The 72,089-nt window shown below is 37.3% G+C and overlaps 3 protein-coding genes and 1 long non-coding RNA gene across 8 annotated transcripts in view; all 4 read right to left on the reverse strand.

Moving 5' to 3' along the window:
* Positions 1 to 9,629: 9,629 nt before the first annotated feature.
* On the reverse strand, positions 9,630 to 12,899 carry LOC133878838 (protein FAR1-RELATED SEQUENCE 12-like). The gene is made up of 4 exons (XM_062317385.1): positions 12,697 to 12,899; positions 11,962 to 12,478; positions 10,417 to 10,971; positions 9,630 to 9,937 (listed from the first exon to the last, which is right to left on the reverse strand). Exons 2-3 carry the CDS (start codon positions 12,472 to 12,474, stop codon positions 10,759 to 10,761), a joined length of 726 nt encoding a protein of 241 aa, XP_062173369.1. The 5' UTR covers positions 12,475 to 12,478; positions 12,697 to 12,899; the 3' UTR covers positions 9,630 to 9,937; positions 10,417 to 10,758.
* Positions 12,900 to 16,624: 3,725 nt separating this feature from the next.
* Positions 16,625 to 19,199, reverse strand: LOC133858785 (uncharacterized). 3 transcript variants are annotated; one of them, XR_009898593.1, is made up of 4 exons: positions 18,875 to 19,199; positions 18,681 to 18,795; positions 18,345 to 18,415; positions 17,043 to 17,473 (listed from the first exon to the last, which is right to left on the reverse strand). It is a non-coding gene; the product is annotated as an uncharacterized LOC133858785 (long non-coding RNA). The 3 variants fall into 3 exon arrangements; XR_009898591.1 differs by lacking the exons at positions 17,043 to 17,473; positions 18,345 to 18,415 and adding an exon at positions 16,625 to 16,890 and having other exon boundaries at positions 18,875 to 19,197; XR_009898592.1 differs by lacking the exon at positions 18,345 to 18,415 and having other exon boundaries at positions 17,288 to 17,473; positions 18,875 to 19,198.
* Positions 19,200 to 20,555: 1,356 nt separating this feature from the next.
* On the reverse strand, positions 20,556 to 29,819 carry LOC133858786 (protein FAR1-RELATED SEQUENCE 5-like). Its single transcript, XM_062294247.1, has 4 exons — positions 29,492 to 29,819; positions 26,861 to 27,407; positions 21,057 to 21,291; positions 20,556 to 20,692 (listed from the first exon to the last, which is right to left on the reverse strand). Exons 2-3 carry the CDS (start codon positions 27,401 to 27,403, stop codon positions 21,088 to 21,090), a joined length of 747 nt encoding a protein of 248 aa, XP_062150231.1. The 5' UTR covers positions 27,404 to 27,407; positions 29,492 to 29,819; the 3' UTR covers positions 20,556 to 20,692; positions 21,057 to 21,087.
* Positions 29,820 to 64,096: 34,277 nt separating this feature from the next.
* Positions 64,097 to 72,089, reverse strand: part of LOC133878845 (protein FAR1-RELATED SEQUENCE 5-like) — a 13,605-nt gene continuing 5,612 nt past the window's right edge. For 2 of the 3 annotated variants that reach the window (XM_062317404.1, XM_062317396.1), the window contains 2 exons: positions 66,322 to 66,539; positions 64,097 to 64,512 (listed from right to left, as the gene is read on the reverse strand). In XM_062317404.1, coding sequence (XP_062173388.1) covers positions 66,336 to 66,539 — 204 coding nt within the window. In that variant the 3' untranslated portion in view covers positions 64,097 to 64,512; positions 66,322 to 66,335. The remainder of the gene's footprint in view (positions 64,513 to 66,321; positions 66,540 to 72,089) is intronic. The other variant, XM_062317410.1, reaches the window with a different exon arrangement.

Raw genomic sequence — 72,089 nt, forward strand, 5'->3', positions numbered from 1 at the left:
ACAAGAAGGAATAGTAAGCATCAACTTAATGTCTGTAGTCTTGTAAGATCTAGGCTTAGTTTAGTTCTTGGGCAATCTTATTCTATTGATTTTCCGACACTGAAGCTTCTTCGTCGAATATAAACCGAATCATACAGACATCCTAAAAAAACCTACTCAATCCTATTAATAATCTGGGGCACTATAGTAAGGGGATGACGAGGTTTGCAGAAGAAAAGAAAAAGGAAGAAGAGGAGGCACGATTTGAGACATCTAACTGAGCACATTGGTCAAGGAAGTGTGAAACAATTGGATATTAGCTGATATCCACTCCTGAGCTTTTCGAAGAATCAAACTGTGTTGCGTTTTACATGCCTTACGTGCGTTTTAATAAACTGAATTGGGTTGGATATTGCAACCGAATTCATTGTAGATATGCGTGGGTTTAAATGTAAATAAATTAGAGGTTTGTTTAAAAGCCCAAGAGGAGAGAGAAAACATATCTGAATCATTTTGTAAATTCCTTTTGGAATATGGAGGTTGGGCCCTCGGAAGCCTTGTTCTAGTTCATGATATTTTCTCTAAATACAATCAGTTATTTTACTCAAATTCATCCATTTCGTACCAATCTTCATCTAATTCTAGAGTAACAGAATCTACATTGTTACACAATCTCCCACTTGGGCCACATAAGTCATCTTGATATTAGACATTGTAAAATTTAGAGCTCAAACTTTCATTGCCAAAGTTTATGAGTGTCATTTCTAATACAATCTGATCAATTTATAATATCAATATAGGATTATGGTAACCTTGGTCACACTTATCGTGATAGGACCCATTTGTGGTCACAAATACCAACAACATAAATCAAACATGAATTTGTAACATGTAAATTTTATGTAATGTGAACCCTTATCATGTCTTTTTCAATTGGCCCACCTTTATGACTCAAAACGACTTCTCATATTATGCTTTCAACGTTTACGTGCAACCACAATTTGAAAGATATGCAACTTTATTTTTGAATCATCAATAAACTAAAGTGGTCACCATAAATGTCAATTAAATGATGATACAACATACAAATTCCCTAGCAAAATACATCACTAGGACTAATCACTCCTATATGAGCTACATGCTCTTTGAACATTTTAGACGGTAAGCCCTAAGTAAGCAAACCCGCAACCATGAGGTTGGTATTGATATACTCAATCGACACATGAAGACTCTGAACACTATAACACCCTAACTTTTATATATGTCATAAGCAGAATAATCTCTTATTCTACGTAGCACTACTACAAAACTTAACTATTCACGTAGCAGAAATTGCATGTATATATTTTTTGAAACCACAAACTCACCTTTACAAATAACATAATATACCAGAAATCTAACTAAAATAACATTATACACATAAAGCTTAATGTCCTTACATAACTTTGAACTACAATTGTCTTTGTATACATGGACAACAAGTAGTGCATCAAAAGCTAAGGCCTTCTGCCGACCTCATGGATAGTAGATCTGGCAAAACGGGGTTAAAGTGTTAGGTTTGGGTCAACTTGCTAACCCGTTAATGGTCAACCCTAACACAACCCATTTAAATAACGGGTTGATAAAACACAAACTGTTTATAATGTCCGAGACATTACTTGAACGTTTAAGATGTAAATTAGACTAAGAAATTGATTAAAGTTAGTAAAATGTCGAGAAAACACCTATAAAACACTTAGAAAGTCCAAAAATGGAGTTTCTAGAAGTCGCATCCAGGCGGGCTCCGAACGGGATCTGGACGGGAGCCACAGGGAGCAAAAGTCTACTCCCTGGAGTAGGTTTCCGGACGGGCACAACCTCCGTCCGGACGGCAGTCACAAAGATTGCATAAGTGGTTTCCTGATGAGCGCATCCGGACAGCCACTTACTCCTTCCGGACTGCACGGATATAAACACGAAAATTGGTCTTTTCGGGTTCATTTTCCAGAAGTTTCTCACATTTTCTCTCATTTCTCTTAGGGTTTTCATGGTAAACCCTTAATCCACGATTGTTCAAACCCCATACCTCAAATCTAACTCCGGGAATGTGATCTACGTGAAGAGATCTACGTTTTGACCGATTAGTTTGAGGTAATCTAAACTCTTGTATTTTGAGATTTTGAGTTAAATATTGAAATGTTGGAGTTTAATCTTGGTTATTCTTTAGGTTTTTAGTGTTTTGGAGCTTCCTAAACATTCTCCAAGTGTTGAGTAGCATTTGGGTGAATTTTGGTAAGTTTCCCAAAGCCCTAACTTTGTGGGTATGTGTTTAAGTGTAATTTTAAGTGCCTAATCCTAAGATTACCTTATGGGTTAGAGTTTATTGTTGTTGGGTAGTTGATTGGAACCCTATAAATTCTATGGGTATCCCATTGGTATAGCCCTTGAGCGATTCAAGTGTTATTTGAGATGTTTAGAGTTCAAATTGCTTAAGTGTTGTGCAATGTTTTGATTTTCAGATTATGCATTGCAATTTGTTGTCTAGAGAACCTAATTGAGCCCCAACATCCACGCAAATTGTGAGTGTTCTACTCACTAAGAAAACAAAATAGAAATGAAATGATATGAATGTTTTAGTTTGAACCGACAATAATTTAATGATATGTGTTTTGGATGTTTGAAATAATTTCAAGTTTGTTGAGATATGACAATGGTGTTCAAGAATTTTGAGATTATGAATATGAAATTATGGTTTGAGATATGATTTGATGAGTTTTGATGCCTGCTGATTTGGGATTTGAGTTATGCAGATTGTGTTTGAGAAAAATGACATGTTGAATTGTTTATATTTTATGAGAAAGGTATGAGTTAAGAGTATGATCATGAAATGTAAATATAAAATGTTTGAGCATGAAGCATGAAGCATAAGCATGGATGTGAGATAAATGCATAAAATACTATAAGAATCGAGGGCTCCAGCATCATACCAACGGATAAGTCTGTGAGGGCAAGCCCTCGATGTTGCAAAGAGAATCTTAAAAGCATTGTGAAGGACTAGTCCTTAGAAGGAGTGAGTAGCCAGCTCTCACTACCTCAGGGCGAGCCCAATAATGTTAGCTAAGTGTACACGAAGGGATATCCTTTAAGCTGTTGGACGAGTCCCAGAGAGAAATAAAAATATACATGAGCATGCATTGCATTGTTTTATGATGTTTAAGATGTTTTCATGAATATATGTAATAGCTTTCATGCTAGACGTATCTACATGCTTATGAGGTTGAATGAGAAAGCACATATGTATATGTTTACGGCTAGTCTGATCTAAAGGCATTAAGCTTCAATGTACTTAAATACTTGCATTGCCCAAGCCATGAAATACTTGTGTCTCTGTATAGCTAAGCATCATGTTATTTGTTTTCCTGCTTAGGCGTACTTGTATACTAGAGCTCCCCAAGTAGGAATGCTCGTGTACATATATGGCTGAGCAACCGAGAATAAAAGTAATATATTGTAGATGGGATTGTATGTCTACTATTCCAAGCGGTAGATTGGAGTACTTATATACACTCACAGCTGCATAGTATGCTTTCATGTGTTTCTGAAATATTGGTGTTTATCAGCTACGATATGTTTTCGAGGGACGGATTTCATAACTAAAAATGGTAGCTGTTATTGTAATCGAATGATAAAAGGAAATGTCGGTTCTATGCGAAAACTTAGTGAGTTTTATACTGCCGAGGCCTCAGTTTATGTGCTGAGGCGATGAACTCATACTTTCACCTACAGATATGGCTAACACCACAACCGTGTAGATGATGTTTCTTTGGCTGCATGTACACCTGATGTGAATGATGACCCCGTAGCTTTATATTTGGGATATTACGACTGAAGCTCGACACGACAGTTGCAATATATTGAACCACAGGTTGTCCATTCTTTTGTATATTTTCTATATGGCTAGTGTCATTTGTGACATGTTCATGTGATAGCCATTCTTTTGTGATGTAATTAATGCTTTTGATAAGCCATAAACAGATAGACTTATGTATGGCTCTTTTATGTGATGTTCAGTTATGTTTTTAGATGTGCATTTCCACTATCCAGTTTATGTTTATTATGTTATCCGTTGCATAGACGTGAGTCTAAATATCAAGTACATATTATGGAATGTGTACCATATGTTGGTTGAGCAACAAGTAGTCGTGCCACTGTGATGAAGAAAAAAAAAATGGGTCGTCACACCATTTATTAAATAGGCCATGTTGGGTTGACACGACTCGACATGAACCCTTATTTGATAAACTTAAAATATATAAAAAAAAAATAGAAAAAGAAAATGATCACAAATATAAACTGAAGAAATCATCAATCTACAAAAATAATCCAATTCTCTGATATAATAACAAAGATAATACATTCTAATTAAGGTTTGATACATTCAACATTAAATCTACATAGAAGATGATGAAGCATTCTATGTAGATTTAAGGGGAAATTTCACAAAATCCCCCTGAATTTATACTCATTTTGAAATGACCTCCTTAAAGTTAAAAAAACTCTTAATTTCACTGTTCGAACTTCTAATTTGACGCAATGGCTGCCCTCTGTTAAGTTTTGGCGTTAAATTTGAACTACACTCTTGAAAATGACGAAAATACCCTCATGATTTTTATTTTTTAAAAAAATATACATTGGGTATGGGTACCCGTGGGTCTAGTGGTGACTTAGCATGGGTCACCTTGTGAACCACAGTCGTGGGCCAGCAGAGCCACGACCGGGGTCTTCTGACCCAAAGGGGTCACCACCTGGCCCTGTCATGGGTACTTGTGACCTGTACAAGGTTACAAGGTGACCCAATCGTGGGTCACCAGACCCACAGCGGGGTTACCACCAAGCCAACGGTGGGGTCATCACCAGGTCCCATCGTGGGTCTAGTGGTGGCCTAAGCTGGATCACCTGGTTACCTAGCCGTGACCGGCCATGACCCACGTTGGGTCACCTTGTGACCCAACATGGGTCTTAATTTTTCTTAAAAAAAAAAAAAAAAAAACAAAAACAAAAACAAAAACAAAATTAATTTGAAATTAAGGGTAAATTGGAAATTTTATAAATTTTCAAGGGCATAAAAGTTATTTTGCCCATTTTGCCATCTGGTTAACTTCAAACCCTAACGAATGGGGGACATTGCAACAAATTCAAATATTGAGGAGTGAAATTGAGAGATTTTGAATTTTGAGGAGGTAGTTTCAAGTCGAGTGGAAGTTCAGGGGAGTTTTGTGAAGTTCCCTAGATTTAATGTTTGGGTGTAATGCTGGTCATTTCGAGTTTGTGAATAAAAATGAAGAGTGATTTTACTTGCCATGATTTTGTGCTGCCATATTATCTTGACAAATTACTGGAATGAAGCCCTGAGCTAGAAAGGTGTAAAGGATATTACATACCAGTTTTCCCTGATGTTGGCAATGAAATTTCATATTTAATTTAACATTTTGAATTCACATATTATTTAGTTGCATAGAATACTTAATTTTTATTATAATATATAGAAATAATTAAGTTTTATTGTTAACATAAAAAAATAAATAAATAAAAATGAAAAAAAGTATACGGGTCAAGCAGGTTAACCTATTTAAAGTAGGTCAACCCATTTATGACCTAAACCCGTTTATGCCAAACCCTAACCTTTTAATTTTGTATCGTGTTCGTGTCAAGTTCGCGAGTCATGTAAAAAACTGGCAGCCTTAATGGATAGTAGTCTAGACTTACATACGAGTCCTCCTCGATCCACAATAAGGACATCTGTGAAATTTCACAATTTATAGGTAGATTTGTGAGTTCACAACTTAGCAAGTGCATACCAACCTTTTTTGTGTGTGATGTGAGCCATTCTTTCTAAAATTTCTCCCTTATATTTTCTAAAACAAATCCCATTTCTGGAATAAATGCATGGTTTTCTCAAAACGTGCGTGAAAGTGCACTTTATTAGTGTAAGTTCATTCTAATTAGAGAGTTTTTCTTTCGTATTAGATTCCAAATACAATTATTCTTTTCTTTTCTAGAAAGCATAAGTATATATCTATAGCTCAGCTAAAGTAGTTGATACCACATGATAATGTAAACAACAGTTATTCAAAACATAATAGTGAAAAACAGGTGTTGATACATATATACAGAATAATAATGTCAAAGTGCTTTCAGAGACTTTTGGATTATTTTTTTTTCAACTATTTTGACAAATTGAAGGAGAAGTCAGTTATAGATATACCGGCAAAACTAATGATGTAAAATATATTGGAAGTTAGTCTAGTAATGCTATCAATCTTACTATGGAAGACATGATAGGGGCAGTAGGACCTAGGGTGTAAGATGAGCTTAGCCGCTCCTGAACTCAGCTCGGTTCAGTTAGACTTGATTCGGTCTCGGTTCGAATGAGAAATGAGCTATTCATGAACACAATAATATGTTCGAATATTAAATGAGACATACTTGTATAAACTTAGTTTGGCTCAAATTAGCTCGTATAAACTCGTATAACTTCACTTTTACAATCTTTTTTAATATTATTTTAATTTTGCGGTGGAGGCCTTTTCTTTAGAATTTCCTTTTAAGGAGAGGGAGGTTTTAGAGGTGGTTAAAGGCATGAACATAGATAAGGCTACTAGTCCTGATGGGTTCTCTATCGTGTTCTTTCAAGACTGTTGGGATGTGATCAAGACTGATATCATGAGAGATTTCCAAGACTTTCACGCTCATTAGCAAGTTTGTCAAAAGCCTTAATGCCACTTTTATTGCTCTAATCCCGAAAAAGTCTAGGGGCCAAACTGGGGCATTAGATCTTAAAGATTTTCTGCCTATTAGTCTCGTAAGTGGAGTTTACAAGATCATTGCTAAAGTTCTTGTGAATAGATTAAAAAGAGTTGTGGAGAAAGTTATCTCGAAATCTCAGAATGCTTTTGTGAAAGGTACACAAATCCTTGATTCAGTTCTTATAGCAAATGAGTGTTTGGGTAGTCATATCAAATCTGGTGAACCAGAGTTGCTTTGCAAACTGGATATTGGAAAGGCTTATAATCATGTCAACTAGGACTTTTTATTGTAAATGTTAAGACGATGTGGTTTTGGGAAGAAATGATGTTCTTGGATAGCGCGTTGCATTTCTTTGACATGCTTCTCTGTTTTGGTGAATGGCACTCCGTTTGGTTTCTTTAGTAGTTCTCGCGGGCAAAGACAGGGTAATCCTCTGTCTCCTCTTCTGTTTGTTATTGTTTGGAGGCTCTTAAGTAAAATGTTCATTGCTGCTGTTCACTGCGGTCTACTATCATGCTTCTCTGTGGGATCTAAATGCTTTGAGGTGGTTAATTTCACACCTGTTGTTCGCGGATGATACTTTGGTATTTTGTGGGGCTAATCCTAACCATCTTCACTATCTACGCGTGTTGTTCTTGTGCTTTGAAGCTTTCTCAGGTTTAAAGATTAATTTGGCTAAGTCTGTTTTGATTCCTGTGGGTTGTGTGGATAATGTGGATGGACTGGGTAGCGTCTTGGGTTGTGGGGTTTCCTCTTTATCTTTTAAGTATCTTGGTCTTCCGTTGGGGGCCTCTTTTAAGGCCAAGTCAATTTGGGATGATGTTCTTGAAAAGATTGAGAGGTGGTTGGCTAGCTAGAAGTGGATGCATCTGTCCAAGAGTGGTAGGGTTACCCTTATAAAGAGCACTCTTTCCAATCATCCCACATACTTCTTGTGTCTTTTCCCTATTACTGCTAGTGTGGCAAATCGTATAGAGAAGCTCCATCGAGATTTCTTATAGGGAGGATTAGGTGAAGAGTTCAAATATCACATGGTTAATTGGTCCAATGTTGGCTCCCCTATTTATGCAGGAGGCTTGGGTATTCGGAATTTGAGGATCTTCAACAGGGTTCTGTTAGAGAAGTGGTTGTGGCGTTATGTTCATGAGAGAGATACTTGGTGGAAATTTATTGTGGACCCTAAGTATGGTAGTGGGTGGGATGGTTGGTACTCTTTTGATCCCCTGGGTCTCATGGAGTGGGGATATGGAAGAATATAGGGAAGGGTGGGAGTTTGTTTTGTAGTCATACTAGATTTATGCTAGGAAATGGGTCCAGGATCCGATTTTGGGATGATGTGTGGTGTGGAGAGATGACCCTCAAGGAAGCTTTCCCGGTTTTATATGGCATTGCTCGTGATAAAGATGTGCTTGTTGCAGCTCACTTGGACTCTAAGAGTGGTTCCCTTCAGTGGAATGCTAGCTTTATTCGAGCGGCCACGACTGGGAGGTGAACGTCTTGGCTTCCTTCTTCACTTTGTTGTATTCCATTAGAGTGATAAGTGAAGGGAAAGACAAGCTTCGGTGGAATCCTTTCTCACAAATGAAAGTTTGGTGTTAGATCTTTCTATAAGGTCCTTACTTGCAAAGATGAAGTTCATTTCCCTTAGAAGAGTATTTGGTAAACCAAAGTTCCATTGAAAGTTGCTTTTTTTGGCTTGGGCAGCGGCACTAGGGAAGATTCTTATTTTAGATAATCTTAGAAAGATGCATGTCATTGTGATTGATAAATGTTGTATGTGCAAAATGAATGGGGAGTTTGTAGACCACCTTCTTCTCCATTGTGAAACTACACATGCCTTATGGAATGCCATCCTCAAGCACTTCAGTTTGTCTTAGATTATGCCTCTTTGGGTGGTTGATTTATTTGCTTACTGGTGGTCGGGTGGTAGCTCTCGAAATGCTGTTGTATGAAAAATGGTTCCTTCTTGCTTTTTGTGATGCTTGTGGAGGGAACAAAATAATAAAAACTTCAAGGACAAATGCTATCTTGGACTACTGCGTTCCTAGCTCCCTTAGTAATTAGCTTTAATGATTTTCTTGTTTTATTTTCTTCTCCTTTTTAGATGCTTTTCTTGTATACTTCATGTGTATTTGACCGCACTTTGCGTTTTTTAATTATATTGCTTACTTATAAAAAATTTATATATATATATATATATATATATAATAAGAACACTTAAGTAAAATGGATTCTTTTCCTAATATGATAAATATAACTTGAATTATTGTTGATGTGAATTTAGTTTTAGAGATTTGAGTGTAAATGAGTATGTATAGATATATGTGTGCGCGCTTGTTTGTGTACGTGCATAATGAATTTTTATACATATAAAACATACATATAAACTCGAAATTTAATTATTTAAGATTCAAGTTAATTTATTTAATTAACTCAAATGATAAAATAATAAAATAAAAAAAAATAACAATAATTAGTTAACTAATGATTAGTATGTATTTACGAAAAAGATAAATAATCATAATATTTACTTTATATAAAAATTGAATAAGTTAACTTGTAAATAAGCTCAAATTCGTTCAAAAAATAAATTAGCCAAGCTTGAACAAAATATCTAGCTCGGTGATAGACTCGAGCTCGACTCGTATTCGAAATAAAATTTAAATAAGCCAAACTTGAACATTTCAATACTTGGCTCAAATACAGCCTACTAGTCCGATGACCACCAACTCCAAGGGACCAAATAATAATGATGTTAGGTAACATTTGTTGAGTGTTTTTCTGTTTCTTTTTCTATATCATAAAATTTTACTATAAATTCCAAAAAGATCATTTTATCAATCATAACTATATTAAATAAGAAATTAAAAAAGAAAACAAAAATGCATTAGTAAGTAAATTAATCCACATATAAAAACACAAAAACAGACATCTACAAATATACCCCCCTTTTTTTTTTGTTCTTTTTTGTCTTTTTTTTTTTGTACAATTAATATTTGTAAGTAAATTGTCTCTTATTCTAAGGCTTAGGGTAACACCTTGGATTTTGGTATCCATTTACAAACTGCCACCAAACCGGTCTGAGACCCAGTGAATGAGTCCTATTTCCTTGGGACCTACTTGGATTGTTCTAACATCTACTTTTGCAAATAGGCTGCCACTGCCAGTAAATCTACAAAAAAAAAAAAATTGCAAATTAATCACGAACAAGAAGGAAACGAAGAAAGATTTTTTTACTAGAAGATTTAAGTCATGAAAGGAAAAGTGTACTCATGAAGGCAATTCATATTTGTGACTATAAAGTGCAATAACATGCAAAATTGTACCATGATCAATCTCAGTGCAGTGGACAAGGGAAATTAGACAAAAAGTAAAGATATTTTTACGCCTCCTATACATCTCTTATACATCTCATTAAATCTAACTTCAGACTTATGGGACCTACATTGGGCCCCACAAATTCAATGGTGAATTTGAAACTTGATTGTATGTGGATGTATAAGAGATGTAAGTGTATCATTTCTCTCTTATACAAAATTCTATGTCATCTTATTAACATGGAAGCATACTGTTACATCAATGGACAAACTATTGTACAACTTATTCAAAGAAAAAGATAGATTGTACATAAGAATGATGGAGTGCTTATACCTTTCTCGGCTCTTTGGCTAAGACGATATACTCCTTTTCTGCAGATGATGATTCAACATTTCTCCAAGAAGAATAAATCACCCATACTACACTGCAATGACTGTCATGAGAGTAAGCACCTTGAGCCAGGACACCTCATACCAGCCACTGATTTGCTCGGAGAGGCATAATTGATGTTGAGGACCTTAATCTTTCTCCACTTCAATGATTAATTTAACTCAAAGCATAAGTGAACAAAGAAAGTTAATGAACATGTGGCTCATGGAAAGGCATATGGGGCTTAATCAACACATCGAAGAAAAACCACGATTGAGGGAAGATACAGTACAAGGTGCACTAACTCTAGCCACTATCTGAGTCCAATTGTTCGTCCTCAATATCTTTTATGCTTTGAACTATATCAGCAACTTTTTTGGATATGTGTTCTGTGTGTTTTTCCAAATCTTTCAAAATCATATTTAACTGTTCTTCATATGCAGCACACTTTCGCTTACACTTTTGCCTCTCATTATACAACTCAATGGATAGTTCCCGGATTCTCTTATCTTTCTCGTCCTGCAAAAAAAGTGAATAGTTAGGTTCACTACGTATGACATTGTAATGACCATGATACTACTGATAAAGCAAGAAAGAAAAGTTAAAGTTAAACCTCTGAACATAAGAAATAGCAAATGCGATTTCCACTCCGGTAGTAAGATAGAATTGACACTGAGCATGTACTAGATCCCATCTATATTCACAGATTCTTGCTAGTTGTAACATAAGAATTCCCATTGTGGGTTTGTTTGTCATTGTGCGGAGGGTAGGGGATTTTATTTTATTTCGTTACCCTATGATTTAGACCAAATTTTAGTTAAGTCTCTCGAGTTTATACTTGACCATTGGCCCTTATAAATTTAAAATTGTCTCAACATTACCCAATCGTTAACTTCAGTTACTTAGAGAGAGCAGAATCAAGCTTGTGACCCTCATATGACTATTACATCCTATTCTGTTTCTTCAAATAATTTTCCAAAAGATTTTCAGTGACTCATACAAAAGTCTTGGCATAGCTCTTTTTGCACAAAGATTTTTTTTTTTTTTTCTTTAAGTAATTGGCCAGAAGGGGAAATGAGAGATTCGAACTAGTGACCTCCGTTTCATGAGTATAGACCACAGTGGCTGACCCAATTCCAAAAGCCAAATTGAATAGTTGAATTTTCATAGGACAGTGCTCAAATATCAAGAAAAGAAACTTTAGTCGAAACTATAACTATGGCCATCATTTAGGTCTGGGCTGTAATTGGTTTCAACTGTAATGGCTACCACACATCAAGACCAGGCTTGACAAGCTCTGTGCCTGGTAATAAACCTACCACTGTAGCGCATTCAAAAACATGGATCAGCAAACAACTGTAGCAAATCAAAATATGTATATATATATATTCGAAGACCTCAGTGAGGGCCTTTTTTTTGGGATCCCCAGCAGGGAACTTTACCAGGACTCGTTGGTTTATGGAGTTCGAGTCATATATTGTATTTGTAAAATAACAATCTGAAACATACCTCACTGACTAAGTGCTTTCCAGATCCCCGCCATGGGACTTTGCTGGGGCTCATTAGCTTATGATTATGTTCTTTCACAAATTTGGTGACAACCCACTTCATCCCATCCCTCAACGCCAGCCTTATCATTGCTTGACAGCCCTCTCGGGTGATAGGGGGCGGGGGAAGAACTCTGTCTTTTCTGTAAACATACTTTTTTGCACGAAAGCCTTCTTTTGAACAAACAAAATCTTGACCAATCACCTGATTGTTGACTCGTGATCGACGGTTATGGTGTATACGTACAGTGAAACCAAAGCGGCGACCATAGGCAACATAGAATTCTCTAGCTTCATCTCTTGAGTTGAACTCCATGCCTATGTATGGCTCCAAAGCTCCAACGCAATGTTCTGGCACCTCGTCGTCCTCTGGGATCCCATCTTCTATCCTCCGATGGTTCTCATACGATTCAGTTTGCATATCTAAATCGCTTTCATCCAAGTCAAATCCCTGGTGAGATTCATGATCCATCATCCTCCTACGGCAGAAATCAAATCAAACGGTCATTCTTCATGTATAATAAATCTGACTCAACAAAAAACACTTTCTACTATTGATTTTCTTGAATGATATGAGCAAATTAATAAACTAGTAGAATCTCACGCTTCCATTCAAGAAAAACTAACCAACCAAAAAACACAATCTTCAAATGTAGTGAAAATTGAGGTAAATTTTTGAAAGAGAAGCGAAACTCACGGGTGGAAAAACGGAACGCTGGAGAAACCGCTGGTGAAGGGAAAGCCAAACCTAGATCGTGATCGAGCTCCGTGTCGCTTGTTTGGGGATTCCTTTTGGGAGTTTGACGATAGAGAGCCGGTGGGGTCAATCCGAGTCCGGCGTTGGGGCCCACTGCAGGTGAGTGTAAGAGCATAAAGAAGAGGGAATGTGGTTGTTCCCACTCCCGGTAGTAGCTCCCATTTTATTTTACTTCAAAAAAAAATGTCTAGTCAAACTAGAGTAGTGATAGGCGGGGCCATCTTGCCGGCCCCTGCCCGGCCCTTTCCTACGTGGAAAGGGCCATTTAAGTTTTAACCTTTTTTTTTTTTTTTCCAAAAAACAAAAGATTAAAAAATTAAAAAATTAAAAATTTGAAAACAAGAACCAGTACAACACCTCATTTTCTCATTTTTGTTCACCGATCTTCCCCCCAAATTTTCCCTCCCTCCCTCTCTCTCTCCATCTACCCCAAAATCTTTCCACCGTCGACCACCACGCACTACCCGCCACCGTCGACCACCACGCACGACCAGCCACCGTCGTTCTCCATCTTCGGCCAACGTTCGTTCTCCGTCGTTCCGACGACCATTTTCGCACGAGCCCGCCACCGTCGTTCTCCATCTCCGACAGAGCGACCGCCGACGAGGTCCCCCACCGTCTGACGACCCATACCCAACCACCGGCAGTCTTCCAATTCCGGCCCTCTTCCATCTCTGACCGTCTTCTAGTTCCGGCAAACCAGCCTTTTTGTTTTTTTCAACTACCGTGACCCAGCTCCGCCACCGTCGACCACCACGCACAACCCACCACTGTCGTTCTCCATCTTCGGCCAAAACCCAACGACCGGCCGTCTTCCATTTCCGGCTGTTTTCCAGTTCCGGCTTCCCCCCAAATCCGTCTCCTTCAAGTCTAGGTCTCCGTCAGGTATTAAAGCAAACACCTTTCCTTCATTTTTTATTTTTTTTTGCAGTTATGCTTGTCTTCAATAGCATTTGAAGCCACAGACTCTTCCCTTATGGAAGGAATTCATTACTAGAATTTGGAGCCATCAGAAATAGGATAAAATGTTGCAATGATGTCAGTTCATAAATTCCTGAAACCTATCTGTCCATGCTTAAGCAGAGTTAACTTGGAATAGAATTTTGAAAGGCAATGTTAAATAATCAAAGATTAACGCTTGTTTCACATCCTTTGTCTCCTTTCATCATAAGCATATTTGGAAAACCATAGCCTCATTGGAAATCATGACCTTTCCCTTCCAATGTCATGGTACAGACCATTCTTTTGACATATGTTGGAAATTCCAGAACCCTTTTCAAATCATGGAATTATCTTGTGTTGTTGATTTTTGTTGAATGCGCAATTTAGAAACGTGTTATAAGAACACAATAGTGATGAAAATCAAGCAAGTAAAAAGAAAGTGCCTTTTTCCTTTTACAAGTAAAAGTGGCATTAATTGTTCAAGGTTCATGTCCAAAAGGTATATAAACCAACCTATTCTGGTCTGTCTCAATGTGGAATAAATGTATGCTTAATGCTTTGAGGTTCTATAAAGAAGCTAATAGAAAGGCTTATTCTTTGGGTTTGTGAAGTTTTGATATTGTTCTTATGCTTAGGCCTTTATTGAATGCTATGAACTAAATGATAATGCACTGATATGAATTTTTATTTGTTACAGAAACTTTTAGATGGACTTATTATATACGCGCATTTGATTCGTACATGTTGACAAAAAGTTTAATTTCATATATATTAATCATTTGAGGTATTTGTTTCAGACGTTCAGAAATTCACAATCATCATGTATTTTGGAATGAGATTTTATATACTTGTCATAAGTGGTAAGGTCTCTTTGATTAAAGTAATTTTTTTTTTTTTCGTTTTTCGGGAGGTCAATTGTTCTTACTAAAGTTTGCTTGTGTGCTAATTTTTATTTCAAGGTTCCAAGTAGTTGTGTTTTATATCTCATTTGTTTTACACTCATTTGCATTTATCCTTATTTGAGTCCATATTTTTTTGTTGAGGGCAGAGTTTAGTCAGGTTCAAATTGTGGTTGGCTTGATATAACTCGTCCTTAACCTGCCATAGTGTGTTCTTTCGATCGATTCCTGGTTATCCTATGCAAAATTTCATGGCAATACTCCTGGATCCTTGCCAATAACAGCATATATTCTTTGCTGTATTTATAAGAATGGCTAGATTTAATCAATCTAATAATAGTGGGAGCAACATGCCTAAATTGGTAAAATGGATAATCTCAAAACAAATAGGTGGCCTGCTTTATTGTGAAATTTGTAGAAATTTTCCTATATAATTGCTGAATACGAGGTGTGATGTTATAGCCTTATTGTCATCAAAATTTGTCTACTTTTGTAATAGATATGTGCATCTTTCTCCTCTCTTTTTTTTCCTCAGTTTTTCTTGGTTTAAGTTACAAATGCATCCAATTGATCTTAAATGATTTTTCAAGCATTATTTGTGAAAAATGTGGATCTTAGAATCCTTGTTTTCACTGCTTATTCTATTGTTACTGTTTATGTAGAATTCATATTTCCATTTTCCGGGGAGAATTTTAACTCTCATGAAAGATGCTTCTTTGATGTCAGGTAGAACTGGCCTTTTCCAGAAATGAAAAGCAATGAGAAGCAGGTATGTGTTTTGTAAATTGATTTATATTGAAGACCTTTGTGAATTATGTACTATACAGACCTTTGTGAATTAGAGCAGATATATATATATATATACTTGTAAATGATAGGACTTGTAAACGGTTAACAACAGCAAGAGCTGGTATCTTTTGCTGTTGTTAATCTCAAAATAAATGTTATGATGTGTTTGAAGTACTTAAAACTGCTGTGATATTCATGTGGCTAACTGCACCATAATTCTTTATGCAGACTTGTTTCTTGCCCTGGATAAAGATATGAATCGAACATTGAGCAAGCAGGAGCTTCAACACCAGTTTCTACATTATTTTCCTACTTTTTCTATGTAAATTTGGATTTCACTTTTTGTAGTAAATTATCTTATGGATAGTTCAGTTTTTCACGGACACTTGAGTTACTCCTCTATGTTGGCTTCTTATTTTTCCAATCTAGTTGTTAATTGTATATGTATATATATTTAAAGATATATAGCAGCAATCAAAACCTAAATGATGGGTCTTGGTCTTTTCTTTTTTCTTTTTCTTTTCCTCTTTCTTCTGCGTGACAAAGAAACAAGTGGTCTTTTTTGTTACAGAGAACATCCACGGATGATAAAATGAGAAAATGAAAGAGAACCTAGCTACAAATAGGTTAGGCTGACTACATTTTTGTTTACTTATATGCATGGATTAACAAGTGGGTCGAGTTTAGTGTATGTTAAGCAAATTGAGAGGCTAAGTCTCGCCTCTGCATCTATGCTACATATGTTATGTTCATTTTCTATTTTTTCTCTCTTGGATTTTTAGCCTATCACATATAGAAGAAAAAATTGAGAGGCTAAGTCTCGCCTCTGGATCTATTTTTTCTTTTCATTGATTGAACAACATATGCACCTCGAAACAAATCATTCTACACTTGATTAACCATCTCATTGCTTGTTATCACTCTTCTCATAAGTTACGACATCTTTCCTGGATCACTTATGTACATATGAACTACATATGATAATTTTATGTCCAGAAAATACAAATGGTATACATAAATCCTAGTTCCATACAATCCAGCCACTAGAAATTCTATCCATTCTGAGTGGTTATCAAACCAGACCTTAAATCTGAGTTTAACATACATTTAGGAAATTCGTACAAGCAGAAAAAAGTTTCATACAACTGAATTGTTTCCATAATTTCATTTTAACATCAAGTTAATATGTCTAGATTTACTATAACTACAACAATAAAAGGCTAAAAGCAAAATGACAACTAATAACAAAACACGAAACATCTTCCCATTATGTCGCGCTAATTGTTCTTTACATTTTTTTTCAATCAATTCCTTAACTTTCTCCTCTATTTCATTCAAATGTTGCGCCAATTGTTCCTTACATTTTTTTTTCAATTAATTCCTCAACTTTGTCATTGTCAGCCTGTCTTCTCTCCTCCATCTCTTTTAGATGTTGCGCTAATCTCTTCTCGTATCCAGACATCTCATTATCAGCCCATTCAAAAAAATCACAATCATTGACTTTCTGCATGAAAAAAAAAAAAAAAAAAAAGGGTCAGCAAAAATGTCATAAACTACTGACGACAAAATATAACACAGAAATTATGTGGTCCATACCAAAATTAACACAAAAATGCTAATTTCAGAATATAACAAAAATTAAACACTCAACAGAACCTAAATATTTTTTACCCCAACTACTTAGGGACGAGCAGTGACTAGATTTACATAAATTGAAGTTATTGTCCACAAATTCCACATTGCAGTGAACCAAACAAGCTCAAATTCCACCAAAATCCATCCATCACCGATGCGTTGTTTGAGGTAGACTACAATTTTATCAGCAATGATAATTATTTGAATTCATAGACTTGCATACGAATATGCCAAAAACAGTAAATTAAACAAAGAAAGTGAAAAAGCAAGCAACTTTCAGATGGCAACACAAAAATGTTAGCAACCTTGACGCAAAGCCAACTTTGGCTTTATGCTTTGGCTGTTCGAAACATCAGTGCTGAAGTGTGCCTTGATCCTTGAATAGCACTGGAACTGATGTAATCACTAAAAACTTTTTTTCTTTTGAGGGCATTAAGCGTATTATCCTCAGGCTGTAAAAATTAAGGGCAGACATTCTTTCAAGCACTCGGAGTCGATAAATTAAGGGCAGGAGTACAAATTGATGAAAATGCTGCCTATAAATTCAGATTACCAAGAAAAGACATTCATATTTATGGATAGGCATTCTTTCAAGCATTAAACTATTTTGCAAAGCGCCCACAACAAGCACTTGCTGACTGCTTATAAGATTGCATATACACCGTCCCATGTTCCCATAAACACTAAAGGATGACTTCCATCTACTTCTTTTTCATGTTCCATCATATTAAACCACATCATGCTCAATTTACTCAAAAAACTTCAGTACAGGTATATAAAAGTGACACACACATGTATGCAGTAAATATGAACAGTCATCATTTTTCCTATGTCTAATTAAACTCAGATGGATTTTGGAAAGCAACATAGAAGATACATTTTAGTAACCCAGCCCAGAAAAAATTGAACCCGAAAGGGAGCAGGTTTGGCACAAAACATTACTGGATAGCATTTTGGGCCAATAAATAGATAATTTAAGAAACGAGGCAATCAAAATAGAGAATGAGATAACTAAACTTGGAGATGCAATGTCTTTGATGATGATAAATATGAAAAATTCAAACATGTAGATTGCATCACTTCAGTACACTATATTCCAACAATACGAATGCTAGCTCCTTAAATTGAGAATCAGAATTGGCTAAAAATGGGAGCTTTCAGTGCTATATATATAGCCATGGGAATCAATTACGTATTTCAGTTTTTGGCAACTTTGTTGGCATGGAGGAGAAGCAAGAAATGTGGATTGCAAAAACAATGACGGGGTCATTACCATGCCAAGATATAATTAAAAAAGCATGGGAGCAGAAACCAAATTCTTACATCATTTTCAAGGAACTGCTCAAGGGCTGCAATAATCAAGATATAATCAAAGAATACAAACTGCAGAAATTCTGCAGAAAAGAAAAGAGTTAACAACTACAAGCCAAAAACAACTAATAGGTTGAAACAAAGAAAAGGCATAAACAAACAGCAAGCAGAGCCAACAATCTACCACGGCAAAACCAATTAACGAAAAATAAAGATCTGAGTTTCAAACCCAACTATATTGAGAATAATGGAACTGAGATTCTAGATCCAAAAACAAGCGGAAAAACGAGATCTTTGCTACCAGAGGAGAGGAAAAATCGAAAAAAAAAAATATAGAGAAAACCTTACCTCTTTTGATGGCTAGGCTCGTCGACGGTGATGGTAGTTCAGTTAGGCTCGTCGGATCTGTAAAGTGGGAAGAGATGGAGATGGGTTTGTCGTGGAGGGAACTGAGATTCTAGATCTAAAAACAAGTGGAAAAACAAGATCTTTACTACCAGAGGACAGGGAAAATCGAAAAAAAAAAATAGAGAAAACCTTACCTCTTTTGATGGTTGGGCTCGTCGGATCTGTTCGGTGGGAAGAGATGGAGATGGGTCGTCATGGAGGGAGACAGAGATGGGTATGGGTCGTCAGAGATGGCGCCTGGCAGTACCTAGTGGTGGGTCGTGCGTGGTGGTCAACGGTGGCGGAGCTGGGTCGTCGGCGGTCGCTCTGTCGGAGATAGAGAACGACGGTGGCGGGTCGTGCGTGGTGGTCGACGATGGCTGGTAGTGCGTGGTGGTCAATGGTGGGAAGATTTTGGGGTAGATGGAGAGAGGGAGGGAAAATTTGGGGGGAAGCTCGTGGAACAAAAATGAGAAAATGGAGTGCTGTATTGGTTAATAATGTTTTTCCAAATTTTCTGTTTTTCAAATTATTTTTTGATAATTAAATGTCTTTTCAAATTATCAAAAAAATTAGTTGTGGCATGGCCGGCCACCATTCTCTCTCTCTCCCCCCGCCCCACCCCGCCCTCCCCTAACTTTTATTTATTTATTTATTTTAAGTTTTCATTTAGGGTGTATTTATATTTAAAGTGACACTTATTATGACATGTATAGTTGACACATGACGTGTCAAATATGATTTACTTAATATTAATTGACTAATCTGACACAATTTATTTTCAATTAATTAACTGGTAAGTTAATAGAATGATCTATTTAAAACCAAAATAAAACTAAGGACCTAATTGTCGAAATTAAAAGGTCCCGAAACTAAATTGAAATCGCAAGAAAACTTGGGGACTAAATTTGACTTTTATCTAAATTTTTTTTTTTTTTTTTTTCTTTTGTCTTTGAATGATTTCTTTGCAAAGTTCTAGAAATGTTTTAATATTACCCCTAGTTTGTTTTATGGTCATTATATAATCGATAATTATTTATGTATTAAGTTTTTTTTTTTGGTATTTATATACTTAGAAATATTGACGTGGTACATAATGATACCTGTTGATGTCATAAAATATAAAATATGTAGAGACTTGTGAATTTACATTTCAACAAATTAATAAATATAAATAGAAAATATCATGTATTGTATTTTGCTTTTCAAGTGTTTATATGTTTTGATTTTAGGAGACCAACATGTATTCTAATACATAATGTTATATATATATATATATATATATATATATATATATATATATATATATATATATATATATATATATAATTACAAGGATATATATATATATATATATAGCTATTAGATCAGCAATTATCATTGACACTATCTCCCCCACCCTTTCAATTAGGACCATGTCCCCGGAAACTACCAAAATGTTTTCAATGCAGATGCTTGTCAACAAGTTAATACACTTCGATTCTAGATGGAGGAAACGAATGAAAAAACCTTCTTTTTTTTTTTAAGGGAATAAAAAAAAGAAAAAGAAAAAAGAAGAAGATGAAAATATACAAAATGCCTCATAATGTTCTGGCACATTATGCCAAGGTAAAATCTCAAAGAGTCTTTGATTAGAGGCATCAGCTGGTACCACTGATGTGCTAGAAAGGGCGTGCAGGCAAAAAAACATCTTGCATCAACTTCCATTCCATCACTGAGGAGATCATGGATGGTATCTGCAATCCATCACCATAGAACATGGCAAAGAACAATGTAGAGGTTATAATCTAATCATGCTCACTACTGGATCCACCAAAGCAGATAAGTACTTGCCTGAAATACATCTGATGTTAAAATCGTCCAAGGCCCGAACCGAATTACTCTGTACCGAACGGGTAACAAGAAACTATAGTAAAATCGAAATATGCATATATGAATCAGGCAGCTGGTTGCTTTCTTTGCTTCTGTGGCACCTAAGAATCACCAGAAAAAGCAACTTCGTGAAAAAATATCTGGTGCCAGTCACTAAAAAGTTCTCCAGTATTCTACACACAAATCAATAGAGATAACTGGGATAATCCAAATCTCAACAACCTAGTCAGTGCAACAGTTTTACTATAATGCTTGAGCATGCATTTTTACAGAGCATTGAAAAATAAAGGCATTTTCTACATATTCTTAGAGGTTATTGTTGGGTGAAAAAAAAAATTTTGCAGGACCTTATTATAATGTAGCCAGCTAGCATAGATGCAGGGATAGCAATGAGAAGTGATTAAAAAGTTGCATTAAAGGAACTTTTTCATTTAATTAGAGAAATAAGATGCAGATGCAACTCACATTTAATAATAGAGATGGTTCAGATAGCACTCTATTCAGATTCTCCACTGTCTTGCTCCTCGGATTCAAATTCTCTCAACTTGCTAGTTACCGCTTCAGCTTTCAATGACAGCCTTTGAGTATGCTCCTCAATATATTTCAAAACCAACTGTAGTTGCTGCTGATAAGCCGCAGATTTCTTTTTCTCACGATGCAGCTCCATGGTTAGTTCCCGTACTTTTAAGTCTTTCTCATCCTGCAAAGAGAGAGATTAGATATACCAGGCCCTGTGGAATTGGAAGCATATACAAAAAGTACAGGAATTTTTAAATTCAGAACAGAGGAATTTTAACAAAAAAACAGCATGACAAGATAGTTACTCCGGGTTGAGCTCATAACTTGATTTGGTCCCATCAATCACATGGTCTGATCTAGGAATCATAGCCACCTAACTTATGGACCAAGAAGAAAATGAGCAGGGAATGGTTCAGAGCATCCAACCAGAAGCACACATGAAGGGAGGGAGCAATACTCACCAGTTCACCAAAAGTAGCAATTTCCCCAAATGTTTTTTCATTCATTCATTATCCGTTTCTTGACTTTTTAAGCAATCCATTTTTTAGGCCACTAGATCCAAGATAAACACTGAAAATCGAATTTGAACTATGCGCATCATCTTTGGTGACAATGATGCTATCTTCTTCAATGAAATGATTATAAGGGAGAGATTTGTACATCAAAAATCATATGCATGGATAGAATTGGTTATTGGTATAATTCCAATTATTATACACTTCATTATAAGAATTTTTTTCCATTGCAAACACATACATCTTTTTGTGTGTGTGTGTTAAGATGGAATAGACCAGCTAATATGCCCAATGTCCCCGTGGCAATATGATGAGAGGCTAGTCCTCCCGGAACAAGAACCCGAGGATATGAGAGAGACAAAAATTTATTGTTAGTCAAGGAAAATGACAGGTGATACATACAAGATAGACTTTGACCAAACGTGCTCAAAATCAATTTTGTTTTTTTTTTTTTTTTTGGAAAGGGGGAATTGAGCGGATTTACCAATTGCACCAGAAGATAATAAGAAGGCACATAAAGAAAAAAAATAAAAAGTTAACTTCATTATTTTATATCAAGTTATTAAATAGTTCAAACAAATCCATAATTCCATTCCGTCCTAACATAAAAATGAGCCTTCAAGAATCATATGAAGAGCTGATGGATAACAAAATTCAAGCAAACAAAATCTGCCATCATCATGAAGCAAAAGTTTGGAGAAGCAACATGCCAACCATAACCCATAGGAGTGGTGCATGCAAGGGCATTCAACATCAATCAAATGCATTTAAAGAAACAATGAACTAATAACCTAATACTTAAGCAAGAAGTTTGTGTTGGATGGCTGACGCTAATATATGCTTGTTATGGTGCAAGACAAATTGCACACACATCAACACAGCACTCATATAATACCATCTAACTTGAGCCGTCACTGGTCTTCATGCATATGGCCAAGACACCATTATTTTCTCTCTCAAGTTGTCCCTATCACTGTAGCTCCTAGATTTCACAATGTAGATAATCCTAGAGTGTCTGGTTGAGTTTTCAAAAAATGGTTTCAGTTTTCGGTATTTTGAGAAGTGTTTTCGATGGGGGTAACATTTGGAAAAGTGTTGTCTGTGAGGACTACAGAAGAGAATTGTTTGGTAATCCGAAAAGTGTTGTCTGTGGGGGAGGGGGGGGGGGACCCACATGCAGCAGTGGACGACCCACCCCCCCATGCCTCTGCGATAGGCGATAGGTACGGAGGGGTGGGTATCCAGCCCCTTCCGCACTACGGAGTTAGAAGACCTTGTGCCTCCGCGAGAGGCATAGAGGGGTCGATCTCCACCCCCTCTCATCTATGGGGGGGTAGACGACCTAACTCCGCGCCTCCACGAGAGGTCTCCACCCCCTTCCGCTCTATGGGGGTGGAAGACCCACCCCGTGCCTCCACGAAAGGCATGGAGGGATGGGTCTCCACCCCTTTCAATGAAGGGGTGGCCCCCACCATGGATAACAATATCTATTTTTTTATTATTATTTCTTTTATAAATGACAAGGTCAACTTCTACACCTGAAAAAATGAGCATGCATTTTCAAAATATTCCACTAGGAAATTTTCTAAAAAAATGCTTAAAAAGTATTTCACCTTGAAAAGTGTGTTAGTGGTAGGAATCACATTTGAAAAGTGTTTTGTGTTTTAAAATCCATTTGATAACAGAACAATGAAAAGTGGTTAAAGTATTTTAACCGAGAAAGTTATTAAAAACTCAACCAAATAAGGTGCTAGTTTTTTACTAATTGCTTTACCACTCATCCCTTTCATTCCCATACAACCTAATTTTTCTGTGTGTTTATTAATGCTTTCATAGATGCTCAATTTCCCCCTATATATTACTAGATCTGGAAATTAATAAATAAAAAATAATTTTAAATAAGTTGGCCAATTCCCCAATAGGGGTGTACAAGCGGTTGCGGTTGCGTTTATTCCCTCTTAACCGCAACCGCTTTAGGAGGTTATCATTTTTAAGACCACAACTGCCTGGCTCATAACCGCTAACCAATGGTTATACGGTTATTGAAAGCTGGTTATTAATCATTAACCGGTTAATATGACCTTGGCAGCAAAGCTGTCCAATTTAATATGAATAAGGCTAAATCTATCCACCTTAACAACGTTAACTTATTATAGGCTTTGATACCATGAACAGCTCAACCATCAATTGACCAGATTTATTCTCAGTTTGGCACGTTCAAAATAATTACTATTTACAACAATCCCACGGCTAGTTTAGCTATTGTACAGGATGCGTATAGGTATCTTATGAATGTAGATCAAGTGGGAAAGTTAACCGGAATCCTAGGGTGTGGGGTTGCCACTCTGCGGGTGAAGTATCTTGGTCTTCCTTTAGGGGCCTCCTTTAAGTCTACTCATATTTGGGACGGTGTAATCGAGAAGATAGAGCATCAATTGGCCAGTTGGAAAAGGTTATACCTCTTCAAAGGTGATAGAGTCACCCTTATTAAGAATACCCTCGCCAATTTACCTACGTATTATTTATTATTATTCCCTCTCCCGGGGAGTGTTGCTGCTCGCATTGAGAAGTTACAACGGGATTTTCTATGAGGTCGGATTGGTGAAGAGTTCAACTATTGGTGAGTTGGTTTAAGATTTGTACCCCAATTTCAAAAGGAGGGCTAGGTATCAGGAACTTGGTGATGTTCAACCACGCTCTGTTAGGTAAATGGTTGTGGCGGTTTGGGCTTGAGAGAGATGCTTGGTGGAAAGTTGCGGTGGACTCCAAGTTTGGCAGTTTGTGGGGCGGGTGGTGCCCCCTTGAGCCTATAGGTGCCTTTGGAGTGAGGTTGTGGAAGAAAATCAGGAAAGGGTGGGAGACTTTCTCTGGTTTTGTTAGATTTGAGGTGGAGGATGCAATTATGACAGAATTTTGGCATGATTTGTGGTGCGGGGATAAGGTTTTGAAGAAAACGTTTCCTATCCTCTTTGGTATTGCTCATGTGAAGGATGCCTCAGTTGCAGATAATATGGAGATTTTGGGCTGTTCTACTCAGTGGAACGTGAGCTTTGTTAGAGAGGCGCATAATTGAAAAGTAGATGTATTTGCTTCCATCTTCCAGGTGTTACACTCAGCTATTATGAGTAGAGGTAGTGTAGATAGGCTTTGGTGGGTCTCTTCCAAGAGAGGCTTATTCAAGGTCAAGTCCTTTAGCTCCTTGGCTCTAATTGCTTCCCTTGGCAGAGTGTGTGGCGGACTCAAGCTCCTTTGAGGGCGGCTGTTTTTGAGTGGTCGGCGGCCCTATGTAAGATCCTTACAGTGAATAATGTCAGGAAGAGGCATGTTATCATAGTGGACAGATGCTACTTGTGCAAAAGAAATGGGGAATTAATGGATCACATTCTTCTTCACTGCGATGTGGCTTTCGCTATTTGGAATTCTCTCTTTACTCAATTTGGATTGTCTTGGGTTATGCCTAAAAACGTTATCGCCTTATTCGCTCGTTGGTGAAATTCTGGAAGGTCGAGTGCTGCGATTTGGAAGATGGTACCAATCTACATTTTTTGGTGTCTAGAATGAAATAAATCTTAGGTGTTTTGAGGATTTTGAGAGTTCCATGGAGGATATTTTAGTTTCGTCCTTTCATATTCTATATCTTTGGACGATGGCTTTTTTGTCCCCGTTGTCGCTTAGTTTTTGTTGATTTCCTTGTTCGTTTTTCTCTTTCTAACTAGGTATTTCCTCTTGTATACTTTTGGCGTACTTTGGGGCGCCTTACACTTTCAATAAGACTAGATTTACTTTCAATACTTTTGGTGTATTTTACCCCTCTGATATATCCACCTTATGGCGATCTAGCGCCCAATGTTTAAAAATTGGTAGATGACCCCCTTAATGTTAACGTGTGTCAACGTGGACCTTCCATTCCCTTATTCGTCCATTATGTCCTATTATGTCCAAGTACAAATAATACCATTCTTTTTTCTTTTTTCTTTTTTTTAATGTGACCTACTTCAAATATATATATTTTTTTATTAGGGAAATCTTCACTTACCACCCCTTATCTTTCATCACTTTTGCAATCATATCCTTAAACTTTAAAAAAGTGTCAATTTAGTGTATCCATCTTTCATTTTTTTTCAATTTCACATCTCCGTTAGGATTTTCTGTTAAATCTTGTCAAAATTCATAAAAAATTAAAAAAACCCTTTTTTTTAAAAAATATATATATAATTTTTTTTTTCCAAAAATTCAAGCATGGGTATTTTTTTAAATTTCGTTAAATCCTTACAAACACCTAAATCCTTGCAATTTTTTTTTTATTATTTTCCTAAAAAAATTAGGGGTATTTTAGGAATTTTGACACCCACCCGTTATGATTTAACGAAAAAATCTAACATAGGGGTAAAATTGAAAAAAATTGAAAAATGAATACACTAAATTGACACTTTTTAAAATTTAAGGGTATGATTGAAAAAGTGATGAAAGATCAGGGATGGTAAATGAAGTTTTTCCTTCTTTTTTTTATAAGTAACGAAATGCATATCAAAGAGCGTAGAGGAGCACAACCCTAGTACACAGGAAGTATACAAGAGAACGCCTAAGTAGAAGAAAAAAAAAAAGTACAAGAAAATCATTAAAGCAACCCAAGGGTCAGAACAATGGGTCAACCATTTTTAATAAAATATACTTGAGACTAGATACAATTACAAGGGTATACAGATGGCTTATTTGAGGTTGGCAAACTTAAAGACCAACTCCAATTCAAGAAACAACCCAATTAGTTTAGACCATTGGCAAGTCACAGTTAGTTACTTGCTAACTTTAACCAAAAGTCAACACAGATAACCAAGTTGTTTCAGATGTTGATTGATTTCAAATTTCTAGCCTAAAATCCATTGCAGGACAAAGTGTTGAAACACCAATCACATGCAATTTTCACTTAACTCAGTCACTTTCATTTTATTTTTCTTTCAAAATTTGTTGTTCAGAAGTGGAATTACTTCTATATATGAATTATTAAGAAATAAAAAACTGAACTTGTAATGACGAAGCATATTACACAATGCATGAAATAACAATGAAATTGTAGCCAATTCAAATCTAGTTTTTTTGCTTTTCAATTCTTAGATCTCACATAAGTCAAATATCAATGAAATTAGTAATTTTGTTTTTCTCAAGAACTCCTACAAGCAGTCTAGCAAAAGTTATCACAATATTCATAATCCTCTACAAACATAACCACAAACATACCTCACAAAATGCTATTCTATGAGATCGTCGAGGAGGAATTTTGCTGGGATTCAACTCATGATTATGCTCTTTTACAAAACCATATATAACCCACTTTCCCCCATCCTTGGCAGATATCCTCATCATTGCATTGCATCCCTCTCTAGTGGCTCGCTGTGATGGAAGAATTCCGTTTTGTCTATTAGCATACTTTTCTATGCGAAAACCTTCTTTTGAGCAAACAAATTCCCGACCAATTATTGAGTTATCTTTAAGTGATCGACGTGTACGATTATTCCGTATGGTAAATCCCATATGCCTGCCATACATCTCATAAACTTCTCTAGCATCCTCTGCTGATTCAAACTCCATGCCGAGAAACGGTTCTATAGGTTCCAAATTTAGAGGAAAAGTTTGAAGGGATGGTTGAATCATGTTATCATTTCCATCCAGATCATCTGATAACTCATCATCTGCTGTTTCATGGCCATCAAAAGTTTCAGTTAGCCAACACCTATAATCTCTGTTTGATTTGAACCCTTGACCAGAAGTGCTTGCCATCATCAACCTACCAGAAAATGAGACAAGTTTATGAATTAAGCAACATCCTAGAGAAAAATAATAAAGCATATGCACCAAAAAAGTATATGAAACAGTTAATACTTCAACTGCAGCCACCATAAAATGAGACAAACAGTCAAACGACACCATTGATAGTCCTGAACTGGTTACTCAGAAAGAAACCAGCATGAATGAGACAGCTACCATCTACTATATGGGTGATCAAGTGCAGAGGAAAACCTCATCAAATGAATTCTAACTATAAATCTTCTTCAAAGAACATTCAATCTTTAGATATTCTAAAGTACACAATGGAAATCAAATATGCATAGATGTATTCATACTCTAGATGGTTCATATCGGACTAGCATAAGCCCACATTGGGAAGATGAATAGTCTTCATAGAGTGTAGATTATTAAGGCACTCATTAGTGCTATTCCACATTGGTTCCTTACTAGATGAGACTGAGCTTTATAAGTGATTCTAGAGAAACTCCAACTTGACTAGTCATTTTGGAGTAATAACATAGATGGTTAACTTTCTAGGGGTCGTTACAAATGGCACGAAAGCAGCCTGGTAACGCCATGAGGCATTGAAGCACTGTATGATGTGACTCTAACAAGGACGTTAGAGATTTAAGAGAGGGAGACTGTGGCACCTCAATCCTACATTGAGAAGATGAATAGCCCACATAGAGTGGATAGATTATTAAGGCACTCATGGATGCTAAGTCTCACATTAATTCCTTACTATGTGAAATTAGGCTTTATAAGTGATTGTAGGGAAGCTCCAACTTGACTAGTCCTTTTGGAATAATAGTGCAGATGGCTAGCACTTTCCCTGAGTCGTTTTACACATTGAATTAAGGGTCCCAAATCATCTTTATGCATGCACAATGGAAAATGATGGGCAAGACGTTTCCTCTATCTCCATGCCCAATGCATGTACGACACTCCTCCCTTACAAGACTTGCTTTGTCAAACCCTCTTGTAAATCAAAGTAACGGTAATAACATTATTCTAAAACTTATAGAAGTGCTAATTACCATCGAGTAAGAATAAGTGCATGCCAATACGGTTATTGTCCCTTTTGTTTAAGAATCCATCAATAAGAGGTTTTTTCAATGAGTATATGTTCTCACTCTATATGCAATGTTTACATTCGTACACACACTTAAATATATATAGAAACCTGGGTTAATTAGACTTAACTCCCATCAACTACCACTCATTTACACGTTGTCCCCATGAACTATCACTTTTCACACTCAAGCCCCTTAAACTACCAATCGTTGGCAAAAAAAAGACCCTTTCGTTAATCGAGCATGTTAAACCAGACGGAAAAATGCCCACGTGACACGCACATGCTCATTTTTAACATGAAATGATGAAAATACCCTTAGACCTTAGTTTAGAAAATAAATTTACTTAAATACCAGTAGAGTTTAAAAAATTAAAATAAAAAATAAAATAAAAAATAAAATAAAAAAGGAAAACAAAAGAAAAGAAAGAAAAGAAAAGAAAGAAGGGATGGCTAGCCACCCCCATGTGTTTAATCCACCCACAAGTACCTGGGGTGGCTCTGCTACCCCGAGGGGTGGTTGTTTCGTTATTCCTTTTTCTTTTTCTTTTTCTTTTTTCTTTTTTTAAGTTTTGAGTTTTTGTAGTTTTAAATTTGCTTTTGTCAAAGAAACGGTAGTAACCTTGTTATTAGGTGACACTACAACTAGGATACTCAACGCGCGAGTTTGTAACTCTTTTGACTTTTGTAGTGAAAATTTATAGTATCCTAGCATTTATTCTTGAGTTGGATCTTCTAATGCTACACACATAATCCAACTTTAACCTAATTCTTCTTAATCACAGACCAGCTTTCTCCTTGTAAACAATGAAGATATCATATTCTTCAAAACATTGTCAACTCCAACGATATTCACACAAGCCCAAGAAGTGGGTTCTTTTCCAAATCTGTACTCTCGATTTAAATTTACAAAATTGTGGGTCAAAAAAATTGCAGACAAAATTTTAGCTTTGCTAAACCGAAACATAAACGAGGAATATGTTAACGTTCTAAAAGAAACAAAACCATACCAGAGAGTTGGGTTTCAAAGCCAAATGCTCCAAAGTTTGATGAAAAAATATCAACGAATTGAGCTTCCACAGCCGAAACTCATCTTCAAGTGTAGAAAATAGACACAGTAATCAGACCGGGCGCGCGCGCGAGAGAGAGAGAGAGGAAATGAAAATTGGAAACACAAATAGGACTAGATTTGTGAGCTTGGTGGGGCTCTGGATTTGGGTCTGAAGCAGTGGGGCTCTCTGAGATTTTGAAAAGCATCTTTCAGTTAGCTCAAGGGGAGTGGAAATCTGGCCCCTCCATGAACAGGGGACACAGTACCTCCACAAAACTAAAAATATATAAAAGAGATGGATCGAATTTGCACTTTGTTATTAATATGGACGGGATGTCAATTATTAATTTGGTAAATTGTAAAACTTTTTTTTTAAAAAAAAATTAATTGTAAAACATTTTGGGTCAACCATAAAATACCTTCTTGTTTTTCCTAAAATATTTTTTTTGAAAAACTTCTGGATGTCCAGGCATGGTACACCAACCGAGAAAAGTTACGGAGGTCGAAACATGTCACCATGGTCTTAATACATGTCATTATGGAATGAGGTATACAGCAAACCTCAATGATTGAATAAACTTATACTCTGTTTGTTTCGACATAAAATGGTTTTCGTTGTAAAATATTTTTGGGAAAGTCATGTTTCAAGAAAATATTTTTCACGAAAACATTTTCCAATGTTTGGCACATACGAAAAATCACAAATATTTTTAATATTTTCATTAAATCATATTAACTTACAAAAATCAATTTTTATTCATAACATAGAAATATTAATGTAAAATAAAAATTAAAAAAAAAAATAAAATCACCGGTGACGAGATTCCGTCATTGACAGGCAGGATTTCGGCCACTTTCACCGGATTTCATCTACTATTGTCGAATTCCAACAATAAAGGCTGGAATCCAGACAGTTTCGTCGAAATTTAGGTTGGCCAGATTTCAGCGAAGGTGGCCGAAATCTAGCCATTTGTGCTGGAAACCGGCCAGTAGGCCGAAAGCCAACTGTTCTAGTCAAAATCCGGTCAGAATGGCTAGAATCCAGCATAGAACGGATGGAATTCGGCATAGAACGGCCGGATCTCGGTCAGTAGGCCGGAATCCAACCATTCTAGTCGCCGGAATCTAGGCTGACCAAATTCCGGTGATAGTGACCGGACGTTGTCGAATTCCGACACCGGCCAGATTTCGGTGGTGGTTGATTGCTTGAACGTGAAGGTTGACTGCATCGTTTAAAAGAAGGTCAAATGCATGTGCCGTCTAGAAAAAATGATTTACGCTTTTAAAAAAAGCGTAAATCATTTTATAAAATTTACTAAGTGTTTTTGGTCTAACGAAAATCATTTTCCGATTGACTATTATTTTTGCCCCCACCAAACACCGGAAAAAATGCCGAAATCATTTTTCAGAAACCATTTTACGCCGAAACAAACGAAGTATTAGTCGCATACTCTATCATCGTCATGCCTCCTTGAACTAAATCCATAAATTCTCTTTCCTTCACCTCCTGCACCAGTCAAGGAAAGAATTGCTTGTGGAATTCATCCCTAAAGATTTCTCAAGTGATCCCAAGTCTAATATAAGAAGGCCATTCTTCGGTTGCCACCATCTTTTCACCTCACCAGTCAGTCTATAGGTAAAGTATTTCACCTTTTGCTCAATAGTGCAGCCGATCATATCTAAAAGCTCCTCGGTGTAATTCAACCAATTCTCTGCGTTGAAATGATCACCACACCCATCAAAGTTATCAGAGTTGTGACTATAAAAGTCTTTTAGAACTCGTCCTTCAGCAAGATACCTAGCCTCCCAATACTGCGCCATCGCTGTGACTAGATTGGTAATTGTAGTCATAAGTTGCATCGACTCTAGATTGACAGCCCCATGAACCGGTATGTCCACAATAGGCATCCTCCCCATTGTCCCCCAATTCTAGGGCGTTGGGCCTGGTCGCTGGATTCCTTCGGCTTGGCATCGTCTGCAATAAGCAAAGTCAAAACCAACTCTAACCAAGTATCACTTAAGGCATAATTCTAAGAGGTAACTATCATAAGCTCTCACATGGTCATCTCCTTAGGGCTATCTTTATAAGTCCAATAGTCTTACAGAGCCTAATGCTCTGATACCAACTGTAACGCCTCAGTGAAATTAACTAACTGATTGTCAACTTCATGGTTCGTCTTCCAGTCTTATTCAGAACAAGACCACAGGATCTCATCCATTCTGGAGAGAGTCTACAGCAGGACCATATGTTGCTCCGAACTCACCATCCCAAACATTATCTATAAAACAATACATGTTTCATAGGTGGAAAGATACAAGTGTAAGTTCATGACTTAGTGAGTAATAATACGCATGATACACACGTTATCATATGGTGAACTCAATTTAGGTTGTAATCACATGCATTGGAGTATCATTTCATTATACAAGATAATGATGTATGCCATATAGATATAATATATTCTTATAACAAAAGACATGTCATAGTTCAATTCCAGATAGTCTACTCAGGATAATTAACCCCTTCCCAATAGGGTTGGAGCTGTCCCAAGGGACTTGTAATATAACACCGGTGTCCCGGATATGTACACATACCATCATCTACTAGCAGCCCGACCGAGTCCGACCTCGGGTGGCCCACGCTATTAGGAAAGCCGTAACTATGACCTCCATTCAAGCATGGTGCGTTGGTCACAAAACACCCATTGGATCCAAGGCCCATCATAATACTATAAACATTTCATCATAAAGAACAGCCCATATAAAAGTAAGCCCATGACCGGTTTCTTGCATAAACGGTGTACCATGTCATACGATACAATTTAATTTTCACTGTATTTTACATGCATACTTTCATAATCTCATCATTTCACTATCGTACCATTAATCTGTTGGGAATCATGCATTAATCAAAGTATGCGCAGCGGAATATCGATCCCAGAAAAAATTTCTTCAAGATAAACAAGGCTAGACTAATTAAACTAACATGTTCAGGATACTTACAATCGAAATCAGCCTCTCCTAGGCTACTAGAGCCAGTTGACTTTGGTTGATTTGCTCATTGCATGTTGAATGATGAAGAACGTGTTCTTCGTATTCTTGACTCAACCTCCAGATCTTCTCTCTGATAACTTAAAGCAGTAAATTGGCAAATAATACTTCACTATAACTCTTTATTTATAGACTTGAATTTACTCTTATGAAAGGGTTAGGAGATAAACCAAAAATTTAGCTGAGATAGCATAGGAGTCATACAACTCCTCCTCTTAGCTTCTAGGATGCACGACCAAGGGGAGTGAAACACTCCCTTAGACCATGCATCATTCGGCCAACGGGGAGATATTATCTCCTTATGAATGGGCTAGGTTTTTAACCCTAACCCATTGCTACATATTTTTCAGCATAGGCTTAGGTTTTATCCCTAAGGCTCAATGCTCCTTTATTTCTACTTAAGCCTTTGAAATTAATTCCAAGAGCTCATAGCTCTTTAACTACTTAAGTCCATAGAAATTAATTCCTAAACCCATAGCAATTTGATTGCTTAAACCCATAGAGATTAATTTTTAAGCCCAATTATCTCTAAGTAATGAGCCACTTAGGAATCATATTTCTTTGGCTTATGTTTTATTAAATAAAACAATCCAACATAAATAAATATATAACCGAGGCTTATAGTATTTGGTTAATTTACATCAGCTTAAAGAGGGACCTAAAGGAAAAAAATACAATTAGCTTTAAAAAGATCTGTGACAATATCACATGACCCTATTTAATCACAATTGATTCCACTAAACAAATATGACTCACTTTAACATGAATTTTCAAATTAATGAATCAATCTCCGCAACATACTTATTTATTACACATTACCTCTTAATGGAATCATTTCGTAGTCGAACCAAAGTCAATACACTGTTACTTAGTTCACTACCTCTTTTCCTTGATACTCCTGATTTAATTACATGATATATCATTTTTATACTTTGTGAGTTTTTCATCTCACCTTACACAAAATAAAGTTTCAGTAAATACCACTGAAACACTCACGCCCGAGCTTTAGGATAATCAATCATATTAAATCTACATCAATGGTAATATTCCTTATCGCTTTGTTCTATAACAAAGGATTTGGATTCCTTCTTGAAGAAGGTGTTCCCACAATGATACATGCGATCACCTAACGTACAGAAGTATTGACCAGTGATTTGATCTCATTCTTGTACATCAAAGTGACGTACACTTCACATATGAGTTCGCAATCTTCTCAAGATTTAGAGTAACTATTATAAGTCATCATGCACGTACATCATTCTTAATCACAATGTTGAAAGAATGATGACTCATGTAGTCCATTTGGTTCATGGCACTACCTTGCACTTACACCAACATATCAACCCGAAGCCATTTCTGCTTCTCTTAATCAAGATATATCGATAAGGTTGACATGTTATAGTCTAGATGGATTTCTCAATTCCATTTACAACTACGAACAATCTTTTATAAATTACAAAGACTTATGACTATGATACTACGAACAATCTTTTATAAATTACAAAGACTTATGACTATGATATTTTGTGTGATAATCTCATTACTCACACCTTATTCAAAAACAATGTAACTTCGGGACCTTACATGTATATCATATGAAATATTCAAACATATATGTATAGGTAAAGCTTTAATATATATATATATATATATATGTCCAATGTTTAATATTTTACAATTTATAGAAAAGTAACTTAATATAATTGGACACCAGTTCCAACATAATCACACATTTTTCACAAAATAGAGTTCAGAGTAATCAAAACAGTATTTCATGTGAGTTGTAAACATGTATGTTTTGATACATAAAATAATCACGGTATGCGAAAAAGTAATAATAAAAAGTATCCATGTGAGTTTTACTCATTTGTATCGCAGTTCTCGTCTAAAAAGTCTCATTGAGGCTCCACAACCTCGAAATTTGAGAAAAACCTATCATTAGCCTTAATCCCAAGCTAAAATAAATCTTAATTCCTAAATAGCTCAAAATAGGCTTTCTGTTCGTCAGTTGATTGTTCGGCCAGGAAAGTCAAACGTTTGGCTTTGACATCAATCGTTCGTCCAGTGAAGATCGAACATTTGGTGCTCAAGCAGAATCATAAATCCGAACCTAAAAGCTACAAAACCATTTCTAAGCAAGTCCTAAGGTCTTAATATGATCTCAAAAGAGCCTTAAGCCTAATAACTCCTCAATGCAAAACTCGGTCTGCCAAACCTCACCAAACTACTAATATATCACTAAACTAGTATTAAGGTAAAAAAACAAGTAAGGATGTAAAACTAGCTAGAGATATGATCAAAACAGTATGTAAACAACATAATAACTCTACAAAAATAAACTAGGCTAAGAAGGTTACCTCATGGGGGGGGGAGAATGGCTTCTTCCTCCTTCAAAACACTCTCATACACACACAAAGAATATACTAAGCAGGAGGGGGTGGAAATGGTTTGAAGGGCGTAAGGGTAGGGGGTATTTATAGGAGAAGAAATCGGGGTGGATAAGGATCAACTGATATGGCCTTTGGCGAACATTTGTTAAGTGAATCTCAAACGTTCATGTACCATTTAGGGTTAGGCGATCGTTCGGGGTATGGTATGATGCACATGCTGAGGCGTGGGATGTACCTTTTGACACATAGGACAACATATCAACAATCGTTCATGGTGGGAACTGAAAACGTCCCTGGTGGGTTACAAATGTTCTTGGTAGGAACTGCGAACGTTCGGTCAACACAAAAAGTCAAAAAAGTCTCAATTTTCAACTAAGACCTAATTAACTTTTTTTTAATTATTTGGGGCACTACTGTAATACCCCAGATTTTTTTTAAAATTTATTAATTGGTTTAAAAAAAAAAAATTCACAACTTGCACGGCAAGTTGTCTTGTTTATTAAAAATTTTTTTTCTCTCTTCTTTCTTTTCTGCATCTTCCTTCTTCGTTACTTTTTCTTTCTCTCTTCTTCCTTCTTCATTTCTTCTTTCTTTCCTTCCACCTGAGACACGGTGAGACAGAGAGAGATGCCGAAGGAGAGAGTTGCAGAGAGAGAGAGAGAGAAGCAAAGATGAGAGACCGAGAGAGACAAAGAGAGATGCCGAAAAGAAGACCCGACCCCTGGGAGGTCCGATTTTCCGACCAACCACGGTGGGTCGGAGCAGAGGACGCCGGCAATGCTATTTCCGGCGGGCCAGGTGTTGTTCCGGCCGAACCCCACGACCCGTGAGCCCAGAGAACCCGAGAGACCCGAGAACCCGTGACTCACGACCCGTGACCCGTTGAACCTGACAGCTAGAAGTCTGGTTTTTCCGGCGATTTTCGGTGGTTCCAGTGGCGATTTCCGGTGGGTTGAAGCAGAGGCGAAGTCCGGTGGCCAGAGAACGCGATTTCCGGCGAGACAGAGCTGCGCTTTCTGTGGGGCGTTGTCGGAGGCGATTTCCGGTGACTTGGAGTGCGATTCCAGCGAGCTTCAGTAGGATTTTCCGGCGACTCTTTAGTCCAGAAACAATGGGTAATTTCTGGGTTATACTTGTTTATATGTGTGATGTTTTTCGGTGTTAATCTTTGGATTTAATCTGTATAGTTAAAGCTTGGAGTTTGATCTTGTGTTTTGCTATTTTTGGACATAGATTTGATTGTGTGTGTGTTTTTGGGTAGAACCCGTAAGGTTTATGGCTTATTAATGTTCTCTCTGTTGTGGTTTAACTGGTAGGGTAAAGTGGTCGTGTGTTCTATGAAGTTGCTGTGATGATGGGTTTTTCTGAGTTGATATTCCTGTCTTGAGTATTAATATTTCTTGTTGTGTTTTCTGGGGGATTGGCAGTGGCAATACGGGTGTGATATGGGTTTGAATTCTTGATGAACCTGTGTAACCAATTGTGAGTATATGGGCATTTATGGATTTGATTGTGCCCTAATATTGATGAACTGTGATGTGATCAAGAGAACTGATTTGAGCTATGGCTACTGTTGTTGAGTCTTGCTAGCCGGTTAGTTGTTCTCTGTTAGCAGTGTTTTGATTAGCTGGGTTGTGATGATTTTGGAAGCTAGAATTATTGTAGACTGATTATGTGTTTATGATAACTTGTTATTGGGAGTTTTAGTTGTTAACGGACAGCGTGTGTTTAAGCTGTATTTTGGGGATAATGATCCACGGACTGATCAATTTTAGGAGTCTTTAATTTCTATTTAACCGTTTGTGGGGGTAGTAGCCGTGGGTAGTGTTTTGGGTTGTGGTGTTGATAGTTGAATGTGTACTGATTTTGAGTATTACCCAGTTGCTCGATATTTGGATTGATTATTCCATTTTGGCTAAATGGGAAGAATTTGGAAGTTAATTATTGATGGTGTGTGGTTGGGCGGGCATGATTCTGCTTGGTGGAAGTATTGAGTTATGGTTACTATTCTGACTATGAAGGATTTTTGGGATGATTTGTCTTGGGTTTGGGATCTAGTTGAATTTGTAGACTTTGTTTCTAAAATTGAATCTTATATGTTTTAATTTTGGAAAGAGATTTTGTGTGTGTATATATATATAGAACAATTTAGTCTAAGTCTTAGAATTGAATTTCAGAACGCTCCGCTAAATTCATCCTTATGTTTTATTTAGGTAGAAGCTCGACCCTAACGCTAATGGAAAGTTCAGGTAAGGGGATACAACATCGAAAAACCCCCAACAAGATTTTGTTACAAATCTTTTGAAAAAGTGTTGGGGAATTTTACAAAGCGTTTGCTTATGTGATTTTTAATGCCAAGCTTTATTATTACTTATATGTTATTGTTTAAGAATTTTGAGCATAACTCACAGATATGATTAAGAGCATACTAAAGTTATGATTTATGCATAATTACAGATATGATTAAAAGCATTTTCAAAGTTATGAATTATGCATACTTATAATGATGAAAAAGAGAGCATTTGAAAGTTATGACTATAGAGCATTCCAAAGAATATGACTCTATTCATGAATACAGTTTTGAAAGAAAAGAGAATCTAAAGTTAAATTCTGCACATGACTACAGTTATGAAAGCGGCTCTTACAGTTTTGAAATAAAGTATACAAATAAAGCAGAGCCTACAGTATTACAGAAAAATGTTCATGTGCAGTAATTGTTTAACCCTGAGGCACTATTACAGTTAGGATTGGTACCCATAGGGTAGCATGGCAAGCATACCATAAGTTGGTGTATGCTACCAGCTGAGGTTGGCCTTCACCTAGGGAAGATCCCCAACTCGGAACGGCTCTCTCCTGTGACGACAGGCTGAGTCCATAGGTCTGTGTGACAAAAGCCAACGTGCTCCGCTCACGGGTAACAGCGGTTTAGAGTCTGTAAAGGGTTAAACCACAGATAAAGAATTAAAGAGAAAACTGATAAAAAGAATTTACTGAATCATTAGAAAATCTGTTTAATTGTTCATCTTGTTAATTGCATAAACTGTCATTCTTATACCATTGTTCATATGCTATGCCATCTGTCCTAAAACAATACATTTCATTTTATGAATCATGCTTTAATATGTGTTTTCTTATAAAACATAAACAGTCTAGTATGTCATTTCTTAGACAATTTTCATAATTTGAATCTCCAACTTATACTCAATCTAAAATCACATATTCACACTTCTAAACATCATCGTAACCTTAATATATTCAAAGACACTTAAATCATCTAAAATAAATTAAAATCAACATACTATTGGTTTAGGTTATAAATCAATTTATATTATGCAATTCATCATATGTGAAATTAATTCTTAGCAGTGAGTAGAATAAATCTGTCATCATGCATGACTAAAGATCATGGCAAGAAGGTTTTACAGCATGTTTTATTCCCCTGGTGTTGTATTTTCCTTACTGAGTTGTCGAACTCACCCCTTTTCCCTCCACCCTTTCCAGATGACCCAATATGATGACGTCATTTCTTGGTATTGGCATATATCTCGCAAAGAGCAATAGATCATTGCGGACCGACCAAATCTTTACTTTGTATAGTATGTTTCTTTTGGAGAATTCAAGGTGTTGTAAAGAATTATTAATAAAAAGGTATAAAAATAGGAAGTTTAAATTTATATGATTTTAGTACTCAAACTCACGTTTCCCTTATATCCCAAAACGGGGGCGTGACAACTACAGACCCAGCCTAGGCCACTAGCAAACCCACGACGGGGTCTGGTGGTGACCCTGCCATGGGTCTAGTGACCCATGACAGGCTAACCTTGTGACCCAGTGTAGGTCACTCTGTGACCCAACACGGGTCACTCCATGAACCACGTTGGGTCATGGCTAACTCACAGCTGGGTCACCTTGTTATCCACGAGTCTTTTTTTTAATAATTAAATAGGAAAAGAAACAAAAAGTGAGGGCATTTTCATCATTTTTAAGGGTACCGTTAGGATTTAACAGGAAATCTTAATAGAGGGGGGGACATTGCAACAAATTAAAGATTGATGGGTGAAATTGAGAGTTTTTGAACTGTGAGGGCGTAGTTTCAAATCGAGTGAAAATTCAGGGAGTTTTATGAAGTTTCCCCTATTTTATTTGAAAACATTGTTGAATTGGTCCATATGAGAAGGAAATCGTACCTATTTCTCTTTTGATTGTGGCTACCGATGCTCTGTGTTCCATGGGTGAGGAAGTGTTTTGCCATCTAGCGTCTCTAGGTGGTATTTTTCAAGGTGCTTGCAATCAACCACTCGTTTTGGGCTTACCCAGCTTGGTCCTAGCTTTTCGTCCGGAGAGTTCTTAGTGGCCAAAGTTATTTCATGCAAGAGAAATGCTATGGATCCGGAAGATTTTCCCAAGGGACCCTTTCGGATTGATCTGGAACCAACGTGGCTGATGCCACGTCTGTTAAAATAATAAATAAATAAATAAATAATTGTTTGTTTCGTGTTGCAGTTAATGTTAGGAGAGAGGGCTGACGTGATAGACATGCATAGAAAATTGGTACTTTCGTTGAAAAAAAAAACCTACAAAAAATGGGCGCCATGTTCACCTCTCTTTCTTTCTCCAAGTTGTAGTACTTTTATTGACAAACCTGTCCTTTCTTTCATTTCACCCCAAAATTTTTCTCTCCCACCAAAGAGCTCCTCCATCCCCTATAACCTTCGTACAACTCGCAGCGACAGTTGTCACCCACCAATGACACCACCACCAACAAACGAGAACACCTCCCACCATCTACAACCGTCACCACCAAACGCCATCCATCAAAGCAAGAAACTAAGCAGTACTGCTTCTCTCTTTCTCTCTCTCTCTCTCTCTCTCTCTCTCTCTCTCTCTCTCTCTCTCTCTCAGGATATTTAGGTTTTGGTAATGTCTATTGCATGCTGCTTCCTGTTGAAAAAAAATAGCTTTTTTCTTCTCTATAAACTATAATGGGGTGGTTACACCATGTGATATGCTCTGGTATTTCATCCGTAGCTTTTATTTTGCATTTTGACAATACATTGTAAGTTCATTATGAGTTGTGGCATTTATTTAACAGTTATGCTTTGTGTGACGTTGTTTGGTAGTGAATTAAAACAATATAGAAATTTTTTCTGGGTAAGTTGTGAGTTGTGATGGCATTCCCCAGGGTAAGTTGTGGAGTCCTGAGTTTGTTGCATGGATACTCTAAATTAACAAAGCTTGCGTGGGGGAATCACTCACAAGCTTGGATTAAGCAGATTATTGTAAGTATTTTACTTACTGAGCAAAAGAAAAGATTTTCAAATGGTTTTTAAACATGATACTAATGTTTTAATTCGAGTTGATAATATGTTGTGATGATATGTGTTTTACGCCTTATTTCAATGCTTTATGAGTTTTATAATATGTTTACAAATAGTGTTGAAAGAATATGGTATTGAATGATGCATGAACACAAAAGAAAGTACACAAAGATTTTATGGCACGAAGCATGATGCATAGACATGAAACAAAATGTATTATGAATACTATCATGACAAGGTTGAGGATTCAACAATAGTGATAGAGATAACTCTCACGATTGTACAAGCTAGTCTCTCATGAGTATGTTACGAATGAAACTAAAACTATTTTGCAAAGGTTTGCTAGGCATGTTACGCATGAAAACGAAATGTTAGGAAAACCTGCAGGGCAAAGGTTCCCTAGGTATGTTACGCAAATGAATGAACAATTCTAGACAAATGTTTCCAGTACCCATTTGCATGATTATGAAGTATGACATGTTTTATTATGGATTTCATGCTAGATGTATCATTATGTATATGTGACTGAATGAGACAATGCATATGTATATTGCTACAGCTAGATTGCATATGATGTTTTGATGATGTTTCTTACTTAGATATGTCCATATGTATGTGTTCTCCAAAGGTTGTAGAATGTATGTATATGAGTGTAGCTGGGTCATGATGTTTGGTTGTATGTTTTGTCTAGATGCGCCTATATGTATGTGTTCTCCGAAGATTGCAGAATGCATGTATATGAGTGTAGTTGGATTATATGTTGTACACATGGATATATATTAAATTGGTTTGTATGAAAATATTTCCAAGCAGGAGATTGGTTAGCATACATACATTCTCAGCTGAATAATATGTTTTAAATGTTTTTATAGCTACTGTGTTTACTTCATAAGTTACAGTATATATTAAAAAGAAAAGCTAAACTAAGTAGTTGTTATTGTAAACTCATGTAGAAAGTGAAATGTCGGCTTAGTGCAAAAGTCAGTCATTTCTATACTTACTGAGACCATAAACTCATTAATCCACCAATGCGAATGTGGTTAACTCTACGATTGCATAGACCATGTTGTTGATGCAGGTGTTGAGGATGTAGATGAGAATCTTGTAGCCTTATACTTAGGCTACTATGACTGAGGATGTCGGATGCTAGAGTTTACCGTCGAACTATGGTGTTGTCCATTATTATATTGGATATTTTTTGTTATGTATTTAGAAAACTTTTGTATATGGCATTGTGTCATATGTGTCACACCTTTTATATAGCCATTCTTTTGTTTGTAATATATACAATGTACAAGATTTAATCACATAAATGTTTATTTCAGCTTTGTGTGCTATATATGTTTCTCATCATTATATGGTTAGAAGTTTTTGATGCTATGTGTAATCTCTGATGTGATATGCTCATGTTATATGTTTGTAGTATGTTCAGGTTTTATGATGATTAGGTTCATAGCGTGTAGTCATGCCACTACGATGATCTGTTCCAAAAAAAATAGGTCGTTACAATTAGTTTTATGTGATGATTAAGGGCTCCCACGAACCATTGTTTTATAATTTTAATTGTTCTTGTTGTTGGTTTTTCTTTTTTTGATAATTATAGAAGAAATTAATGTCCTGTTTATGTCTACACAATTATAAAGGAATGTTTCACCACCAAAATGCAACTACCTCACTCCATCTCTTCATTTCATTGTCTCCATATCTTACACATTTTTCAATGAAAAATGAAAAAATTAAAAGAATAATAAATAGCACCTCTAACAACTGTTTCTTGTTGAAATTTGAATGAAAGTAGGCTTAATGAGTATGCTCTCCCACAAATTTTGTGACAACCCATATCTTGGGCTTCTCCCTCTTCACCAAAACATTGCCAAGTAGCATTCCCCAAATCAACACAGAAAAAAACTAACAAAAATAAAAAATAAAAAAAATGGTTGAGTCCAATAAATACCTTTTTTTAAAGATACATAGATAAAGTTTATAGAGTAATTATTTCACTCTCAAATAATTTTTTTTTTATTACTTATTCGTATCATTGTAAAAGGAAATAATAATGTATTGTGAATAATAATTAATTGAATATAAAAGGAAACTACACTTAACCCCCTGAGAGAATTCCTAGTGAACTCCTCAAAGTTTAGTCGAATTTTGGCTTATAAATATACCTTTGTTATTTTAGCTATCCATTTTTTAAAAGCATCAAATATCAAACTCTCTAAATATTTTATACTTTAAATAAATACTATTTTTTTTATTGGTTTTAAAGCAACCACTTCCAACCACTTTCAACTGTCATGAAACCAAAATTGAATATTAAACATCAACCACTTCAACATCAAACATCTCAAAAATCTACTTTGCTTGAACGTCGTGTCTCTAGAGAATTAATGACAATTAATGAGGAGAATTAATGACAACTTGAACCTTTTCATTTGTATCTGACCATTCAATTAAACAAACTAACTACCATGAATTAATGTGGAGAATTAATGACAATTTTAACATTTCCATTCATCTAGTGCAACTTAGAGTATTTGTATCTAGTACGTGCAATTAATGGCTAGATTTGAAAAGCATTCAATTGACTTCAATTGAATGCTTTTTCCTAGTTTGTTCAACAATGGGCAAGAGTTAATTAATTCAATTGAATGCTTTATTTATGGTGCACAACCGTTTGTTCAGTAACATACTCGGAAATGATACATCTTTCACTTTCAATCTTTGTTTTCTCTCTATGGCTTGCTCTCTTTTTCAAAAAATGATTCTTATCAAATTAGACTCTGATGAAGAGCTAGAGATAATTGCAAAACTTGTTACGGAAGAAGAAAGATCAACATTACATGGTCTTTGTAAACAATGTCGCACATTCATCAGGCGTGATCGCTTGCACGCCGAGAAAGATCTTTTTCGTGACTATTTTGCTGAACGACCACTATATCCTCAAAAATATTTTCGAAGGAGGTTTCAGATGAGTCATCTTCTTTTTTGTCGTATTCAAAATGCAGTTGAAGCTCACGATATTTATTTTGTCCAACGAAGAGAAAGTTCCAAAAGACTTTGGTTTTTCTTCCCTTCAAAAGATAACTGTGACACTTAGAATGCTTGCATATGGTGTTACCGCTGATTTTATGGACGAATACTTAAAGATTGGAGAACCCACCGTAATAGAGAGTCTAAAAATATTTGTTGAAGCAATGATTTTAATTTTTTCAGAACAATACTTAAGGTCACCCAATAATCTAGACATTGCTAGATTGTAAGTAGAAGGTGAAAAGCATGGATTTCTATGCATGTTGGGGAGCATTGATTGCATGCATTGGAAATGGAAGAACTGTCCAGTTGCGTGGCAATGTATGTATTTTGGTCATATCCACGAACCAACTATTATTTTGAAGCAGTGCCTTCATATGATCTTTGGATATGGCATGCTTTTTTTGGGTTATTCGGGTCTCATAATGATATAAACGTACTAGATAGGTATTTTTTTTAAAAAAAAAAAAAAAAAATTTGACCTCGCTCAAGGATGTGCTCCTTTTGTCAACTACACAATTAATGATCATAACTATACAATGGGATACTACATCGCTGATGTTATATATCCGCAATGGGCAACATTTGTAAAAACAATTTCATCTCCCCAATGGAATAGGAGAAAACACTTTGCTGCAGCCCAATAGTCGGTAAGGAAGGATGTGGAGCGTGCCTTCGGAGTACTTCAAGCACGATTTGCAATAGTGTGTGGGCCTGCACAATTTTTTCACCTCGAAACGTTAAAAGACATTACGATGGCATGCGTAATTTTACATAATATAATCGTTGAAGATGAGCGGGATAGCAATGGAGCAGAAGACTTCGAATATTAACAATTCAACGAACCACTTAAACCTATGACATCTGTGCCTACAAATGACTATAGTGAGTTTATTCAACCCCATTATTGTATTAGAGATAAGGAAACTCATTCTTAACACCAGTTGGACCTCGTTGAGCACTTATGGCAACTGTATAATGAGGCATAAGAACTTGTTATGATCATTATTATTGGTTATTTAGAAAACTTTTGAGCTACTGGTTATTTAGACAAACTTTTGTTATTTAGGAACTTGTCATGATCACATTTGGTTTGTATTAATGAATATGTACTACTTTGCATTGAATCGGCATATGGATCTTATTGATGAATGTGGAGTTAATGAAAATGTATGTCAATTATATGTTGTATAGTTCATCATGATTATGTCAACATCATACTCTATTTTCTTCTGCATTATCATCTTGTCTCATTCAATACAAAATGTCCAAATCAACAAATGTGGTCAACTACAGTCAAGTCTCATTCAATTCAAAATATCCAGAGCAACAACTGTGGTCAACTATGGTCAAGTCTCATTTAGTACAAAATGTCCAAAAACAGTAGATCATGATTAGTATAAGATAATTTAACCGAGAAGCACATAATTAGAACAATCTAATTAGGCCTTCAAGTAGCTACAAAATTAGGCCTCTAGGGCACACTAGCAAAATAGAATGGAACTAAAATTAAAACTAGTGGCTTCAAAAGTAAAGAACTAACAAAAAAGAGAGTGATATTTTGGCCTTCAAGGATTGTCTTTTTGACCTTCAAGGGTTGCCTTTTTGCGTCGATGAACATATTCTAACCCATCTTCATCTAATAGACTTGTATCCATGAACATAAACTCTTTTTCCTCTCTCTTCTTTCAACCGAAGCACTTTTTCTCTCAAGCGCAACTTATTGGTCGCTCTAAGTTTATAAAAGCTCTGGGTGAGGCCTCGTCTTCCTCTAGATTTATTGAATCTTGAGTATTAGTACGAGATCTCACAATAGAATTTTTCTTTGGTTTTGTAATTTCTATATGAGCAAGCCATTTTGGATGAAATCTCAACAATAACTAACAATGTTCAAAGTGAAATTTTGTTCCTTGAAACTCGTGATACATGAGTTTTGCCTTCCCAATCTGAAAAAATTAAAAAATTTAACATAATTAGAATATTTTGGAATAAATAGAACATATTCCAAAAATATTGATAAGAAGTCATAATTAGAATATACATTGTCTTAATCATTCAGATCACTTTGAGGCCTTAATTCAACTTGGGCTAAGTAACCACAAAATTTATTTACCGCTTGTTGAATCACAGACCACCTATTCATTAAAGAGTTTTGATTACGGTGGAAATTAAAGGTCTTCTGCTCATGAAAGTAGTCTCAAATTCTACACCAATATTTCTTATGTTTTTCTTCATTTCCTTGAACCGCATCCATGGTAATTTTAATCCACGACGATATTAGCATATTGTCTTCATCCATGTTGAAGTTGCCACCCCGTAATAGTTTTTTAACAATGACTTCAACCTCCTCCTCCATTTGGGGTGGAGGCTCTTAGTGTTCAAACGTTTTACCTGTAGATTCTATGAAAATTTCATCAACACTATCAATACTAAGAAGATTGGTGAAATACGGGACTTGGTTTGAATCCATCCCTAAAATCAAAAGATAATTTTTAAGGTGAAGTCATTGGATATTGATAACAAATAGTACCTGAGACATTAACATATCAATAACAAATAGCACCTAGGACATTAACAAACAACACATGGGACAAACAGCACCTGAGACACAATTACATTCTTAGTTTAGCGCTCGTAGCCGAAAGTCTTATCTAGAATTCTTTCTATGATAGGCAATGGAAATTCATCTTTAAGGCCAATAGCATACGCATCAAATGACCGGTTAATGATAAAATAAATAAATAAATAAGAAATGAGTTTATCTAGAAGCTAACAATGCGTAAAAACCACAATAGTGCACAATGAAATAAAAGTATGACTATTCAACTCTATGGTGGAATTTAGGATGGCAAGGAAGCTTCTTAAACTTGGGATAATACAACGAGTTGACACACCTGGTCAAATTTTTGTCATTAAATTTGTTAAAAATACAGCTATTAGTGTATTTTCATTTCTCCAAGCATTTATACATTATAAACATATCCCACAACACACCAAATCTAGAAATATCACACTCACACCCCATATTAGATAACTTTCAGTGACATACTTTCCAACTAAGGTGAAGCACTAATCCAAAGTTTTATAAATCTGAGTATGGATGAAAGGAAAGGACAATGCTTAAAATTAGCTCCATCAATAAGTACTTCTAAGCAATCCCCAACCCTTTACGTCATTTTTTTTATACTCACACATAGGCTGAAAGACCAAAGACTTAATCCACAACCTCCATTAGATGGAACAACACGGGTCATGAATAGTTTGAAGAGGGAGATCGCTTCGAGGCTGCTGAACAGAGGGGATCCGAACCCACTACTCAAATTTCACACATTTTACACTACCCACTATCACAGTGCAAATATTGGCTTCGATGGAGACAAGACAAAAAAAAAACAAACAAGTCAGAGAAACATAGATACTTCAAATGACACATATTGCTAAACATTGAAATAATTTGGCCTTCATTCAACATATCACATGTTGGAATTGGTATCTAAAACTCCAATTGCATTAAGTTGCTTTTCTATAAATTGTATAATATTGAACATTGGACAAATATATATATATATATATATATATATATATATATATATTATAGCTTTACATGTACATATATCTTTGTATATTTCATATGATATAGATGTAAGGTCCCTAAGTCATATTGCACTTGACTAAGGTGTGAGTAATGAGATTATCACACAGAAGATCATAGTTATAAGTCCTTGTAATTTATAAAAAGACTGTTTGTAGTCGTAAATGGAACTGAAAAATCCATATAGACTATAATATGTCAACTTTAACGATTTATCTTGATTATGAGAAGTAGGAAAGGCTTTAAGTTTATATGTTGGTGTAAGTGCAAGGTAGTGTCATGCACCGAATGGACTACGAGAGTCATCATTCTTTCAACACTGTGATTAAGAATGATGTACGTGCATGATGACTTATAATAGTTACTCTAAATACTGAGAAGATTGCGAACTCATATATGAAGTGTAGGTCACTTTGATGTACAAGAATGAGATCAAATCACTGGTCAACACTTCTGAGCGTTGGGTGATCGCATGTAGTATTGTAGGAACACATTCTTCAAGAAGGAATCCAAATCCTTTGTCATGGAACAAAGCGATAAGGAATATTCCCTTTGATGTAAATTTAATGGGATTGATTATCCTAAAGCTTGGGCCTGAGTGTTTTAGTGGTATTTACTGAAATTTTTTTTGTGCAAGGTAGGATGAAAAACTCACAAGATACAAAAATGACATATCATGTAATTAAATCAGGAATATCTAGGAAAATAAGTAGTAAACTAAGTAACAGTGTATTGACTTTGGTTCGACTAGAAAATGATTTCATGGAGGGGTAATATGTAATAAATAAGTATGTCACTGAGATTAATTCATTAATTTGAAAATACATATTAGAGACCAGTCACATTTGTTTAGTGGAATCACCTATGATTAAATAGGGTCGTGTGATATTGTCACAAACCTATTTAAAGCTAATTGTATTTTTCCCTTTAGGTCCCTCTTTGAGCTGATGTAAATTGACCATATGCTATGAGCTTCGGTTATGTATTTATTTATTTATTTTAAAGTGCTTTATTTGATAAAACATGGGCCAAAGGAATATGATTTCTAAGTTGCTCATTACTTAGAGATGATTGGGCTTAGGAATTAATCTCTATGAGCTTAAGCAATTAAATTACTATGGGCTTATAAATTAATTTCTATGGACTTAAGCAATTAAAGAGCTATGGGCTCTTAGAATTAATTCCAAAGGTTTAAGTAGAGATAAATGAGCATTGGGCCTTATGGATAAAACCCAAGCTCATACTAGAAAATTAGTAGCAATTGAACTATAATTAAAAACGTAGTCCTAGATAGGGGTGGGCAAATTATCCGACTACGGCCTACCGACCTCTTACCGAACCAAATCGAACCACCATGGACCACCTACCGACTCTACTGACTAATTTCAGTTCGGTATTTGGTATAAAACTTTGTTCCAAAAGTCGGTTCGATTCGGTAGTCAGTTCGGTTAAAATTTTAATCGACTTACCGAACTGCCTTTTAACCAACCAATTAACCGAACTGACATAAAACGAAACAACATCGTTTTAGTAAGGACGAAACGACGTCATTTCGTTTGATCCTTTTTTTTTTTTTTTTTTTTTTTTTTTTTTTTTCCTTTAAAAAAATTAAAACGACGTTGTTTCATTATCCATGTTAACCGAATGTTGACCGATTTAACTGACTTAGCCGATTGCCTATTAACCGACTTAACCGACTTAACCGACCGCCTATCGACCGACTTAACCGATATTTTCGAAAATATAATTTGTCGGAATAAGTTGGTCAATTAACTGACTTAACCGAAACCAACCGAACCGATACCCACCCCTAGTCCTAGGTAGTAGGGATTGTAATTGTAGTTCTCCTATGACTCCTATCCTATCTATGCTACCTAGATAGTAGGGATGAGAATTATAGTTCTCCTATGACTCCAATCTTATCTATACCACAACTCTTTCTTATCTCCTAACCATATCATGAGTGTAAATCCAAGTCTATAAACAGAGGGCTATAGTGAAGTATTATTTACCAATTCACTGCTTCAAGTTGTGAGTCCACACTCACCGTTATATTTGTGACGACCCTTTTTTTTTTTTTTGAAAACATATAATGAGTCATCACAGTGGCACGACAATATGTCGCTCAGCCAACATACGGTACACATTCCATAATATGTACCTGATAATCAGAGTTACATCTACGCAGCGGATAACACATAATAATATTATCAACATAGCGGAAGGTACATCTATAGACAATAGTTAATCACAACAAAAGAGTTATTGATATATCTATCTGTTTTAGGCTTTTACATAGCTATTAAATACATACTAAAAGACTGGCTCATGAATACAAGTGTCACAGGCGACATGAGCCATAAACAAAGTCTACCAAAAGGCGAACAACACATGGTCCAACCATTATAATTGTCGCGTCGGGCGTTGGTCATAACGTCCCAAGTACTATGCTATGAAGTCATTCATTAGATCCACTGAACCTGCAATCAAAGCATCAAAGTCTGTACGGTTGTAGGGTTAACCACATCCGTATAGGTGAAAGTATGAGTTCACCACCTCAGTAGTATAAGACTCACTACGGAGTAAACAATGCACGCAAACATACATACATACAAGTTTCAACAACATTATTCACAAATCATTAAGTCCACACAACACCACCTCATTAAGTACAAGTCACACCATTCACCACACACATATGTCATTACGGCTTCCACTAACAATATTCCAAGCATACCATAAACAATATTCCACACATCACACCAGTGCTAGCACTTCAATGCTAGGCTTACCACATATTTCACAAGTGCTAGCACTTCAATGCTAGGCTTACATCAACACCACCCATAAAGTTACGACCCGCAGGGTACACATCTCACGTGAACTAGCACTTCAATGCTAGGCTTACCACATATCTCACTAATGCTTGCACTTCAATGCTAGGCTTCCCACATATCTCACAAGTGCTAGCACTTCAATGCTAGGCTTACCATCAACACCGCCCGTAAAGCTACGATCCGTAGGGCACACATCTCACGTGAACTAGCACTTCAATGCTAGGCTTACCACATATCTCACTAGTGCTAGCACTTCAATGCTAGGCTTACCATCAACACCGCCCGTAAAGCTACGATCCGTAGGGCACACATCTCACGTGAACTAGCACTTCAATGCTAGGCTTACCACATATCTCACTAGTGCTAGCACTTCAATGCTAGGCTTACCATCAACACCGCCCGTAAAGCTACGACCCGCAGGGTACACATCTCACGTGAACTAGCACTTCAATGCTAGGCTTACCACATATCTCACTAGTGCTAGCACTTCAATGCTAGTCTTACCACACATCTCAGCCAAGAGCTGCTACCCTCTGGCTTACCACTCATCTCAGCCAAGAGCTGCTACACTATGGCCTACCACTGTGCCAGATACTACAACACTGGACTTACCATCTATCAACTACCGGGTTCTCATAATACCAAAGCATCCACACTATATACATATCATCACATGTGTATTCCCAAACATCTTTCTTTCAACACATACCACCTTCATTTTTATCAACAATTTCATAACCATCAATACATTCCAATTTCAACAACATCCATTTATCATCACAATTCTCAATCCAAATATATCATAACTCATTCACATATATTTTTTACAAACAATTCCATAACCATCAATACATTCCAATTTCAACGATATCCATTTATCATCACAATTCTCAATCCAAATATATCATAACCCATTCACATATATTTCTACCAATACTTCCATAACTATAAATACATTACAATTTCAACATCCATTTATCCATACAATTACAAACCAATATATCCCATCTCAATCATAAACAATTTTCTCAATAAATTCCATAATCATAAACAATCAAGATTCCTCAACATCCATTATCCACACAATTACAAACCAATATATCCCAACTCAATCATAAATAATTTCCTCAACAAATTCCATAATCATAAATACAACCAATCATTATCAATATCAACTTATCATTACAATTCCCAATCCAATAACTCACAATTCAATTACATGCATCTTCACCAACAAATTCTATAATCATAAATGCAACCAAATGCAACAATACGTAAATCTATGTTCCTAGGATTCCTCAGTGAGTAGAATACTCACCTTGGCTGCATTGGACTCTTGACTCGAACATTTGCTCGTGTACTAGGTACTTGAACTCTACATTGGAGAGCCAATGGAAGTCTCCAATAATGATACATTCCTGCAAACATTTATGATGTTAGACTAGACTATTGAACCCCATAATCTTTGACACATAAACTACCCGCTTCTAGACTAGCTAGGTTTCCTTAGCTACTATTAGGTTAAGCCTTGATTTTAGATTCGTATTTATTTCGTTGTTAACAACAAGATGTATTTACTATTTTCATTGGTTTATATATCATTATTGCATCACATTATCATTGTTAATCCATAAATGACTAGTTGTTTATTTACTAAGTTAACAAGGTATATCGAACTCATATACATGTATATACATATTTATATATACAACATAAGTTGAGTTTAAACCTAGCTTAATAGTACATTTAACTATTCCAAATGGATTCAAAACCTAATTAGGTATTCCCAAAATATTGCTAATTTATTAATTGTTCTTTAATACCATAAGGCTATTTTGGGACATATCACAATCTTATGACTCTTTCACCTTAAATCATCTCACTTATCGATTTACTATATTATTAGGTCGTAGGACCTTAATGAATCAATTGGTTAATAACTACATCGGGCTAGGTATAATTTCATGCACTAATGTATTCTATTTGCTTGTTTATCATTATTACCCATTATCTTGATCTTAATTGAACCCTTATACATATATTGATTCACCTTTTCCATTTATACAAAAGGAATCTAAACATATTAACTTCAACATCAAAACATCAAGTCTTTTCTATTAACCACCTAAGCAAGCAAATCACCCATTCTAAAATCAAACATTTAAACACCAACAATCCATAACGATTCACCACAACAAAAACTACATACCCATCAATATCAACAATAATATCCTTAAACCAATGGTCTTACAAATAGGCCAACATTAATACCAAATTTACAAATCCAAAACCACTAAAATCATCTAACCACATACCTACAAATCCAACTCCCAATTTATGATTCAACCAAAATACACTCATCAAGGCCCTAAAATTGTATTCTAACTTACCACATTCGGCCAACCATTTTGGAAGCTCACTAAAAATCACCAAAACTAAGCTCAAGCAATGTCCTAACCATACCCAATTTTCAGCCTCCCAAAATCAATCCAAAGACCCATTCGGTCAACAACAAATCCAGAATTTCTCAACTAAGTTAACCCATAAAAATACACCCACCAACAATCCATTCGGTTCTGCCCAAAAATCCTAACCAAAACTCATCAATCAAAACCCAAAATAACCTAAACAAGAGATAATCTAACCCAAGAGAACCCATCCGGTTCTACCAAAAATCAAAGGAAATATCTTCACAAAATCAGAAACAATGGGAAGAGGAACTCATCGAAACAGGGCCAGAATTCGGTGCTCAGCCGCTGCCTCCATGCTTCGACGGTGGCCCAGCCACCACAGCCCCAAAATCGCTCCACCACCGGCCAAGAGCTGCTCTCCACACTCTCGGGTTTCTCTCTCTCTCTCTCTCGGGCTGCTAGTGCTTGAGTGACCGAAGGAAGAAGAGAAGAGAAAGGAGGTGCTGTCGGGTGGGGGAGAGAGAGAGGAAGAAAAAGAGAGGAAAAGAGAAGAGAGTGCGAGAGAGGGGAAGAGGAGAGCGTGCAGGTGAGAAGGAGAAGGGAGGAAGAAGAAGAAAAGAGAAGGAGAAGAGTGAACGTGCGGCCAGGAGGGAAAAGAAAGAAAAGAGAGAAGAAAAGAGAGATATGCGTGTGAGGGGAGAGAGAGATTCGGGTGGTCCAAAAGAGAGGGGAAAAAGGAAGAGAAAAAAAGGAAGAGAAATGAAAGAAAGAGAAGAAAGTGGGACATTTGTCCCATTGTGAGTGGTTGGGAGAAGATAGAGTAATCCTCTCCTAGCCAATCCGGTAGTGACACATGGTAGGATAAGGTTTCTTTTTATTTAAATGTCTAGACTTCTATAGATTACACTAGGACCCTATAATATCAAGATCCTATCTTTTAACAATTAATTTATAACCCCGCATTTAATTTAACCACATTCTACCCGTACAAATAATTATTTATTACTCTAGGAGTTATAGTATTCTTATTTATTATTTCCTAAAGAACCATTAGTAAAATTTTATTATTTCAATTTTCATTATTTTATCTTAGACTCATTTTATTTACATAATATAAATATTATCACCTAAAATATGATTATTAGTCTCATTTATTGAATAAATATGATTTATTAAATGCTAAATCCCTTGTTTATTTTCTTGGTCTTTACAATATTCAATCATCAGAGAGAAGATCTAGAGGTTGAGTCAAGAATACGTTCTTCACCATTCAACATGCAAGAAGCAAATCAACCAAAGTCAATTGGCCCTAGTAGCCTAGGAAAGGCCGATTTCGATTGTAATGAGTTCACACTCACCGTTATATTCAGTCATCAGAGAGAAGATCTAGAGGTTGAGTCAAGAATACATTCATCACCATTCAACATGCAAGGAGCAAATCAACCAAAGTCAATTGACCCTAGTAGCCTAGGAAAGGCCGATTTCGATTGTTAGTTTAAATAATGTAGCCTTGTTTATTTCCGCTGCCCATACTTTGATTAGCGTATGATCCCCAACATCACATTCAACCCAAGTAAGATGTAAATCAATTTCTATAAGAGTCAAAAGACCCAGCATGTGTACAATTACTATTGTGCAAATTTTAATTAACTCGCAAGCGCACGAATCAGTTACAATATAGTGTGTGTGCAAGTACGAGGTCGAATCTACAAGGAATTGTGTTGTGAAAATTAATTCATATTTTAACCTAATTCTGAATTTTTGGATTTTTGGATTTTTTTAATGCAAAATAATAAACTAAAATAAAACAGAATAAGAATAATTAATAAAAAGCACTAAAGTTTTAGAATCCACCTCTCCAAATCAAAACGCATATTCTCATGTTTCTTCATACATCCTATGCATGTTCTAATTTTCATAAAATTACCTATTGAAAGATTAAATAAATCCATCATTTCTACAAATCACATTGAATATCCAATTTAATTCAAAACCATCAAATGTATCCGTTTGATTAACAAATCATAATGAATGTCCAAATTAAATCAAAAGATTCAATGTATCCGTTGGATGAAACACATTGAATATTGGTTACACATATATTAATCGAAACAATCAATTAAAAGAGTTTTAATCCTTTAATTGAATTGAAACGAACACACATTTGGATTATACGAACAAAACATGAAAATACGAAATCTAATCAATAGCAAGGCTTCATCTTCAATCTTAGTTGAAAAATTAGCCTCTTATAACTAAAAACAAAATACTAACTTTTATTAAGAACATAAAAACAATTGAGAGACTTACAAAAATAATGTACAAGGAGAAGACGCACATACTGTTCTGAACTTGTTATGAATTTCGCCTCTTACAGTTAAAAAGATAAAATGCAAGAAAATGAGCGTGAACAGCAGGGGCTACGCCCCGTTCAGACCCCACCTTTTTACAAAAGAAAGCTCACATTTATATAAGGAGCTGCTATGGTTTTTTTGAAAAATATGAAAATGCTGCCTCTACCCTCATGGTTACAAGAAAATTCCGCCTCATCATGTCTTTAGGAGATCTTCGTGATTTTAGGATTAGTAGCTTAGGTACATGTTAGGACAACTCTTTGCTAGGTTCAAAATGCACTTACACCTCCTCCAACTTTTTTCTATAATTAATATATATATATATATATATATATATTTCTCTCCACATTCTGTACTTTTCTTGAAATTAATCATGATGAAAGTGAGCCAAACTGACGGTTTTTTCCGCTTCTTTGCAATTTTATTTTTTCTTAAAAAAAACGCTATTTTCTCTCAATGTCCTGCAAAACACTAAAACTAACCAAAAATATTAGAAAACAATAAAGTTAAAGGTTTAACAAATGCAAATTAAGATATCCAAATATACAATATTTGGAACTCATCAATTACCAATTAATTACCAAATCAATAAATATTCAACACGGATTTTGGAGTTCAAATCAAATAATGAAGATCTCCCAGTCATATGCAGAGAAAAGTTGGGAGTTCAAACGTGAACTCATCAATGGGTATACTACAATAACAAACAGCACCAAAGATACTTTACGGCTTACGCTTACTTTTGATCGTTTTCTAGCCTTGCCAATTCAAATTCTAAACAATTGATGGCCTCCTTCACCTCAGACATTAACATATGCCAAAATTGAACATCAAACATCAACTATTTAACAAGCTTTGAAGTATCTGACAATTTATTTGAACAAACAAGAATTGAATGCATATTGTGTTTTCATAATAAACTGAATCTGATATGCACTATTTAACAAGCTTTGAAGTACTGAATTTGATGAGCCTAAAATCTCAAGTCCCTTATTTCAGCATTTATCCCCTCTTGATCCCTGTCAAGTTGCTAGGTGTAAAGTTTTGGTGTCTATGTTGCGGTAGTTTTTAGTTTTCCAGGCCAAGGAGTCATCCCCAGGGCAAATGTCAAATGTCACATGGCCATGTAACATTTATTTGATGCTGTAAAAGAATGAATGAGATAGGGGGATAGAGAGACTTGGGTCTAAAGTAGGTAAGGAGGCTGCCTCCATGGATACCTGGATCTATATTTTGTGCGGGCATGGTGTGAATTGGTCTAGAGTCTATATCACGTCACATGGAAGCACAAAAAAGAGAGAAAAATAAAACTCTTTTACCAAATACACTCAGAGAGAGCAAGAGATTAAAAACCTACAAACCAAAATCAAAATCTGAGATTCAGAATCAAAACCCATAAACCAAATCAAATCTGAGATTCAAAATCAAAACCCATAAACCAAATCAAATATGAGAATAAGAATCAAAACACATAAACCAAATTAAACCTGAAATTCGGAATAAAAACTCATAAACCAAATCAAACTTGGGATTTAGAAGCTTGCAAGAGGTGATATGCGAGGCACAAATGAGCTTTTCTGCTACAGCTTCAGGAGAGAATGCGTTAAGACTGAATAAACAAATGAAAAATATGAAGAGACGAAAGAAATTTGGCTCTGCGGAACAGACGAGCAAGTTTGGCAATAAACAAATTTATTGTAGCATTGACAAACTTGTTACACACATGATTTTGAGGAAATTCAGCTGAATTTGACGAAACCTTTACTTTGACGAGCTTGCTATAAATGCTCTTAAACAATCACTCAATTTGTAATGGTCCTCCAAACTTTAGAAAGTTGCAATATCCCTCAAAACTACCTTGCCCTTACACTTAGCCCCCTCCATTAGGATGTTTTGTTGAATCCAACAGAAATGGGTCATGTGCAATACACTTGACATAAAATGTCCATTATATTCCCTATCATATGTGTGAAAATACCATTATGCTCTTATTATTATTATTATTTAATTTTTTTTTTCTTTAAAAAAAGACAAAACTTCCCTGGCAATGGAGACTCACAATTAAGTTGGGGAGACCCACGATCAGACTGTGGGCCTGAGTCCGTCTAACCATAGAGACCCACTACAAGCCATGTGTCTCCTCCCACGCATTTTTATTTATTTATTTATTTTTGATGTAGGGGTATTATTGTCATTTTATATCGCTCGTAACCCATTTCTATCGAATTTTGGGGAGGAAGTCTGACAAATGTTTAAATTGAAAAAGAGAAGAGAGCTTGTTACATGGCCCTTTTAGTGAGTTTTCTCAAATTTTTAGAGAAAAACTAAAAATAAAAAGCTCACTATGAATGCTCTAAGGGCTAAGTAGTTATGGGAGACATTATAACTTTTAAGGTTTTTAGGAGACATTACGAATTGAGTAGTATTTGGAAGGAGTTAAAGAGTAGTTTTTCCTAAAAAATGATATCAACGTGAAATTCTATCTTTCCAGCTACATTGAATGTGTAATTATCAAGGAATCAACTACAAAAAAAAACCTTACAAAAATGACTTAATGCATCAGGTAAAGGGTACTCTAGGTCTTCCAAAGACCCTAGTTTATTCTCTTATTTCACTCCAAATAACATGTTAACTTAAGTATCGAAGTATCTCTGATCCACTCGAGGGCCCGTGGATCCGATGAAACTTTCTCTATTTTGCAAGTTGCCCATCGGCGCCAAGCCTCCCCAAAAACTGCATCAACATAGTTGAACCTTTAATTGTTTAGAGGTTAGTTTAGTTGGGTTTTAATAGACAAAATGAGATTCAAGTGTAATTATATTCATGAATTTTATGACAAGTACAAGTGTTGAACTAGTGATATTGTGTTTTCATGTGGAAATTACATAATGGTTAGTATGTTAGTGCATAAAATATAAAAATAAAAATAATTGATAGGGGTAATTACCTTTTCCCCCCATGAACTACCAAAAAATGCACGATGCCCCCATGAACTACCAACTCGACCAAAATAGAGCATTCAACTACTAAAGATAACCATTTTCCCCTCTTCCGTCAATCACACGCCGTTTTACCCTCATTTTCTTCCTCTTTTCCCCCTATGAACTACCACCATCTTCCTCTTTTCCCCCCATGAACTACCATCATCTTCCAACATGCCCCCATATAAAACGGCACATGACCCGTTGACCGTTTGTTTTAACCCCTTTGACTGACGGAAGGGGGGAAAATGGTTGTCTTTGATAGTTGAATGCTCTATTTTGGTCGAGTTGGTAGTTCATGGGGGCATTGCGCATTTTTTAGTAGTTCATGGGGGAAAAAGGTAATTACCCCTAATTGATAAAACTGTCCAATCGAATTATTGGAAATATTTTTTTGTTGTAAAGGTGTTAAAAAACACTAGCTTTTATAAGCATATACGTATGAAATGCATAAAAGGTCAAGTTTTTTTCTCCTTAAATAAAATCAAGAGAATTTAAGGGATTAAATAAAACATTACTCTTTATGCCTAATGAAACTTAAGTAACCAATTAGTGTTCTTTGGATCAAGAGACACTTCGTTAAGTATAGGATGGTGAGTGAAGTCCATGGTTAGTCTCAAATGCGTATCTAGATTTATAATTTCTTTATTTAGATTCTACCAAAACAGTTTTGAAGAGAAAGCATTAGGCATAATTAAGTCTTAAAGGAAACAATAATTATAACACATGATCATTCGGAGCATAACTAATATCAATATCAATATCAATTAAGCTTAACCGAAATGTTTACAAACCTCTGGGTTTCAGAATTAACCGAAATAGTTACATATCATAACTTGATTTTTAAATGTACCAAACTATACTCAAAAGTGCAAATAGCATAGCCTCAACCTTCAAATTACTCTCCACTTTGTGGCTTCTAATCTGTGTACAATTATATATATATATATATATCAGCTAGCTACCACTGCTCAATTAGTAACTTCTTTCTTTTTTTTTCCCTAGTCCATAAGAGTAAGATCAGAGATTTCAGATAAACTCTGGATATGAGTGCTAGTGAATACAACACTGATCATATTGATGTTCTTTAACAAATAAAAGTTCACAACTTAATAGCAGAGATTCTCAAATATTACAAGTACAAATCTGATATAAGCAAGGACATTCAGAATGGTTCAAATTAGAAAAGCTTATTGAGTCACAATATCCATAAGATTCAAAGCTTATCATAACAGATTACATTGTAAAAAGTTCCAAATGGCTCAAAAAAACAAACTAGTTCCAACTTAGAGCCTGTTCCAAATATTGAACTGCATACTCAAAAAGTTCGCACATTGTCACCAATATTTTAGACAAGGATCAATTCCAACAGGCCAAAAGTCCGGTATCCTCCTACAGGGCGAAATCCCCATCTTTATTTCAGATGAGGCAAAAATCAACTTTGCTACTTCAAATGAGGCAAAGCATACCCATCAGTATTCTAAATGGCGCCAAACAGATTTTGAGATGCCCAGCTTCAGACATCCAAAGCAAGAGTTCATAGGCAATAATAATAGCTGTAAAGGTAAATTATCGAATATGATGGTGTATAAGAACCTTACTCAACATAAACATGAGCCAAGTGTGATTTCATTAGGTTCAAGTTTTAACTGAAGGCACATAAGAAAACAAATCTTCCAAGAGAAGATGGGTTTGAAGCTGAGGGTGAATTGAATACATTCACCTTGAATTGGGGTTCAAATCATGAATAACATGAAAAAGAGCAGCAGCCAAAGACCATTGATTTCAGCTATGCACAAACCAAACAGCAACAGAAAACTTGACTATAATTTTCAAGAGCAGATAAACTGAATCTAAGATACAGACTCAATGACTTCCTAATAATCAACGGAAATTTATCAGATTTCAGAAACTAAGGTTTTTTTTTTTTTTTTTTTTTCGATTTCAGAAACTAAGGTTATGATTGCAAATTTAGCAAGAATTTCAAAGTGCTCCAACCATATAACAACATCCAAATGATATCTACAGATTATAGTTAAGAATTTAGATAAAGCAGAGAATTATGTAGAATAGATTCAATTCAAAATGAAGTATTTAAGAGTAGCTCAATCATAAATACAAGAACAAATCTGGTTAGCTACAAGCTTAGTAATTTAAAGAGGAACAAGACAAGTCTCCGGTTTGATTTGAAATTAAGCAAGAGATTAGGAATGACAACAGTAGAACTTAACATAACAGGGTCTACAACTTAGCAGCTCAAGGGGTAAACAAAAGCAATTGAAAAAAACTGACTATAAATGCTATCAACAAACTGAAAATGCAAGACTTCATCAATCAGAGTCTTAGTTTTGAACCAAGGCAAGTCCAAGGGTAGACAATGATTTACTTGACATAGCGATTCAAACTTGAAATCATTTTCGAAGCAAACAAAAATGACATGATCTCATTATGATTCCAAGATGTAACGGCTAATTGAAATCATTAGACTTTTTTTTTTGATAAGTAATAATCTGACTTTATTAAAAGCGTCAGGCGCCCCTTAGTACACCGGCAGTATACAAGACAACGCAATGCTTGAAAATAAAAAAAACAGCCCTAAAAAAGAGAGAAGGAAACCCACCGAAACCAACCCACAAAATCCCATTCATACAAGGAAGATAAAACACCCCAACCCCATCCAAACCCTCAGAACCCAACACCCAATAACCCCAACCCCGACCCTCAACCTACCGAACCTGAGCCTTTCCTCTCCTACTCCAAGGACGCACACTCACACCGTCGTAGTTGATGGAGCTCTTCAAATTCTGCAGTTCCCTCCTTCCTTTGTTCTTCTGCCGCTTCCCCATAGTATCCCGATGAAAATCCTCCTCAATGTCATCCAACATAGCCAGGGCTGCATCTTCATACACCGCACCATCGGACTCCCACTCCAATAGCAGATCAGGAGGAATAAACCCCAGGGGGTGGGGAGAGTCACCTATTTCTCCCTGATCCCACACAACAATCTCCCCAGAATTACTAAACCCTACCGGCCACTTCTGAGATTGGATACAACCATTCGGAGTGGGATTCTCACCCTTGACATCTGACTTCGCTGTATCAACGTTCAAGGGGGGAGGATCTTTCGGGAGAAGGAACCCGCGCCGAAGACCCACACCCCCAATCGACTTCGGCATAATCTGCTCCACAGCCCCGTCCAAAACCTGGGATGTACCCGAACACTGCGACTTCGGCGAGCCCAAGGCAATCACAGCCTCATCAATCAGAGATTTATCCATCTTACTCGTTTTAGCCTTCGATTTCCGCTGATACCTCATGATCGATTTTGTTTCGGACGGGTAAATGAGAGACCCACTGTCCGTCATCACAGGAAGAGACAATCGAATCCTCTCACCCAGAGCAACCGCACCCGAAGATGGGAATTCAAAACCTTTAGTACCCGCCTCCAGACCCCCAAGTGCATCCGGAGTTTCCCCCGTGGTATCACCCTCCCTCAAAGACGCGCCGACCTTGGATCCCCCACCGGTAGCCGAAGAGCCCAACCTCCTACCCAAGGCAGAAACATCCGCAAGCTTCCCTACCTGCCGACGGAGAGACGAAGTTTCTGGCGCACTAAGAGCAACGCCTACGTGGTCACGCCCAGCACCGACAGACGAATCACCAATCTCCCCAAGCTGAAGAACCTCTACGTCCGACCTCACCCCAGCTGACAAAAGCCTCTCAACGGAACTAGCCTCCGACTTCGACGCCTCCGGTGGGGAGGAAAGCAGAGCCAGATCTCGACGACCCGGATTCGCAGCCCTCACAACTGTCTTAGGCACCTTAGCCCCAGCCCGACTCCTGTACCCTATGAAAGCAGACCATCTCTTAAGCTTCCGGCCCGCAGCAAAACCCAACCTACTTTTGGGCCGAACTGAGGATATCAAGCCCAATCTATGAGAAGACCCACCAGCCCACCGCAAAATCTTGGACAGGCGCCCAAGGACCTTCACCATCTGCCTTAACACTCCAGACACGCACGCCGAACAGCAACTGAGACGCTCAACAGCATGGCGGTCCTTACCCGTGGGTTCAGTCGCTACCTTCTCCATGGCGTTGCAACCCACTTGAAGCGGCTTCTTCTCCAAATCGCACCAGCCCGACTTCCACACCTGAGATCTGCAACCCTCGACAGAGGCGGTATCTCCCGAGCGCACCACCTCCGCAAACGATGAAGATCCCACAACCTTTCCAACCCATCCCCCCACCTCCTTCCCCCTTGACTTCTCTTCCGGCGGGGAACCACCGAGCCCGCACCCTACCGCAATACCCACCACTTCTAACACCTTGCGCAGCTCAGCGATGAACTTGAGCCAACCCCATCCACCTCGCCCCTCAGGAATGCGAAGGAACCCTCTCTGAACGTCCACCCCATAGACCGCTACCTCCATAAACCTTCCATTAATGTTACCTCCAGTACGGACTATCGTCACCTTCTCCCCCTCCCGAAACGATTTCACAGAATCAGTCTTACCAATTTCCCCCCTCAGCGCCTCCATAGTCGAACCCAGCCATTCGATACACTGGTAGTTCAGAAGTACCGCACCGGAATAAAATTTCCGCTTCTCCTCCACCCTTAGAACTGACTCCCCTTCAATAACCGAGAAGACAAACGCTTTTGCCTCCACCAGAAATCGTCTTTCCATCCCTCACAACCCTAAAGCGACGCGCCTCAGACCCCTATAAGAGATCGAAAATCCATTATATCTGAGAGCCACCTCCAGTGAGGCGATACGAACCCTTCTGTCGCAGCCAACGAACAGCAAGAGCTAGCGTGACGCGCCTGCACGCGCCGCCACTAGCACGGCAGAAATGAGCGGGATGGCAGTAGGAGAGAGAACGGAGAGAATTTCAAAATAAGACTTTCAAACAGAAATTAGATTCAAAAGAGAATTCACCAGCAAAGAAATCACTGTTCTTACTGAATTCAGTTTAGGGAACTAAAGAATCATGTATTATTGTTTTCAATTAGTTTCAATATTCATAGTAACAACCAAGAATTACTATGAAAACTAAGGTCATGGAATTAAGAGAAAGTTGCAGCTATGAGCCCAAGCTATTGACTTGGATAAAATTACCTAAAAATGCTCAATCTGATTCAGGAGATCAAAAAGTGACAAGTTCTCATTTCAAGCTGCATTCTAGAACAGAATTTAGAAACACATCTGGAAAGAGTACAAATTAGATTCAGATCATAAACAAAACCAAAGGAAACAACTAAAACCACCAGTTTGCAACTGAATGGTTAGAGTTATTCTAATAGGGACTAATCAAGTGATAAACTCTAACACAATAGATTCAAGAGAACTAGGAATAGTATAAATATGAGACTGTAACAGAAGCTAATTAAATTCAAATCTGAAACATCAAACTAGACTGAAATGGTATAGCTCATAAACTATATACCAAGGGTAGAAGTTAAGTAAACCTAAACTGATCAGAAGAAACAGAAACTTGTCTGAGAATCAAAATTTACATAGCAGGAGCTGGTTACATGATTACTATTGAAGAGGATATAAACCATCTTTGAAGAGAAAACAAAGAGAGAACATAATATCAAAGTATCTGAAGCATCAGCAAAGGTGCAAACTCAGTTTCTAATTTGCGACAAAGCTAACTTTACCGATCAATGCATTGACAAATATTCAAGTTCAGAAGTTAGGACTGCAACAAGAGAGAACCACGGAAGAAGCCACTTCCAAGAACTGAAATCGTTCCAGCACTCGTAATCCTTCTCTATTCCAGCCTCACTCCTGCAATCCCTTATCTTCTTTCCCTTCTTATCTAGGCCTAAACAGAAATAATGCATGAGAAATCTTTCACTTTGTCCCTGCTTTCAGATGCTCAGAAAATGGTCTAAATAAAGTCAAAATACTAGCATGAGATTACTCAAAATGATCTGGCCTCTAAGCTGGTCTAAGCTGAACCTGAAAAGTGTTAAGCATGAGTTGGCATCCAAGCTGGTTCTCAATTCCAATTCCAGCACATGTAGCATAAGATGGTTCTACAGCTGACCCCGTTTCCAAATTGCAAAAGGGACCCCCAAATATTGCACTTCATAACCCATCTCCAAATTGCAAACTAACTCCCATAAGCATTCAAAATTTGAAAATAGGCTGATCTATGTCAAAAAGTTTCTCCCATCAAATAGCAGATGATTTGAGTTCAAAACTAAGGGAAATTGGTTCATCTACCTATGTTGCATAGGTCGGGGTATTACATCTTATGTTGAGTGCTTAAATAAAATAATGATAAGGTACTTCTCCACAAAGGGAAAAATATTCCATCATGTTTCATATTGCAAAACTATTTCTGCTCATTCAAACCAAATGATTGATTTTCTAAGTTCATAATTGGATTATATTCTACAATAAAGCACAAAAAGAAAAGATCAGGCTAAGAGCTCTAAAGACGGAATGAGATGAAAGAATTTTTAAAATTAACATTAATTCTAAATTAGAATTCAGATATTTTGCTATGGTCATAATGCTGATCAACATTTTGATGATAGAGTCCCTTAACGAGAACTTAAATTGAGATACAAAAACTATAGCAAAGTTTTACTAAAGAAAAACTCAAATAAATTTGCTTTTCAAGGAAAATAAAGTAAATGAGTCCTATGCAAGTTCAATTCTTGGATGTATTATATGTCATCGCTAAGATGCTAGTTCCATTTCTACAGGTTACAATCATAAAGGTCAACAATGATGAAGAATTTTGGCCATATAGATCTCTTAGAAAATAAGCCTTATGCATAATTACAAAGGCTTATATAAACATCTTTCTATTTAAATGCATAACCTTCTTTTGCTACTTCAACATAAAGTAAATCTAAGGACACATTGGCTACTGTGAGCTCTTATGCCAACAAAAATTCTGTCACTATCTTTATGGCAGATCTGTAGATGCTTGCTTAGTACATAAATATAAGACGCTCTGCAGCTCTCTATTGGTGCTTCCTCCAGCTCATCCATCTGACAAGGGTTAGAAATTTGATCAGCTTGAGACAAGAAGATTGACTCGAGGTTACTTCCATAAAACTATGGCCGAGATGGTCTACTTATCCCAGTTTAAAAAAGCAATATTTGTTGCAAATAACTTGTTCAGCCCTCAAAAGCATAATCAGATAAAAAGGTGAATAAAACTAAGTAAGTCCATTTCCATTTGTGTTGCTGAAAATAATTATCATGAACAACAACAACACCCACCCCCCCCCCCCCCCCCCCCCCCCCCCCACCCACCCCCCCAAAAAAAAAGAACAAAGTAAAGGAAACCAAATGATGCAGTAACATTTCAAATGTCTAGAACTGATCCAAAACCATCAATTTGGCAATGGATCGAATTTTTCAAATACTCTGTATAAAACACAATATAATCATTGAATTTCCATGCAATATCTGCATACACTCAGTTTTGTACTCAACCCAACTAATTTGAGGTAGGCTCTATGGATCCTCGTCAGTTATTAAGGTTGGCCACATGTACTTTTTATTTTTTGACATTCTATCCAAAATTGTACTCTTTGTCGCTTACCTAACGTATCTATCTTCAAGCTACCCATTTTATTAAAAGCCTCCTCCAACTTCTTCTCACCTCTGTCAACTTGAATTAAATAACTTTTTTTCACTAGTGTATTAATCTGTCCCCGTCGCACAAGCTAAAACCATCTTGAGCAACTTCTCTTTTCTTCCCTTCAATAGGAGTCATTCCTACCTTTGAACAGATGACTTCATTCTCCATGAACATCTTCTTTCTTAACAGTCCAACATTTAGGGTCATAGAGCATAGAGGGCCAAATTCCGTATGTCTTAGTGCTTTGTGTCTTAGGCGAGGGTGGCATTCTTTGTATGGACAACAGCGTTATGCAAAATTTTGACACATGACAATCTGCGAAAGAGGAATGTCGTGGTGATTGAGTAGTGTTGTATGTGTAAAAAGAATGTGGAGTCCATTGAACATTTGTTATTTCATTGCGAAGTTCCTCGCGATTTATGGAGTTACATTCTTATTTTATTTGGAGTAGAGTGGGTTATGCTGTGAAGGGTGCTGGAATTATTAGCTAGCTGGGGAACTTCGTTTGGGTGTGGTCCAGCAAAGGAAGTTTGTCGATTAGTTCCGTTGTGTTTAATGTGGTGTCTTTGGCGAGAGCGGAATGCGCGAAAATTTAAAGGTGTTGAGACATCAATATTGGAGCTACAGAAGCGTTTGCTTGACACATTATATGTTTGGATAGCGGCTCATCATAGTTTGAGTATTTTTACTTATGCAGATTTTTAAATTTATTTTATGTTCTTTCATTTTAGGGGTTCTCTTGTATACTCCCTGCGTATTAGGGTTGCGCCCCTATGCACCTTATTATTGAATTGACATTACTTATCAAAAAAAAAAAAAAAACTATCTAAACAGCCAATCCCAATCTTGGAGAAAGGAGGGTTGCGGTAGGTTGACGGCAAACATAAAGTTTAGTCACTTTCCAATAATGGAAACATGTACCCAGCTCTATAATTTGGAAAAAATAGGGCTTGTTTGACAATGCGTTTTAGTTTTGCTTTTTTCCTTTTAACAAAAAAAGCAAAAGTATTAACAAACAACTCAAAACACAAAATACTCACAAAACACTCAAAACTACGTTCACATTTATGTCATAGCAAAACTAAAAAGCAAAAACACCCTCTAAAAAGCATTATCAAACAAACCCAAAATCTTTAGGCAAACAAAATTGAGGCCAAATAAATAAAAATGAAAAACAAGCACGACTAACAATCTAAAGACAGGGTACTCACTCCATATGTAGAAGTTATCTGTGGTCTGAGACCTTTTTCCTTTTGGCTTCAAACTCCCTTAGATTGTCAAAAACTAATTGAACTTTTGTCGATAGGTGCTCATTATGGTCTTCAACATCTTTCATAAATGTAAGTAGTTGCTCTCTATATGCTGCACTTAACCTCTTCTTAGCTCGCAGTTCCGCCGATAATTCCAGAATTTTCCTATCCTTCTCATCCTTGAAAATGGATTAAAAAGAAAAAAGATACATATTAATGAGATGGAAGTACAATGGATTAAAATGGTATGGAGCAAATAATATTAACCACGCAAGTAGAAGATTATTTTCTAAACCCAATGGACTTAGAAAATCCCAAAACAACCCTTTTGTTAAGTTCTCTCTTCTCTCTCTCTCATCTCTCTTTGTTTGTATGAAATGAAGTAAGGAACATTACTGCTTCAGTAACTTACAATTATCTCTTCAGAAAAAAGAAAAAAGAAAAATCTTACATTGATGATTGAACGAGATTGTACCGGAGTTAAAAAAATTCCTATTTGTTAAAAATGGGGTTCTCGAGTAGCTGGTCGGTGGAAGCTAAAGAGTTTGAAGTGGTGGTAGTAGGAGGGGACTCAGGGGTTCGAATCAGGGAGAGTTGTAAGGGTAGAAATAGGTCGATCTTGCTGGATAGATCTGAGTTAGCCTGGTTACTAAAAACTTTCGAGTCTTTGGTGTGCGTGGCTGACTCTCGGGTGTTTTGGGATTAGTCTCGGCATGGATTCCCGCGGATCATAGCGCAACGGCATTTTAACAGACATGGTGGATTCATGGTTATTGAAGAATTTAATGGTGATCGGAGGAAGGACTCGATCTTCATCCCGGAGGGAAGAGCCGGCCAAGGCTGGAAGTGCTTTCGAGAGGAATTGCGCCTGGTTTCTGAGTATTTCAGAGCTGGGTCCAGAGCCAGGGAGGTTGACTCGGAGCTTCCCGCGAATCCTAGAGGGAGGAGAAGCTATGCAGAGGCGTTGGCCAAGACAACATCCTCGCTGGAAGCGCCTTTTGGAGATTTTACCGGCCCAGTAGCTAGAGTGCCGAGATGGGTAAGAGAATGCTCAGAGGGGAATAAAGTTTATCATAATCTGGCGAAGAGTGATGCTTTTTGTATGGCGAAAGATCATCACACCATGGAGCCTTTTCCGGCGAAGCAGTTCTGTGCTGAGGAGAAGAAGAACCATGCATGGGTTCCTGTGAATCGGCAACGTGTGCCCATGCAGACGGTCCAGAAGGTCCTGGCGAGGAAAGGAACAGCGGCGGGTGAGAAAGCTCCGGCTCTAGATTCGGCCACGACTTCGGCTCAAGCTGGACTCTCTGGTGCTTTGGGAAGGTCGTCTGTCACTAGGCATGGTGTAGCTGAAGCTAAGTTTCTCCCTACAGCATGCAACAGCCATTCTGGTGAAAGCCTCGATGTGGGTGCCTTCAGAGAGTCGTTAGAAAGGATGCAAAAGGAAATTGAGTTTTGTCTGAAGGGATTGGCCATGGTTGCTGGTGGGGGTCTGGATCGTGCATCTTCATCTAGGGCCCGGGCGGTGGGCTTCAAAGTGGCTCGGCCCAAATCCAAATCCAAGCCCAGATCGAAAACTGTTGGCGTAACCAAATCAGCCAGGGCCTCTAAAGGAAAAGGCATCTTGGACTGTCCGGACCAGCCTTTGGAGTGGAGAGCTAAGGAGGGTCCAGGCTCCCGCCCCCCTTGGGCCCCTGCGAGTTCAGCTCCTCTTCTTCGGACTGATTCGATTCCGGGCCTGGACGCCGGGATATTCACGCCAGGTGCGTCTTCCTCAACGGGGGCTCCGTCTCTGGGACTAGTCGCCAGCATCTCGTCTCTCGACGACCAGCATCGTTCGCCGGTGAGGGCTTCATCTGCGCTGGGTTCGTTAGGCATAGATCCAGCCGCACGGGGGAATGTTTCTCAGAAGAATCCTCAGAGCCTAGTCGCTGGCTCTCTGACTCATTCTTCTCCGGGTTTAGTTACCGGGCAACTCCAAGGACAATCTAGGCTCCTGGAAAGGTGCTTCTCGCCCCTTAGTAGCTCTGAGTTGCAGGTGGAGGTAGAGACGGTGCTGCTGGAGGAACCGGGTCAGCGGAGGGAGGGGGAGCTGATAGTGGGGTTCGGTGCAGCAGGGGAACATCTATTTTCAGAGCAGGTGCAGTTGAACTGTAGTGAAATACCTGTCCTGTGTTTAGAGGGTGGTCTTGTGAGGGTGAAGGACTCGGCACTTTCTCAGTGGAGAAGTGTTAATGTTCTGAATGTGCCCCGGGAGGTGGCAGGGTATGAGCTTTGGCATCAACCGTTGGTGGATATGGCGATTGTTCCTTGCTTTGACAGGGTTGGAGGGGAGGGTTGTGAGTGGTTGGGGGGGCCAGTTGTGGAATCAGAGTCCTCTGGTCTGCAGGTTGGATTGTTGGGTGAGGCATCCAGAAGCAATACTCCCAGGGGTGCTAGTTTGGTGGAGTTCAAGGAGGGGGAAGGGGCAGATGATGTGGGTTCTCCTCTCAATGCTTACTCTCCAGCCTTGGGAGGTTTGGGGTATTCGGAGTGGGTGATGCAGAGTGCTAACGAGATTTATCCCATTGTAGGGATGACGTTTGTGGGGCATAAATTGCAATTGTTAGCTTTTCTGACTTGTATAGAAGAGGAGAGCAAAGAGGAGCGTTGCATGGGTAAAGGACGCTCGAAGGGTATGAGGGAGATTAAGAATTTGGAGAGCTCTATAAACTATGATGCTAAAGGTTCTGGATTGATTAGCGGTAAAAGGAGGGCAAGGGGGCTAGTAGTAGTGCCATGAAGCCGAAGATTCTCTCTTGGAACGTAAGGGGGCTGAATAATAGGAGTAAACGCTTAAAGATTTGCAATTTGCTCAGAGATTGGAAGGTGGATATTATTTGCCTCCAAGAAACAAAAGTTAAGGATCCTTCTAGAAATTTTGTGCGTAGTCTTTGGGGGTGTAATTATGTGGATTGGTGTTGTTTGGATGCTAGTGGGGATTCAGGGGGTATCCTTATCTTGTGGGATAAGAGGGTGGTGGAAAAGGTGGATGTGTGCGTAGGGGTTTTTACACTTGCAGTTTCCTTTAGGAATGTTGATGATCATTTTGAGCGGGGTTTTGTGGGCGTGTATAGTCCGAATTTCAGGATTGAACGGAGGGGTCTTTGGGATGAGCTGGCTGGGATCCTGAGTTGGTGGAGCTTGCCTTGGTGTATAGGGGGAGATTTCAACATTACTAGGTTCCCTAGTGAAAGATCTGGAGATGGTAGTGTGTCTGCCATGAGGGACTTTTGTGATTTTATCTCTGAGCAGGGTCTTATGGATTTTCCGCTCGTTGGAGGTTCTTATACGTGGTCGATTTCCTGTGATCCTCCTGTTTGGTCCAGAATTGATCGTTTTCTTGTCTCTCCTGATTGGGAAGATAGATTTCCTGAGGCGTCTCAGAAGAGGCTTCCCCGCCTTTACTCTGACCATTTTCCTATTCTCCTCGATTGTGCTAACTCTACTTCAAGAAGTAGGCCGTTTAAGTTTGAGAATATGTGGCTCAAGGTGGATGGTTTTGTGGGGTTGGTGAAACAATGGTGGGATTCACACTCTTTTCATGGCTCTCCTAGCTTTGTGTTTGCATGTAAACTAAAGGCCCTCAAATCTAATTTGAAGACTTGGAATGTAGAGGCCTTTGGTAATGTGGAGAGAAACAAGAGAAAGCTTCTTGAGGAGCTTCAGGCGTTTGATTCAGTAGAAGGTAGTAGGGCTTTGGGTGAGGGGGAAATTCAAAAGAAGCTGGAAATTGTCAGTGAGATGGAGAGATGCTCACTGTTGGAGGAGGTCTGCTGGAGGCAAAAGTCCAGGGTGACGTGGTTGAAAGAAGGAGATAAATGTACAAAATTCTTCCATTCTATAGCCAATTCAAACAGAAGGTACAACTCTATTGATTCCTTATTGATTGGAGATTCCATTTCTTCTAATCCGGCAGAGATAGGTGAGCATGTGGTTCAGTTCTATCAAGATCTCTTCTCTGAGAAGCACAGTTGGAGGCCTCGGTTGGATGATCTTTCCTTTGATGCTAGTTTAGAGTCAGGAGCAAGGTGGTTGGAGAGAGCCTTTGAGGAGGAGGAAGTTAGAAAGGTAGTGTTTGATTTTAATGGCGACAAAGCGCCAGGTCCGGATGGCTTCACTATGGCCTTTTTTCAAGCTTGTTGGGAGGTTTTGCGCTTGGACATTATGGAGGTTTTTTCTGAGTTTCATGCTAGAGAAGTATTTGAGAAGAGTCTGAATGCTTCGTTTATTGCTCTTATTCCTAAGACTCCAGGAGCTTTGTCTCTCAAAGATTTCCGGTCCTTAAGCCTTGTAGGAGGTATCTATAAGATTATTGCTAAAGTTTTGGCTAACAGATTGAAGACGGTAATGGACAAGGTTATCTCCAAATCTCAGAGTGCTTTCATTAAAGGGAGGCAGATTCTTGATCCAATCATTATTGCGAATGAATGCCTTGTTAGTCGTATTAAATCAAGGGAGCCGGGAGTCGTTTGCAAAATGGATTTAGAAAAAGCTTATGATCGCGTTAATTGGGATTTTCAATTGTATATGTTGAGGAGAGATGCGGCTTTGAGGGTAAATGGTGTTCGTGGATAGCTCATTACATTTCTTCTGCAAAGTTTTCGATGCTAGTTAACGGCTCGCCTAACGGCTTTTTCAGTAACTCTCGAGGCCTAAGGCAAGGAGACCCTTTGTCTCCCCTTTTGTTTGTGTTTGTTATGGAGGCGCTGAGTCGTATGATTACTGCGGTGGTGAGTGGGGGTGTGTTGGATGGTTTCTGAGTGGGCGATGCTTCTTTTTCCCACCTTTTGTTCGCTGATGACACATTGATTTTCTGTGATGCTAGCTCCTCCAAGCTTCGGTCTTTGCGATGTCTCTTGCTCTTATTTGAGGCTGTCTCGGGTCTTAAGGTTAACTTGGCCAAATCCAGTATTATTCCAGTGGGGAATGTCGCCGATGTGGGAAAGTTAGCTGACATTTTGGAGTGTGAAGTTGCTTATTTGCCAGTAATGTATTTGGGTCTTCCTTTGGGGGCTTCTTACAAGTCTACTCGTATTTGGGATGGAGTTATTGAGAAGGTTGAAAAACGGTTGGCTAGTTGGAAAAGGTTATATCTCTCTAAGGGAGGGAGAGTGATCCTTATCAAGAGTACGCTCTCTAACTTACCTACGTACTATATATCTCTGTTCCCTATTCCGGCGAGTGTTGCATCGCGCATTGAGAAGTTACAACGCGATTTTCTTTGGGGTGGAATGGGTGAAGAATTTAAATACCATTTGGTGAGTTGGGAGAAGGTTTGTACTCCAATTTCGAATGGGGGGCTTGGCATTCAAAATTTGGTTATGTTCAACCGCGCATTGCTAGGTAAATGGTTATGGCGCTTTGGCATGGATAGAGATGCTTGGCGGAGAGTCGCGGTGGATTCCAAGTATGGGAGTTTGTGGGGTGGGTGGTGCTCCCGAGAGGTTGCTGGGGCGTTTGGAGTAGGGTTGTGGAAGTTTATAAGGAAAGGTTGGGGAGAATTTCTCCAAATTCCTGAGATATGAGGTGGGGGATAGGATTAGATTTTGGCACGACTTGTGGTGTGGAGATACGATTCTGAAAGAAGTGTTTCCTGATCTCTTTGGCATTGCTCGGGTGAAGGATGCGTCAGTGGCTGATAACTTGGAGAGTTTGGGCGGGTCCATTCAATGGAACGTGAGCTTTGT

The sequence above is a fragment of the Alnus glutinosa genome, chromosome 1, assembly GCF_958979055.1.
Source record: "Alnus glutinosa chromosome 1, dhAlnGlut1.1, whole genome shotgun sequence".
Taxonomy (NCBI): Eukaryota; Viridiplantae; Streptophyta; class Magnoliopsida; order Fagales; family Betulaceae; genus Alnus; species Alnus glutinosa.

Bases quoted from the DNA above. Each gene is read 5' to 3' on its own strand.
- LOC133878838 (XM_062317385.1), bottom strand. From the start codon at position 12,474: ATGATGGATCATGAATCTCACCAGGGATTTGACTTGGATGAAAGCGAT. The intron at 10,972-11,961 runs GTATGTTTCAGA...CTTTTTTTGCAG, and splicing joins GAAAGCACTTAGTCAGTGAG to GACGAGAAAGATAAGAGAAT.
- LOC133858786 (XM_062294247.1), bottom strand. From the start codon at position 27,403: ATGATGGCAAGCACTTCTGGTCAAGGGTTCAAATCAAACAGAGATTAT. The intron at 21,292-26,860 runs GTATGTTTGTGG...CTCTCTTTGCAG, and splicing joins ATAGAATAGCATTTTGTGAG to GATGAGAAAGACTTAAAAGT.